General features: G+C 38.3%; 1 long non-coding RNA gene across 1 annotated transcript; it reads left to right on the forward strand.

Annotated features, from left to right (window-relative positions):
- Nucleotides 1-7,803: 7,803 nt before the first annotated feature.
- On the forward strand, nucleotides 7,804-55,473 carry LOC134668052 (uncharacterized). The gene is made up of 2 exons (XR_010098714.1): nucleotides 7,804-8,013; nucleotides 55,368-55,473. It is a non-coding gene; the product is annotated as an uncharacterized LOC134668052 (long non-coding RNA).
- The last annotated feature ends 16,616 nt before the right edge of the window (nucleotides 55,474-72,089 follow it).

The raw sequence follows: 72,089 nt of genomic DNA on the forward strand, positions 1-72,089 counted from the left end.
ACGCAGCCATGCTGTAGAATGAGATAGCAATATCACTTGCTCCCTCTAACGCAGCCCTTGGAGTGGCCGGCGTTGGCCCATCGTGTAGAGGAGCCATAATGAACGTACCCGATTCGTTCAGCTCAACACCGGCCAGCAAAGAAAAATAGAAAAATATTTATGGAAGCTTGGAAAGATACCTAGAAAGGATTTATCTGATAATTATGTTTCCAGTTAACTGAATATAGTGGAAAAACAGCTTTGCGTGTGCAAAGTCTGTTGGAATTTAAAAGGGTTAGCAAAGGAAAAATAAATTTTGAAAAACATCATAACAGCTTCTTTGAATCGCTTTTGTTATTAGAAAAGAAATAACATTTGGAGGGAAAATCAGAAGTCGCTGGGATAAGTTAAGAAGTTGACTCGAATGATAGAGGATCGATTGGTAGAGCATGCCTACAAATACAAATCTTTATCTAAGTCCGCCTTTTGTGCTTTATTTCCTGTGCAATAAAGATTAAATAAATAATAATGCAGGTGGTACAGTCAGCAGCAGAAGTTGCTAAGCGGGCGAGGTGTTAAAAATTACCTTGACACGCTCTTGTTCTCTTAACAATAAAGTCGCGTCAGATCATTTTGAACATCTGGCCCGCTTAGCAACTTCTGCTGCTGACTGTACAAGTGTACATATGTTCTTCGTCGTGTCTTCGTCGTACTATGCCTTCGTTATTAAATAGCTCGGAAGTCTCCGTGCTTTTATCGCTGTGGATAAAATATTCGTCACGTTCTGACACGTTGTAAGTACGAGACGAGGCAGGAATTTTTCATGTATGGTGATGTGAAAGTAAACATATTTGGGTTTTTATTTAGGTGTTAAATGTTTATTCTTATGCTAGCAAATTTTTCAACAGTAAATAAGGAAAGTCGCCTCCGATGGTATGGCCATATACACCGCAGACTGGTAGACTAGGTCGGAAATAGATGCCTCAATCTCATTGTCCAAAGCCCTAGATCATGCGGCCGCTGTAGGCCTAAGAAGCGCTCGCGAGAGCGGACATGGAAGAGAACAATCTCACACGTGAGGATGCCGAAGACTGGGCAAGGGGGAGAAGATTAAGGGACAGGAAATAGACCCTGGCGCTAGGCTAAACGCTAGGTTGACGAAGAAATAATTTTCTAAACATCTGGCATTTATTGCTAGTTTGTGGAGATCATGTTTCTACAAGATACTCGAAAAACACTTTATAGTTATTTGTTATACAAGGGTGCAAAGTTGTATTTTAACCGAGTGTGGAATTGAAACACGAGCTAGCGAATGGATTCTAGGGTTGAACTACGAGCTAGCGAATGGATTCTATGGCTCGCTTCGCTCGTGGTTCATAAATAGAATCCTGAGCGAAGCGAGTGGTTCAAAAATAGAATCCTGAACGTAGCGAATGTTGCAACACACGAGACGTAAAATTACTTTGCAGCCGTGTGTAACACAAATCTTTTCACCTCACTAATGCGAGGAAAAAAAAAGAAAAACTACAAAAATATGTAAATTCAGGATTTATTAACTAGTTCATTTTAGGTATCGTTAAACCTTTGAAGTACTTAAAATTAAAATTGCAAGAAATGTCGATAGTTTATCGATATGACTTTATCGATTTGGCTACAGCAAGGTGGAGTCACATTGTTAATCGTTCACTAAACAAAAGTGGTTACAGTGACAGCTCGCTTAGACGTCATATTTAAGTATATTATATCTATGGTTTGCACTGTTACTTGTGGTGCGGCGCGTCCAGAATAACTAAAATGGATGGATCAAAATAAAATTTCTTGTAAGATTTTAAGCGTTTTTAGGTAAAATCATGTAATATAATTATTTGCACTATGTTTTTAATTGAATACAATTCAGTATAAAATTATTTTGCGTTCTCATCTGATTTGATTTGATCAAACAATTTAATCAGATAGGGAAAATTGTCCTGTCTGGACTGGCCTATTCATGTTATTTTGTTTAAAAAAGTATCTAAGAACACGTTCGACTTTCAAATATTCTTTGCACTCTTGTGGATAAAATGCAGTTTTGCTATCTGTTTATAAATAATAAAAACGGGCTTTCCGAGCTAGTGAGGTGAAAAATATATTGCAGACGTTTACACGTCTACGTTTACTTTACCTGGGTATCTGCAGAAGTGCATATTCTAACTAGAAAAATTAACCCATACAATTGAAGTTACTCTCTCATTTTAGAACGGAAATTAGAAATAACATGAAACTTGTCATGAAGATTTAAGTAACATTTATATTTAATTATGTAAGTACTTATGTCTGGTATTAGTTTTATGCTAAGAATTGTTGTACAAGTAAAATAAAGGGAGTACTCTATATTCGCGGAGACCTTACATTTATTTCCCTAAAATGTACCTACTAGTACCTATCTTTTTTGTAGAATACATAATTATAATCCTAGGAACATTTTAGTTGATAAAAAAATGACGTACAAGTTATCGCTGATTTGTTGCCAATTATCCCCAGTCCAAAGTCTTGTTTAATATCAATTATCAATTTATCAGTCATCTAAGATTCAAATCAAATAACCGCAATCTAGTCTAGTGTACTTTTATCAACAGCAAAATCACATCACGATCCGGATGTATAAATAAGGGAATTTGTTTACAAAAATTAATATTTCATCATGTTCCGTCTACTACTTATAACTACCATTTGCATATTTGCTGTGTTCCAACATGTTTTGGCCAACGAAGTGTCAGAAGAATGCAGAAGGACCTACAACAACGAACTGAGCAACGACTTTTTAGAAGGCGTTTGGTACGAAGTCGCAAAATACACTTACTTCGGTGGTTTGGGGCCTTCTACCTGGTGCACAACTAATACAATATATAAAGCTACTGAGGAGAGACTAGCAGCTTTCGAATCAGCCTACGGCGTTAATATATCGCGAGAAGATAACCCCGTGCTTATAAACTTCGCGAATTATGCGCTAAATCTGCTCACTGGGAACGTTGAAGCCAAGGATCATTATGTACAGCCTGGGTTCGCTCTACAGCAGGCTCCAATTTCACCTCGGCTACAATTGTCAGTGACATATGTCGAGCGACAATTGTCAAGCGACAGGTGACATATTACAATTTCATAAAATATTTTCTATAGAAATACTTACAAACATGACAGGTATTTTGCTACACTTGTATATTACAATTATGTTGTGAAACAAGAATAATTTTTTCTAGTCGACATATTTGTAGAATTGTCGGTGAATCTTGACAGGAAATGAGTTATATGTCGGAATTTCGTTACAATTGTAGTGTTTCTTGTGACAATTGTCATAAACTTAGCAAGAGTAATATCTGTTTTTTTCCGATATAATAAACTTTTTTTTAATAATTCAATGATGGTGGCAAACAGGAATACGGCCCGCCCGATGGTAAGCGGTAACCGTAGCCCATGGATGCCTGTGACGTCAGCAACAGTGATGTTTTACAATTGTCGCACCTGTCCCCCTGGTGAAATTGGGGCCAGGCGGTTTGGAACTACAGAAGGTTGACGGACGACTATATAATGGTTTGGCAGTGCGCTCTGCGCGGTATGACCATCTGGGTACATTCGCGTATACAACATCCGAGTGATCAGGATATAGCGTCGGTGACCACCGGCGTTCCTGAGTTGTCGAGTTTGGTGATGGAAAGGTACTGTTGGGCTTGAAAATTGGGAAGACAACGGGCATTAAAACCTTAAGGGGCCACAGATTACCAGTTCGCCGGGCGATATCAGCCTGTCAGTTGTTTAGAGCTGTCAAATTTTGCGTTTAACTGACAGGCTGATATCGTCCGGTGAACTGGTAATCTGCTCCCCCTTAGTGCTGCTGGATTCTTACGGAACTTAAACTTATGCATTAAAAATATCAATTACTCATTGTATTTATCTGTTGTTTGATCCTTCTGCTAAAGTTTATTTATACTTAGATTATAATCGATCTAAATTTGTTGAACATTAATTCGACTAATTCGTCGTATCCCATTTCAAGTCATTTTAATCTTATTTCCTTTTCACGGACTTTTCTTTTAGAAAATCATAAATTGCCATATCACAATCAATATGGCAATTTATGATTTTCTAAGTGTGATTATGGGAAATGTTGACAAGAGAAATCCAGTGTGCGCACTTTATACCGACATGACTAAAGCATTCGACTACGTAAATCACAGTAAACTACTATCTAAACTTAGTCGATATGGCATTAGGGGAAACGCATTAGATCTTATTAAATCTTATCTAAGTCAGAGACAGCAATACACGGAAATATCTGCAGTATGCCCTAAAAGGAAAAGGGAATATAAATATGTGTCACAAAAACAGTACGTTATGTCCGGCGTACCCCAAGGAAGTGTACTGGGTCCGCTTCTGTTCCTGGTATATATTAATGACCTTCCTAATGCTATCCGTCATCACATGGTGCTCTTTGCTGACGACAGCACCTCAATTATTGAATGTAGTAATTTGAATGATTATAAGCATGACATCAGTAGCGTATTGGACAGTATAATTAAATGGCTAAATGAAAATAATCTATTAATAAACTTAAAAAAGACGAACCTAATGCACTTTCGACAGCGAACACAAATTATTGATATGGACATAGACTACAATGGCACAAAAATAGAGAATGTAGAGGTAACAAAATTTTTAGGGTTAATGATTGACGACCAGCTTAGCTGGAAATATCATATAGAGTATATATGTAAAAAGCTAAGTACATCAGCCTTTGCACTGTTTAAATTATCAAAAACTGTTAACCTTGAAGCAATGTTGACGGCATATCATGGTCTTGTAGCCTCGGTGTTACGATATGGCATCATATTTTGGGGCAACTCAGTTCATAAAGAAATAGCCTTCAAAGCGCAAAAGCGTTGTGTACGATCTATGTGCGGACTAAAAGTTAGAGAGAGCTGTGTACCTTTCTTTAAGTCACTTAAAATATTAACACTGGCATCGTTATATATACTAGAAGTAGCTATATTTGTCAAAACTAACCTAAACTTATACAGCAGCGTTTCTCAAGGCCGGAGATTTCCAACACGTCAACAATATAGTCAGAATCTGAAAACCCTACAGTGTTGTAATACCGCGCTGGTGAAAAATGGCATCTTAGGCATGGCACCGATAATATTTAATAAAATTCCAGACAATTTTAAAGAACTTGACATATATGAATTCAAAAAACAGTTTACTTCGTATCTTATTGACAAATGCTACTATACTATTAGTGAATACATTAATGATGATAATGGCTCAGACTTGTATTAGAATTGTATTGATTATTGATATCTAAATGTATTTTTTTTTTCTTTTGACATTGTATTTAAAATTTTAATTATAATTGTAAGACAATAAGTATTTCAGTTTGTATTTTAAGTGAAATTTGTAGTAGTATTAATGTTAATGTATGACTATGTTTTCAAATAGGTAGATTTTTTAGACATAAGCATGCGTTTATTTGATAACCGCACGAGACAATTTTGTACACCTGCATAGTGGGTAAAGCATAGAGACCAAATGTATATTTATGTACCTACCATCTTTCATGTAACCTATGTTTAACAAAATAAATGAAACTGAAACTGAAACTTTTCGTTTATACCCACTTTTTCCTAAATAAGAATTAATGCTTGTTTACAACCGTGGTATAAAGAAACTATATTGCCATTATAAGAGTATAATTTAGCCAGAAGCAATAAAGGTATTAAAGGGGAAGGTGAGGTAACGTGCCGTTTTATTCTCCACAGCCATTGGAGCAGACACTGGAAGTCTAAAAGGTCTAGCATGACTGTTGCGCGATTTTTTTGAAACTAAGTAGGCTAAGGGATCCCTTTGAATTTAATAGGGGACCTGATTAAGATTTAAAATTGTTACGGTTTGGAACTGGTGTCTTCTTCTTTCCAACCTGTTACCCCCTGCTGGGGTGTTGGGCTCGAATTAGGGACCCTTATAAAACAAAGATACTCGCCGCGTCTGTCTGTCTGTACGAGATAAACTCAAAAATTTCTGAGCGGATTTTCATGCAGTTTACTTATCAATAGAGTGATTCTTGAGGAAGGTTTAGGTGTATAATTTGCTCAGGTTTTTTTTAACCTGTGAGAAGCCGGGGCGCGTCGCTAGTGCAAAAACTTCATGGCATAAGGGAATTAGCAGCTGTTTCTCTCCAAAGGCAACCGACATCCATCCATCGGATCGGACGCTATGAAAACTTTCTTAGGCGGAGCATGCTAGGTCCCCAACCCGCTCAAAAACGCTCGTCACGCTTCGGGAACGTAATTAAAGTGAAGCGGCGCCTGATAAATGGCTCTACACGGTAACATGTGTAACTTCTACAGTTGGAACATTCCTGCCTTCATCATCATCATATCGCTCCAGCAATTCTGACCAAAGGCCATCAGGAAAATGACTTATGTTCGCAAAACTCAATCTCATAGTATTTATTTATTTATTTTTTATTTTATTTTTATTACATACATAGAAAACCAACAGCTATAAATATTTCTAAAAACTAAAATAGATTTAGAGAGCCAATTACAGGTTCTGACTTATAAAAATTAAGTAGGTATACAAAGAATAATAATATAATTACAAATCAGTTACACAGACAAGTATCAACAGCACAAGCCAAGGTTCATGTGTGCAGCAAGCTGCAAAACTGCATATATATGTCGGAGCCTGACACCAGAAAGACGTATTGCAGCGTTATAGTTTATTATTTTAGACGCCTGTCTAAAATCGATTAGCAATGTTGAGCTACGTATTATTTGGTTGTAACGAAATAAATAAAGTTGCGTAGGGAGTAACGCCGTCTATTGGCGCATTGTTGAAATAAAGTTGCGTAGAGAGTAACGCCATCTATTGGCGTGTTGTTGAACTAAAATGACAGGTAGAAGGCTTTGGAACGTCGAGAGATTTCTCTTGAGTGAGCGTAGGTACGAGTTGGTATTTTTGTCGGTATGTTGGTAGACTGGTCGAGCAGGTTTGCCAACTTGACTGAGGCGGGAGCAGGGAGGCTCCGCCGCTGGTAGTTCTTCTTGATCGGACCGCGCTAGAGATCGGACGTACTCGTTAGCCAAACTCGTGCCTAACTCGCCACGTTCCTGAAGGCTTATACCTGAAGGATTATTCTGATAGCTTATAGAATCCAGCGTTCTTTAACCATTTAGCTAAATGTTTTATTTCAAGTGTTATTTTGATTTCATATGTTTCATTAGTTACTTTTGTGAAATAAAGGAAGGATGTATTATGTGTTGTTTTGAAAAGATGTGTCCCTCTGAGTTTGTTGCCGGTCCCCATATTGAGCAAAATCTTCTCAGGTCAGAGGTGTAGGTTTGGAGCCGGCCTAGTTTGACTTGAATAAAGATTTAAACGATTTTGTGATCTTTTTATTATCAAATCGATCCCTTGAGTTAAAAAATAGCAATCAGTTCTTTTTATCATTTAGTACTGAAATATAGTAGGCGCTAGTATGGTTAACGAGTCCGAGTGTTTATTTCATGCAATGGTAGCATACTGGTTTAGCTGTGAAGTAATACATCTAAGTGCTGCCCCCCCGCGCCCACCTGCCTTTAGGACCATCGGTATCCGACATATATAAATACAAGTATTCCTATGTAGTACTCGTATAACTTCAGTAAGCCAAGCCCGAACCTGCGCTAGAAGTATCACCCATAAAAAATGCAATTAATTTATTTCTTATTACCGATATGCTATCACTAAATATATCGAAGTCTAAATTAAGTAATACTTTATTTAAACTCATGCCTGCCCTGCACAAGAAACTATTTTTTAGGGTTCCGTAGCCAAATGGCAAAAAACGGAACCCTTATGGATTCGTCATGTCTGTCTGTCTGTCTGTCCGTCCGTATGTCACAGCCACTTTTTTCCGAAACTATAAGCACTATACTGTTGAAACTTGGTAAGTAGATGTATTCTGTGAACCGCATTAAGATTTTCACACAAAAATAGAAAAAAAAAACAATAAATTTTTAGGTTCCCCATACTTAGAACTGAAATTTTTTTTTCATCAAACCCATACGTGTGGGTTATATAGATATAGATAGGTCTTCAAAAATGATATTGAGGTTTCTAATATCATGTTCTTCTAAACTGAATAGTTTGCGCGAGAGACACTTCCAAAGTGGTAAAATGTGTGTGTCCCCCCTGTAACTTCTAAAATAAGAGTATGATAAAACTAAAAAAAATATATAATGTACATTTCCATGCAAACTTCCACCGAAAATTGATTTGAACGAGATCTAGTAAGTAGTTTTTTTTAAATACGCCATAAATCGTAAACCGCAATTTTATTATGTTACTTGCTGCTACGGAACCCTTCATGGGCGAGTCCGACTCGCACTTGGCCGCTTTCTATATTTAGTGGAATTAATTGACGCGCATGTGACACCCTTAATTTAGCAACATCCATAGACTACGAAAACCACTTAGTGTAATAGTAATTTTGCTCAGTCCAGTCAAGTAAATAATTTAAGCAAGGGCAAGAATTTAAAACAGGAATTGTACAATCGCTCCAGAGAGCATAAGAGAGCGTTTCGTAAATTACTGTTGTAAGTCGCATTTATTTTTCACGCCTCTGCAATGGAGAAAGCCTTTTAATATTTGAACTAGAATATAAGGTCTGAGTTTACTTTAAGGAGATACATATAAATACCATAAGACTGTAGGATGTATTAACATTTTGACTGTAGGTAAGTAATATGAGTTCAGAATTGGTAGCCTAGCCGAGAGGCATGAGGTTACTTTCAAACCCCGGTTCGCATCAATCAGTTGTTCGTAACCTGTTCGTAACATACCTATTTGATACATTATTTTATAGGTACCACTAAACTGAAATAGATGTCATATACGATAGAAAAATAAATTAATTAAAAATTAAAAAACACGACTGCGAAAAAGCGAACTGAAAGGACAAAAATAATTTTTAGTTGTGTTAGATACTCAACTTAATGAATGTAAATTAGAATATAAGTGTTCAGTGAAGGTTACAAACAGCAAACGCAAAAGTTTAATGCTCATTTAGGATCGTGACTGTACCAGTGTATTTTATTTCGATTGCAGTCGGGGACCTTGATGTATTGACATTTTCCCATTTAAAAGGTCCCCGACTGCAATTGAAATAAAATACACTGGAGACGAAAAGTGTAAACATATTTTTAACGTCGACTGTACCTACAGAAAGTACGTTCATTGTCGTCGTGTATAGCAATCTAACGTACTTACATCCTTATCGAATCGCACCAAAATCATGGTATGCTTCAAAAGTTGGCTTGGCACCGACTTCAAACATATCAGTTGGTAACGCATAGACTTAAAAAGGATAATATTTTATTTCATCCTTTTTGAAGTCGGTTTTCTTTTTTTTGTAAAAAGTTTTTATTAATTAATTTATTTTATTTTATACTTTTTAGATTTTTGAACCAACCATATTTTTTATGACTTAAGGCAATTTAGTTCCTTCAAGGACCTTTCATCATATTGATCCTTGATATGTTAGCATACAACATGCTAACGGTTTTAGTATGATTTTGTAAGCGTACATCATGTCATGTACTTACGTCGGGCTACGCCTGACCCTTTTAGTATGAGGGCGCCAAAGGCGCCCGGCTTTAGAACGCGTACAGCGCATCACGTACGTCGGGCTACGGCCGTCGCTTTTAGTATGACGGCATCGAAAGCGCCCGGCTTTGGTAAGCGTACAGCGTGTCACGTACGTCGGGCTACGCCCGACGCTTTGAGTATGAGAAAGTCGAAGTCGCTTAGCTTTGGAACGCGTGCAGCTCGCCACGTACGTTGGGCTACGCCCGACACTTTTAGTATGAGGGCGCCGAAGGCGCCCGGCTTTGGATCGCGTACAGCGCACCACGTACGTAGGGCTATGCCCGACGCTTTGAGCATGACAGCGTCGAAGGCGCCCGGCTTTGTTAAGCGTACAGCGTGTCACATACGTCGGGCTACGCCCGACGCTTTGAGTATGAGAAGGTAGAAGTCGCTCAGCTTTGGAACGCGTGCAGCGCGCACGTACGTCGGGCTAGGCCCGACACTTTTAATATGAGAAAGTCGGATTCGCCCAGCTTTGGAACGCGTGTAGCGCGCCACGTACGTCGGGCTACGCCCGACACTTTTAGCATGAGAAAGTCGAACTTTGGAACGCGTACACTTTTACCGACGCTTTGAGTATGTGGGCGCCAAAGGCGCCCGGATTCGGTAAGCGTCAGCGTGTCACGTACGTCGGGCTACGCCCGACACTTTTAGTATGAGGGCGCCGAAGGCGCCCGGCTTTGGAACCCGTCCAGCGCACCACGTACGTCGAGCTACGCCCGACGCTTTGAGTAGGTATGAGGGCGCCGAAGGCGCCCGGATTTGGTAAGCGTACAGCGTGTCACGTATTACGACACTTTTAGTATGAGAAAGTTGAAGTCGCCTAGCTTTGGAACGCGTACCGCGTGCACGTATGTTGGCCTACGCCCGACGCTAATATAATTATATTATTTTATGGTCAGCGGTCTAACTCCTTCCTTTTATTTTAATAAGTATCCTATTTAATAATAATATTTGGTTTTATGAGATTAGCTTCTCTTAACATATTTTGTCATTTAAACTTAAACCCAACATGTCGCATATATATTATTAATCGGCTTTTAAAGCCCTTCATTTTGATACCCCACTCGATAGGTTAATAGGTTTGCATGAAATTTTTATTCTAAAGGTTGCCATATTGTTTTTATAATGACGTCACATAGCCTATGTCATCCGGGATGACGTAAGGATTCTAATGATGTATCGTTCATCTAAATCGGTTAAGGCATTCAGAAGTTAAGGTGGAATAAAGAAACTCACATAAATAAATAGGTAAATAAATATATACATACAAACATGAACGCTGAAAACAATACACTCTTTTTGTTTGGGCAGTCGTGTAAAAAGTTACCACCTTCAGAGCCCAAACCAGCGTCCTCTGCATTCGCCTAGACCCACGCCGAATGGGCGAGTGGTCTAGGCATCTGCCGCGAATGTAGAGAACGCTGGTTATATAAACAATTAAACTCCACAAAACAATTTACTTAAAAAATTCTGTTTCAATTTAATATACCTTTTCAGCTCATACTTAAACACCACTTTATTAATTAAGCATTATTTACCTGTACTTAGACTACTTCTTATTTTTAAAAGTAAGGAGTCGTCGACACCACTTTTCTTTTATAACAAAATCTTTGCTTGCCGTAACCTTCTAATTCATACAATGGCTTCAAAATCTTCTCCAATTCTTCATCAGTCTGATCCCGTTTCTTCGACATTAAATACTTCACGTGACCCCTCATACTGCATTCGTAATATATCATATAGTCACTATTCACAGGCTTATGTGTATAAACTTCGTACATACCGCTAAGGCGTATTGAAGATTTTGGGTCCAGAAAGTAATATTTTGCTGTTTTATTCCCAGCCACTATACCTTTTAGTGGCGGGCCGTAGCCTTGGTCTTTTGCACTCAACAACGCATCATCGAAAGTGAATGTTTCGTTTTGAAGATCATATTTTGCTTTGTATCTATCCAAATCTTCTTTCGCCGGTAAAGTGAAGTTAGTTGTTCCGCAATACTCGTATCCGACGCCATCGCCAGTGAGGCCTTTGACAAACTTGTATATAAAATACCAGGTTCCTGTTAAATAATTAATATCTAATGTTTCGTTGTTCATAAAAATGCAGTATTTCACATTATGTGTGACTTTATCGAAGGTTGTGAGTGGCGTATGGTATTCGTTGACGTCGACCAAATATTGTGTACAGGAAATCGATTTGATGATCAAGAATAATATGAATAGTTTCATTTTCAATACGTGCACTTGTCCGAGTGAAATGTTTATTACTGAATGTTTTAGTTATCTTGGTAATGGTATCGTTAGGGTTAAATGTCATTGATATGATATATTTACCTATGCTAATTAAGAAATCAAACATAAGTGCATACCTAAATACTTTTTGTTGAAAGGAAACCTTATCAAGTTAAATTTAAGGTTGAATATTATTGCCAATTATAGGTATTAGCTCGGGACGATACGAAAATTAAATAGGTAAACGTAGTATAAATCATAATATTGCACCCTAACTTGGCATTATCTGGGTTTTACCTGCTGCTAGTTTTATTTTTGTAGGGCAAGTGGGCGTAAGGTAGTCAAATTAATGCAAAATGTCAAGAAAACTATTATTCCGGGGCCAAACCGGTCCCGCAGAAGCCCGAAACTATGTTAATTTTACATTGATTTAGGAAAGGACGCGTTATTTGTGGAAAAGGGCCTGTTCACGTGAAATACAAAAAGTTTTGGGTTTGAAAAATAGTTTAGCTGTTGCTAGGCTGTTGATTGATGAATTGATGATATAGATACCTCTATCCAAGGCGAGGTCTTTCACACTACGATATAACAGTATAATAAAGAGTACTATCGTACAGTACGGACACTCCCTGCCTCCCGTTGAAAGTGCCGCCCACCCGCTCTCGGGTACCTCACAGTTACCGGCGGGCAAGGACGCGACGACGCGGTGCGCAGAGTGGAGGCCACGTAAAATATTCAAATTACATATTAAGCAAATATTTACAAAACCTGTCAGATCACACTGAAAACAGCACAATATCTATATAAACAAAAATCATGTTTTCAACTTACAATATTTGGTAGCCTGAATTGAAAAAATTTGTTACTCGTTTATACTGATTAATAAAAACTTTTAACAAAAAAAAGAAAACCGACTTCAAAAAGGATGAAATAAAATATTATCCTTTTTACGTCTATGCGTTACCAACTGATATGTTTGAAGTCGGTGCCAAGCCAACTTTTGAAGCATACCATGATTTTGGTGCGATTCGATAAGGATGTACGTTGGATTGCCTTACACGACGACAATGAACGTACTTTCTGCAGGTACAGTCGACGTTAAAAATATGTTTACACTTTTCGTCTTATTACAAAGGAGTAAGGTGCAAAAGTGTAAACATATCTTTGACGTCGACAGTACCTAAGAATACACCTCAGAACACATGATCAAACCTTCTTGGCACAGTCCGTACCATGTTTGTCGGCACGCAAGCGTGAGATTGGGACTGAAGTTATTTCCCGTCCCTTATTCAGAGGACTACATTTCAAAATATAAAACAATTCAAGGATATTACTTTCTTGTCAAATTTCACCTAAAGCGGTTCAATTGTTTAGCCATGAAAAGGCGACAAAGAGGCAGACAGAATTACTTACACATTTATAATAGTTATTAGTACAGTTCTAATGGGATTTATAGTCATAAAGCTGATTATTTTTGACGGGTATTGTTACTACTTGGCTTGGCACCGACTTCAAACATATCAGTTGGTAACGCATAGACATAAAAAGGATAATATTTTATTTCATCCTTTTTGAAGTCGGTTTTGTTTTTTTGTAAAAAGTTTTTATTTTTGCAGTTTTAGCTTTAACGCATTGTTAAGAGCGCGACGCATGAATGAAAAAGAAACATCATGATTAACACTAAATTCGTGTACCTACTTTAATAAATATGTAATCAGGAATTTTCTCGAGGCCGTCTGGGAAATTATAATTCCTGTCACTACACTAAATCCATCCTCCGTCCCGCCACTGACCCAATCCCTCAACCCCCCGATCACTCTACCTCACAGCGCATCAACCCCTGATCCATGAACCCCTCGACCCTGAAACAGCAGCCCTTCAACCGCCATTCCCCGACCCCTTAACTCCTAACCCTAACCCCCGATCAGTAGCCTTACCAGGTTTCCAAAAGTTTGACATTGATTTATTCGCTAGCGTGTGTATAACTTACTTTCTTTGCATCTCGCTCGTACTGGCGTATTAGTGCGAGTGAGATGCATACAAAGATTACAAAGTAAGTTACGAAAATGTTAGCGTCGCTAACTTAGCGAATATGTCAATGTCAAACTCGTGGTAAGGCTACACTTACACTACATCAAATTGGCGGTGTTCGGAAGCAAATGCTCGAGTTACTTTAGAAAACACCGAAATCACTTTACACGTGCCTTTGAAAACTGAGGAGTTCCCTCAATTCCTCATGGATTCCATCATCAGACCAGAACCAAAAATAACACGGAGACACCTTGGAGGTAACTCCTTCCAAACAAAAAAAGAATTACTCAAATCGGATCACAGGTGCCAGAGTAATCGCTGAACATACTACATTAAAAAAAAACATCATCATTATCATCAAAATAATCATTATCATCAGGTCTACTTCATCAAAGTGGTGGTTTTCGGGAGAAAATGCTCGAGTTGCTTAAGAAAACACCCAAATCACCATGCATGTGCCTTTAAAAATTGAGGAGTTCCCTCAATTCCTCATGGATTCCATCATCAGAACAGAACCAAATTAAAATGGGACCAACTCGGAGGTAGCTCCTTTCAAACAAAAAAAGAATTATTCAAATCGGACTACGGATGTCGGAGTAATCGGTGAACGTACATAGAAAAAAAAAATAGCCACAACCGAATACAGAACCTCCTCCTATGAAATGGAAGTCGGTTAAAAATAGGAAACTATTGTATAAAATCGAGCTTAGATACCCACCTTACAGCATAATACGATTCTTATTCCTTCCTAATTCGCGCAATGAGGTTTGAGTCATTAGAGGCCATCGAACTTGACAACGAAATAGCGGGAACCCTAGAACGTCTTAGGGTCTCCCCAAAGATATCGACGCGCATTCGGCAAAAGCCGATAGGAAAAAGCTTTATGTCCACGCAATAAGAGCGAAGAAGCCGACGACGCGTCGGCCGGCGCCGGCCGATGCGAGCCGAGCCGAACGACGACTTTTTCGCTCTTGTTGCGCGGACATAAAGCTTTTTCCTATCGGCTTTTGCCGAATGCGCGTCGATATATTTGGGGAGACCCTTATCTCACTCACACAAGCATGGTACGCCTTCACCTACACGAACTTAGACTGTGTGCGTAGGAACGCGTTTGTTTCATACATTTGATCACCAGTGTCCGAGGTGTGACAACATATAGAAAGTTTAAGGTTGAAAAAAATGCGTACCCAAAACTCGCATTAAATCTTAATTCCACTATAAATTGTATCATGGGATTCATAGGTGTGTTCAATATTTGGAATAAATTTTAGCATAAATAGAAATAGGTATAGGAATGATCAATATAGGCTGTCAATAGGTCTCAATTTAATCTAAAATCGCCTAAATTACTTACATACTATTTCATCGAGACTCCCCAAAGGCAGTCACTTAACTTAATTATTTCCTTGCCATGCAACCGGCTAAAAATAACCGGACTATACCGGATAACGGAAACGGATAGACTTGTTCCACAGACCACTTCACACTGCAATGACATTCAAATTCACTCTTCTTCATTCTTCAAATTCTTTTGTACGATAATAGGTCAGGAAATGAATGCTCAAAAAACGTTGTAGAGGGAAATGCTAGGAACACAATTTTTGACTCCGTAACTTTGTTTAGACTAGTTAGGAGGTGAACATATCAAAAGTCCCCGGCTGTAGCCCCGGTGCTGCGGGGTAGAGGGGGGTAAGAAGGTCGAATTTTTCGGTTTTTCATTGATATCTTGGAAACTTTGCATCTTAGCGACATGACTACTAAGACAAACCGAAAGCTCATAAAATTAGTTACACGTTATATCCAGTCAAATTTTTCGATATCTTGAATAGTTTTTGAGATAGACGCTCTTGAAAGTTTATTTAGGGATTTTAATGTTATCTTGATATCTACATCAGTGATGCTGTTAGGCCATGTTTGGCATCATTTTCGTATAAATCGGGGGTGCTGAATTCATTTATGGTATCACATTGACACTATTCCGAAGTAAAAACAAAATTTAAAAAATATATATTTTTTAAAATCCCTCTTCACGCTTAAACCGCTGAACCAATTTCGTTGAAGTTTGGTACAGAAATAGTTTCAGTCTCGACACAGGACAGAGAATAGTTTTTATAACCAAAAGCATCTTCTGAGGATCTGAAAAGTGGGGTGGAAGTTTGTATGGGGAGTCAGTAACCGCTGAACCGGTTTAGGTGAAATTTAGGATGGTATACATCTGTGATTTAGATGAAAATGATACCTAACATGACTTCAAACCTTACCTTAAGCAGTATGAACCTCAGGAATTCAGTTTCGTCGATGAAGTTGAATTCCCCCCATACTCCATTTCACAACTTTAAAGGATGATTATTGAGATAAAAAGTATCTTATGTCCTGTCTTGGGACTCGAAATATCTGTATACCAAATTACAATTAAATCGGTTGAGCGGTTTAAGCGTGAAGAGGAAATTAAAAAAAAAGTTATTTGTTTAATGTGTATATGTTTTTTCTTAGGAATGGTGTCAATGTGATACCAAAAATGAATTCAGCATCCCCGATTTATACGAAAATGATACCAAACACGGCCTAGCAGCTTCACTAATGTAGATATCAAGATAAAATTTAAAGCCTTAAATAAACTTTCAAGAGCGGATATCTCAAAAACTATTCAAGATATCGAAAAACTTGACTGAATAAAACTTGTAACAATTTTTATCAGCTTTTGGTTTGTCTCAGTAGTCATGTCGCTAAGACGCATAGTTTCCAAGATATTAGTGAAAAACCGAAAAATGAGACCTTCTTTCCCCCCTCTCCCCCCCAGCACCGGGGCTACGGCCGGGGACTTTTGATATGTTCACCTCCTAACTAGTCCAAACAAAGTTACGGAGTCAAAAATTGTGTTCCTAGCATTTCCCTCTATAACTTCTTATTTCTTGGCCTATAAGTTTTCTTTTGTGCAATAAAGTTTAAATAAATAAATAAATTCTAACTGGATTTCCAGATTTAGCATCCATTAAACACTCATTATTTTCTTCTAGCCGTTTTCAGCCACAGCGACTGCGTTTTACCGCTGAATGCGTTGGTTATTTTTTTTTCACTCTAAACAATTCCCACACAACCAACATGTTAAAAATTTCAATAAAAATAAACTCCTAAGGCCACCAGGCGTGGCTCACTCCACGATTTCGTCGCGTTGCTAGAAGTACATGCGGCCCACACCAATTTTGGTGTGTAGCAGTAGTAGTTGCTGCGCATCGCTACGGAACGGGTGCCTGCTCGCGCTTGCGCCACCTAGCGGTCGTCATATCTGTCGAAATAGACGCGTTTTGTTAGAGAGTGAACCTTCTGCACCTAGAGTTAGACCAAGAAAAGTCTGCAGCGACTTTGATAGCCCACGCAGTGCAAGTGTTATTTTAAACGTCAAACATCTATGCAATTATGACGTATGAATAACAGTTGCATTACGTGGGCTATCAAAATCACTGCAGACTTTTCTTGATCTAACTCCTAGTACTATTATTTATTTTATTCTGTGGTAAGATAGAGTCTGGCTACTGAAATATTACCCAAAGTTTTGGCGGGAAATTCAAAAAATCTTGGGCTGGTCACACTGTGTGTAGTAGGATTTATAGTTTTGATACTAGAAAATATTTTTGATTTTCCGTGCACACGTAAGGTACCTGATAAAATAAGTTAAATATACGTTGACGTGCACTCAAAGTCAGCTCACATAATTTATACCACTATTTAAAGTACAGTTAACGACAAACACATAAGTTTACGGTCCAATGTTTTGATTTTATTGATATTTTCTAGAACTTCTAGTTTATCCGTTTTTTTTTACACACTTGTTTCAGGTATTAATAAATGCACGTACTTAATCAAAGTTATAGGGAAATGTTAGAAATAGTACTTAAAGTATCAAAATATTATTAGAGCACCAACCTACTAAATTATTTACGACTTGTAAACATTGCAGTTTTTCGTTAATAATCGCTTCACGTCGACTTCGCACATTGTCTTAATTATTTAAGAGCTTAAATAATAGTTTGCGGACCACACTCGGCATAGTCATTATTAATATTATTTAAGTGTTATTTAAAATAAACGCCTTATAAACCGCAAACAATTTGAATGAATGACATAAATTGACAACAGACTTTTAACTTTTTTTAAAAGCATAGACAATTGGTGATGCAACAAGGAAATATTTGTCAACAAAATTTGGCTAGCCAGACTCTAGATAGAAACATTTATTGCCACAACAAGGATTTTAGGTTACAATTATTTTTAACACTAACATCAAAAATGTTTTGGCGGCGTAGTTTCCTTCATAATTGGGGAGTCTGCTGAGTTAATCTATGGTTGACCCAGATGTCGATACGTGCCGATAGCCGGCCTGAACTCCCTGACCCCTCTGACCCCTTGACCCCCATTTAGTAGATACAATCACAGCAAACACGGGTAAACACGAGTACAGGTGGCATGCACAGTTTATTGAACAGGTACCTTAATATTAAAAATAGGTAGGTGATCAATCTCCATGAAAGTCCTACCGTGAGGTCGGGATAAAGCCCTAAATCACCCTGTATGTGTATGAGACGTGAGCAGAATCAACCCTACGCATTCAGTAAATGATAAGCTGGGTGCCATTCCTCTTTTGTTGAAATAGTTATTTGTTTTACATGGGGGCAAAGTTGTTGTTTAACCGCTCGTGCTAATATTGATACCCGAGCAAGCGAAAGATTCCAAAATTGAACCAAGAGCGTAGCGAGTAGTTCGAAAAATGGAATCTTGAGCGTTGCGAGGGTTTCAAAGCACGAGGGTTAAACAAAATTTGCCCCCGAGTGAAACACAAAATTTTTCACCACACCAACCCGAAGCAAATAGTAAATGTAAAATATCAAACAAAATAAACCAAATCAAATCCAAATGAATGTTATTAAATATTTATCATCCAAAATCATCATTTAAAAGTCAATTGTACCATCAAACATAAGAAAACAACTCAAAATTTGCATTTAATTACTTTGCCTCACATGCGAATAAAATGCAACTTTGCTATTAGTTTTTGAAGTGCAAAGTAAGCCTTTCCGAGGTGGTGTGGTGAAAACATTTTTGTAATCTTGACGACATTAATTTGAATACTTCTCTCTTCGAGCAACACCGGGCAGGGAGACGGCAAATGAGATGACATTTCACATAGGGACATTTCAAGCATATTTTATTTATTTGAATTGTATTGATTATTTTTATATTGTTTTATTTTATTTTAATGAATTGTAATTTAATTGAAATGGACCTAATTAATGAATAACCCTTTTGACATGTAAAGTTTGTAATTTTATGAATAAATGAATATGAATATGAATATATTATGACTAGCGACCCGCCCCGGCTTCGCACGGGTTGACAAATTATACACCTAAACCTTCCCCAAGAATCACTTTATTGATAGGTGAAAACCGTAAGAAAATCCGTTCAGTAGTTTTTGAGTTTATCGCGAACAAACACACAAACAGACAGACGCGCGGGACTTTGTTTTATACGGTATAGTGATATTAGTGATATAACTGGAATATCTGTGACATTACACACAGACACACACGTAAGTATCATTGCCATTTTGGCTACGGAACTCTAGAAACTTTGTAAAATACGAAAAGTAAAATGATCTCTTGAAAGAAAGAGACAGCCTTAAGTGAGACGAATGGACGTCCGGCCATGATTAATGTCGGGCCTAAAAACCGATCTCGCTCTAACATGGAGATTACTCAATTGAATAAGGCTTTTATTCAATTTTGTAATTTATTTCGTTAGGTTTTGTCTCATGTTTGAGTTTCATTATTTGCAAATGTTTCATTATTGTTATTTGTTTTGTGAGTCTTTTGTGTTTTGGGAGTTTACTTTTAAAGTCAAAAACGCATGTCTAAAATTACAATACAAAGAAATACACAACTTACACTTAAGTAATTAAAAAACAAACTACATTTAGAATGTGACTGGGGACCGTAGGGCTGGCAGAAAATAATAGTATCTTTACTATATCGTATCTAGTTAATCTCTTATTCATTTCCCAAATCGCGCAGACTGTCTTGTACTAATCTACTTTAATAAATATGTATTTTAATCAGGAATTTTCTCGAGTCCGTCTGGGAAATTATAATTCCTGTCACTACACTAAATCCATCCCCTGCCCCGCCACTGACCCAATCCCTCAACCCCCCCCCCCCGATCACTCAACCTCACAGCGTATCAACTCCTGATCCATGTACCCCTCGGCCCTGAACCAACACCCCTTCAACCACCATTACCCGACCCCTCAATCCCCGACCCCTTAACTCCTAACCCTAACCCCCGATCAGTAGCCTTACCAGCTTACCAAGAGTTTGACATTGATTTATTCGCTAGTGTTTATGTAACTTACTTTCTTTGCATCTCGCTCGTACTGGCATATTAGTGCGAGCGAGATGCATAAAAAGTAAGTTACGAAGACGTTAGCGTCGCTAACTTAGCGAATATGTCAATGTCAAACTCGTGGTAAGGCTACACTAGCACTACATCAAATTGGCGGTGTTCGGAAGCAAATGCTCGAGTTACTTTAGTAAACACCGAAATCACTTTACACGTGCCTTTAAAAACTGAGGAGTTCCCTCAATTCCTCATGGATTCCATCATCAGACCAGAACCAAAAATAATTATTATTTATTATTATTATTATTATTTATTTATTCCATAATTTAACATTTACAGTCAAGCTACACATGTTAAAAGGAGTGACATTATATAAACATTGAGAGTAAGATTTTACTTAAGTACTAACTATACAATAATTGAGCTCGGCGTCGTTATTGACTCCAGGTATCGGCTACTAACTGACAAAAACCTAGGTTCCGTGGATTGGAATATGTCAAATTCGCTGTCGCTGTCCAATATATCGTTCAGGAGAGACAATGCGCGGTGCAGCGGTGAGTGGGATAATGCCCGGGTCCGCGCCGCCGGGACTGCAAACAGCGCGCGGCGACGAGGGCGCAGCTGAATACTGCTGTGGACAGGTACTCGAAACGGGACAAGTGCTAGCAACTGAGGGTTATGTATTTGGCCACGGATTAGGAGATAAAAGTATCTTACGAGTGCCACATTTCTTCTGGCCTCGAGGGTGGTGTAGTTAACCATTCCGAGAATATATAGACTGGGGTACATGTATGGATAGTAACCATAGAGTTTATTATATAGATGACGAATGAACGATTTCTGGACCCTCTCCAACATAAGTGTGTAGTGTTGTTCATGGGGACTCCAAATTATCGCATTCGTCTCAAGTCGGCTTCGTACATACGCGTTGTACAGTATTCTAAGTGCATTCTGTGCACTGAAGGATTTTGATTGGCGGATTACAAAACCTAGGCATTTTCTTGCAGCCTTACTGGCGCTGACAATGTGGTCATTGAATGTGAGCTGTTGATCGAATATTGTGCCAAGATCATGAACTGATGCAACTTGCTGCAGAGAATTATTTCCGATCCTGTAATAACATTTTTGAGGATGTCGAGCACGGGTGTATGACATGACTGAGCATTTCTCTACGTTCAGAGACAACTTGTTTTGGACACTCCAAGCACAGACACTATCAATGTCTTGCTGCAACTTTAGACAATCCTCATAATGACCAACCGGTTTGACTAATTTTAGGTCGTCAGCAAACATTAAGCAAGTAGAATGCCTAATATTTGCTGGCAGGTCATTAACTAAGACCAGAAAAATGAGAGGACCCAGGTTACTACCCTGACCAATGCCTGAGTGTACTGGGTACAGATCAGACCTACATTGGCCATATTGCACATACTGTTGCCTCCCTGACAAGTAAGAGGCTAAGAAGGATAAGAGCTGACGGGAAAATCCAGCTAAAGCCATTTTCCCAAGTAGTACGTCGTTATTTACTGTGTCAAAGGCTTTTCGATAGTCAAAATAGGCAACATCGACCTGTTTTTTATTATCTAGGCTATTGGCAATTACGGTTGTTGCGTTTATAAGGTTCGATGAGGTCGAACGCTTTGATAAGAACCCATGCTGCTCATCGCAGAACCAGCCTTTGAGATGCCGATTTATGTGTGAGCAGAGGACACTTTCAAAAATTTTCCCGAATATGGATAACACCGCAATTGGCCTGTAGTTTTGAACGTCCGTTTTTGAACCAGTTTTGTGTATCGGCAGTACTTTTGTTATTTTCCAGGCCGAGGGAAATGTCTTCAAGTCTAGGGCGAGGTTAAGAATTACTCGTAGAGGCTGCACGAATACTTCTCGACAGTCCTTGACTATAAACTGAGGAATCCCATCAGGACCTTGAGTGTGTTTAGAGCGCAAGCGTGCTATTGCTTTACGGACATCATCCTCACTAATGTTATCAATAGTTACATGGCGATGGGTTTCTTGGATACCGCGTGCAGTTGCGGTTGCTTGTGCGACAGATACATCAAGGGTTGGAGGTGTCTGTAGATAGACATTTCTGAAAAAGTCAGCAAACGAATCGGCAACTTCCTTAGGGGACAAGTTTACAAAAGTTGCTGGTTGGTTAGACATCCTACGGAATATAATACGCTATAATACGGAAACACCTTGGAGCCAACTCCTTCCAAACAAAAAAAGAATTTCTCAAATCGGATCACAGGTGCCGGAGTAATCGCTGAACATCTTCTCTCTGAACAGTTCTAAAAAAACATCATCATTATCATCAAAACAATCATCATCATCAGGTCTACTTCATCAAAGTGGTGGTTTTCGGGAGAAAATGCTCGAGTTGCTTAAGAAAACACCCAAATTACCATGTATGTGCCTTTAAAAATTGAGGAGTTCCCTCAATTCCTCATGGATCCCATCATCAGAACAGAACCAAATTAAAATGGGACCAACTCGGAGGTAGCTCCTTTCAAACAAAAAAAGAATTACTCAAATCGGACTACGGATGCCGGAGTAATCGGTGAACGTACATAGAAAAAAAAATAGCCACAACCGAATACAGAACCTCCTCCTTCTATGAAATGGAAGTCGGTTAAAAAGGGAATTTGCTTCAATGAGTTGTTAGTGCAGTTATTGACAAAAGTTTCACTCAAAGACGAAAACAATTTAATATGCAGACATGCATACACATTCAGAAAGAATTGCCTTAAAAATATACCTACAGTTAAAAATTGAATCGATATATTTGTTTGTTTATCTTTCCCATCACTACTAAATCATCGACACTTTTACCCCTGCCCTGGCTGTGCGTTACAAGTCAATTTTGACCTGTTCATTAATTCGTCTATAAAAGCTCAACCAACGGTCATCAACTTCGGCGAAAGCAATATAAGGGTCTCCCCAGATATATCGGCGCGCAGTCGGCAAAAGACGATAGGAAAAAATGTTGTCGTTCGGCTCGGCTCGCATCGGCCGGCGGCGCGGCGCCAGCCGACGCGTCGACGGCTTTTTCGCTCTTATTGCGCAGACATAAAGCTTTTTCCTATCGGCTTTTGCCGAATGCGCGTCGATTGATCAGGGGAGATCCTTAGGTAGGTTAGTTATTAAGGTGGTTCGCTTTTCATACAAAATTCAATCAAAGCTCATTAAGTAACTACACACTATTACCCCCTTATTCATAAACATGCTACAAACCTCAATTAGCTAATAATCATTTGTCCTTATCTGTCATTTTTACTTATGTATTTGTAAGAAAGGGATAAAACATAATTTAACTAAATCAGTTCCGTAAACTTTTATGAATAAGGGGGTTAGTACACAAATATTTCCGCATTTATCTTCTTTCGAATATTCGTTTGCGCGAAATTAACAGGAAAACAATGTTTCATACAGAAATCATGCAAAAATCATAGTTAACTTTTCATCAATTTTACGTATGTGTGTGTCACAAATGTCGTGTACAGATATATTTGCGACGTTGCCATACCATTTCCGACGTTGCCGGGCTGACCACGGCTCGAATTTGGAGTGCCGCCATGTTTAGTGCAATTTTGTTGACACTGATATTTGACAGGTAGTTAATTGACCTAAGCGAGAAGTTCGTCAGCTTAGCTAAGAACTATCATGGCGATGGCGTGTTATGCAAACAGTCGCTTTTTTGCTTGCAAACGGAAGATTCCCGGTTCGATCCCCCCATTGTATGCTGGAACATAACTTTTTGTATTTTTGTTACACCTAAATTTCGTATTGTTTTTTTATTTTTATTTAATTTTTCTTATTATCATAAATCGATTATTAAGTATGGGCTACACGTATTCTTTTATTTTTACAAAGATAATTAGAAATTATACTCTACCTAATCTCTCTGATTTTTACAATCAGGACATCCTCACTGCAACAAAAACCGGGCAAGTGCGAGTCGGACTCGCGCACGAAGGGTTCCGTGCCATAATGCAAAAAAAAAAAGCAAAAAAGAAACGGTCACCCATCCAAGTACTGACCACTCCCGACGTTGCTTAACTTTGGTCAAAAATCACGTTTGTTGTATGGGAGCCCCATTCAAATCTATATTTTATTCTGTTTTTAGTATTTGTTGTTATAGCGGCAACAGAAATACATCATCTGTGAAAATTTCAACTGTCTAGCTATTACGGTTCGTAAGATACAGCCTGGTGACAGACGGACGGACGGACGGACGGACGGACGGACGGACGGGCGGACGGACAGCGAAGTCTTAGTAATAGGGTCCCGTTTTACCCTTTGGGTACGGAACCCTAAAAAGAAGTGTATAAAATTTCCTGTGGTTAAAAATAATGGATTTTGTCTATGAATGAAAAACACAATTATTACTATAGTTTGTTTTTTTTAGCATTAGAAATAAGGTAAACAATCTTGACGTGTCTTTTAATTGAAAAACACATTTTAAAAATAAGTTACGGCAAATATGTAACAATTGGGTAGGTAAAGTTTTTTGAAGATAGGCAAATTATATTTTTTCCCGATAGTATTCATTATAGCGATCACGGAAATGCAGCTCTTTTATTTTTATATCATTTTATTGATTAAATATAATTTTTTTAAATATAAATGATCGATATGACGTTTGTGAGGTGAAATGGCAGACTCGAGTAATTAATTCCTTGGCGCGTAGTAAATGGGACGAGATAGAAAAAAAATCGATGTCAACTGTCAGTGTCATTCTTGGAAAATAACTTGCAAATAATTGGAAAATAATGGTCGGACGAAACATTTGTGTTTTCTTGTAATTGGATGTCGGTGTGATTTCTAGAATAAGTATTTTTAACGTCCCTAGCACGATCAACACGGATATTTTGATAATGATAACGATTGCTTTCGACTACTTGGCACTGCTTCTTGGAGAACATTTTCATTAACACCTCCACCACGACTCTTGGACTGCTACACGAGTCATTTTGGATCTCAGTATCAACACAATAGATGGAGACGATCCCGGAAACGTTCGAATGGAAATAGAATATTACAGAGATGAACTCAAAGTGCGTCGTACCGTCTTGTAGGAAGTACAGACGTTACTTTCCAAATTCAGCGTATTTGAGCACACCAAAGTCTTTAACAGCGATTCGGTGCCAAGCTTTGAAGATATATTGGCCAAAATGGTAACTTATACGTTTGTGAGGACTATATAAACGTGATTGTTGTATTATACATACATAATGATTAAGATTGTAATAGTGTTAATAACTAGGTCGTTATTGGCTATTATACAGGGCGTCCCACGGCTATGCCACATGGAGGGAAAGTACCCTAAATATTGTAGATGGAACATTTTACTGAAAGAAGACATTATTTTAATTTTAAAAACAATTTAAACTGCATTCATAGATTTTTGAATAATTACATGGTTGAACCGGGAATCGAACCCGCCGCACGAGAAAAAAAATCATCCTGTAGCTTTATCATACCGATCGAAAGGCTTGATCATAAGGATTATTTTTTGCTAAAGAACATAGTGTCAGAAACAAAAGGAAGACCATGAATTTTAACATTTGCAGTTTAAATATGGGCTCGGCAAGGTGTTCACAATATCTGAACACGCACGCCCTGATAATAGAGGCGTGTTCAGATATTTATGAGCACCCTAGCTGCACCAATATATCTGATGGCGACTGTACTTTAGAAAACTTATAATATAAATCCAAAATAATATAATATAAATCCAGTAAATTTCGTTTCGTTTTATTTTAAAATCCACAAATTATTATCCTTAAGCATTAACATTACAACAGTATATAGAATCACGCTGTGTGGCGTGCCCTTGAAGAGAGTTGAGAGGTTCAAATATGGTCAATATGGATAAGTATGTCTGTAGGGTAAATGTGCTTCACGTTGGGGCCTGTTTACATATTGATTAGTGTTGATTGCGGGTTTAATACATTTGCCACTATACACAAGTAGCAAGTGTATCAACTCGCAAAAATACTACATTTTTGCTTCCATTGAGGTATACATAGTAAGCACTATTCTCAAATTATGTGAGGAAATAAAACAAATTCAATTTAGTAAAGCGTATTTAATAGGGGTAAAGTGACGCGAATACAATTAAAAAAACACCCAAGTAGCATTGCAAGCTGTATATAAGCTGTATTAAAGTTTATTTGTATACTATAAGCTGTACAGTTAGGCTGTACAAAGGCTGTATAAGCGCTTATACAGCCCTTGTAAGTAAAAAAAGGGCCCAAATTATACAGCCTTTGGCGTTATTAGAGCTGTAGAGTAGCTGTATAAGCAATACATAAGCTGCATAATAGCTGCATTACAGCTATATTTCGGTGTAACAGGAAACCTTAACACTACAGATAATCTCTTATAAGTACGATATAAGAATATAAGTTTTAAATGAGTTATAAGAAAGAATTACAAGAGAATAATAATCATTTACGAAACTAAAATGTCTTAATCTTGTTAATTCGTAATATAGCTAGTAATGGCGACAATAAAGTGTTATAGTGGATGGTAAAAGTAAATATTATACAGGACTTGAATGGAATATTACATTATTGGTAAGTGCGGATTATTATTTATTGTGAACCTGTGTATCTTTTCTGGCAAAATATTTACGCGCCTGCAAAATAACAAAGAGAAACCATAAGGAAAATATCAAAAATCGGTAAAGTTACTGTTTGTTTTTAAGGTTAGAGTATCAAAAATGTTTATAAATATTAATTCTAAGGCTAAACAATTTATTTTAGCTGGTAATCATAACACGGCGTTAGTCTGCTAAATATTTGCAAGTATTTCTTTAATTATATTTACAAATACGTTTTTTTTTTATTGTAAAATGGCGACAATTTTTAAACAGCCTACAGGATAGTTGGAGAGCATTATAATCTTAGTAGCTGTGCTGTGTAATAAATGGAGTGTATTTTACAGCTTTTGTAATTAAAACAGCTTTATAATAGAATATTTGTATTCGTTTGGCTGTATTTCGGTTCTCCGTACATAAGTTATAATTCTCTTTAGAGATCCGTATAACAAATAAAAAACCTGTATTGTAACTATCATATATTCCTTTAGTTTTATAATACACTTATTTTCAGAAATCATTATTACACTACTATACTTATACGAGTGTAAAATTACGCCAAAAGATTGTTATAAGCGACTCTATCAGTAATACAGAAAAAAGCTGTACTGTAGCTGCCATTTATTCATTTGGTTTTATAATACCCTTACAGACAGAAGTTATACAACTACTATTCTTATAGGAGAGTAAGATTACGCCATAAGAAATAGCTTTAAAACGGGGTTGACAGATACATTTGTACAGCTACAAGTGCCAAGTGATACTACAATACAGCATGTATACAGCTTTTACGATAAAATTAGCTTGTAGTGTTTCACAACACTTAATGTTTTAAAACGGAGTTGACAGATACTTTTGTACAGCTAAAAGTGCCAAGTGTTACTACAATACAGCCTGTATACAGCTTTTACGATAGAATTAGCTTGTAGTCTCTCACAACACTTTTAGTTTTATAGTAGATTTTTTATATTCTGATAAAGCACCCCATGCTTCCGCAGAATCCTTTATAATGATTTTATACAGCTTGAGCTGTATAATGTCTGTAAAGTACCTTTTATACAGCTTAAATCTTTTCTGACACTCTTATACGTCCCTTAAATCACTCTAAGTTCTTAATTGGCTGCTATATTGATGTTGCCGACACTTCCATGCTACTTGGGCAACGCATATTCTTAGTTTATATTAAATGTAGATGGCTTTTTAGTTTTCACTTGGTCACAGAAATACGCTAAAAACCACTTTCAGAGTAGGTGTTTCTTGCGTTTTGGCTGTCCTTCTTGTGTCCTTCCACAGCATGAGCATGTCGTAAGTCCTGTTGTATTTGTCCCAGGACTTAGCAGGAAGCTAGTTATTCATTATTAAGTTTGCTTCTGCTTTAAAATGAGGCGGTGCATGCCGTCTATTCCAGGTCGTTTTCGTCACTTGAACTCATTTTGTTTATTACGAGTATTAAAATAACAAGCGGTAACTTATTGAGTATTGCACAACGAATAAACTTTGCCGCCTTTTATTTGCATAATTTTTAAAATTATATTATCATAGATACAAAGCATACGGTACGCGCCTGCGTCAATCCGCGCGCACCGCGCAGCGCCCTTTCGCGGTGCTAAAGCGGTATCCAGACGGGACTGATCAAATCGGTCGATTTGATCAGAAATGAAATTGGCGTCAATCTCCAATTTTAGATTTATGGTGATATTAGACCCATTTAAATTGAAAAAATGCCCCATAACGAAAATACTAGCCTCACAAATTGGTGTTCTTGTGTCCGCACCTCATTTTATTGGTCATTATCGGCGGTTGAATTCGGCGAGCCAAATTGGCGTTTGCGTCCGTACGTCCCGATTCGATCGGGCAATTTAATTAGATTGGCGAAAAATTGACTAATTTGGATACGCCTTAAGCAACATCGAGTTCACGATAATTTGACATATAATAATAATAGATTTTTAGCATAAGTTGCATTTCATAAAACTTAACCCAAATCATTTGTACATTTTCAAGTCAAAGATAAAGACATGTTGGTTTTAAAATTTTAATAAGTATAGACCATAACATTGTCATGATCTTGTAACATTGTTAAAATAAGAGAGTCTCCCATTTTCATTTTATTGCATTTTTTATAAAATGTCTTTAGATTCTCGGGATATCTTGGTCCTAATTCGATTGCTCTTTTTTATGGAAATAATTATATCCTTCAGATTCACAGGATGCTCGAGGCTTAGCCGAATAACACTGCAAGGAAGTATGTCATGGCTCAATGGTTCTAATTAGCCATCAGTATAATACCGCCAATGAATGTTTACATCCACCTGAAAATAAGAACAACATTCATAAAATGAGGATAACCACACAAAACTAACAGATGGTTGAAATTGTTAGAAAAAATTAGACCGATTTCTTGTTTACGAACTTAACAGCTCATGGCAATTTAATAATAAAAATCAAAACACAAGTGAAGAAAGTTTTCTGTACCTATGTATTTCACGGATACGTACTCCTGTACGGCCATTGCTCCTCTAATTCAACGGCATTGTGCTTATCACTGTTATGATAATAATTTCAAATTTGTAGAATCTGCTCGCAATCTCGTATGAACTCGCTTATTTTTCTTGCAAAACTCTGTCCAAGGGTCAGCGTAGGGGCCGTCGTGTAGGGGTGGGGAAGAAAACGTTGTCCAATAATTTATGCAGTGCCAAGTTATCGAAAGTAAATTCAATCTTTGTCCAAATACGCGCAGATGTCGTGGGGAATCAGAAGTCCGTGGGTCGTGCTGAGGTCGCCGAAAATCTCAATGATAACATTAATAGCAACTCGCAAGGTAACATGAGGCTTGTCCGTTATTTTTCGGGAATCAGAGCTAAGTGACACTGACAGTTGACATCGATTTTTTTTCTATCTCGTCCCATTTACTACGCGCCAAGGAATTTATTACTCGAGTCTGCCATTTCACCTCACAAACGTCATATCGATCATTTAAAAAATTATATTTAATCAATAAAATGATATAAAAATAAAAGAGCTGCATTTCCGTGATCGCTATAATGAATACTATCGGGAAAAAATATAATTTGCCTATCTTCAAAAAACTTTACCTACCCAATTATAAATCTAATACGATCATTTATATTCTTCTGCTTTCATAAGTAATCGTTTTTGATTTTTAAAAAACCTGATAACACTGAGTATGTGGGGGAAACGCTGCTGGCCTAGCGGAAAGCAATTCGGAGGTCGCGGGTTCTAACCCCGGCTCGTACCAATGATTTTTCGAACTTTTGAACGAAATAGCATTTGATACCTACCTATTTATACACCGATACCTATTTTTCGGTGAAAGAAAACAATGTGAGGAAACCGGACTAATCCAAATAAGTTTACTCTCTGGATTGGAAGGTCAGGGCAGTCGCTTTCGTAAAAACTAGTGCGCATGCCAATTCTGGGATTAGTTGCCAAGCGGAGATTGAATATCTGGGAGACCGACCAAAGCTTACAAAACAAAAACTCAAAAATGCGCGTTTTCTCATAGACCTAGCTAAGAGATCAAACCCCTTATAGCAAATTTCAACGAAATCGTTAGAGCCGTTTCTGATACCATCCAAATATATAAATAAATAATTATATATATAATAATTGCTCGTTTAAAGGTAAGATAACACAAAGGAGAAACAAAAAGAAATTACCTACTCGCACCAGTCTTGAACCCCAATCCTCTTGCACGTATTTCCACGAACATACCGTTACGCTATTGCAACATACTTACGTTATGTGAAATTGTCTACTACAAGGATCTCGGAAACACTGTTTGCATGTGTGAGTAATAGTAGGAAAAAGCGTGACAGCAACACTCCGTCGAATTAAAAAGGTGGTTTTTGCACAATGAAGTATTCAATGTTTATTTTAATAGTTCAATATTTACTTAAAGAGTGCGCGAAACATACTTTTAAGTATACAAATACCAAGACCATTTCACAAAAAAATAAAATCTGAAATTTTGCAAAAGTGGTGCCATCTAACGAGAGTTAAGTTTTGAGTAACCTAGGCGAACCACCTTTCATGATTAAATTTAATAAGTATATCAAAGAGAATATAGTGCATAGAGACGGATTGTCAAAGTAAATTATGTAGCCACTGTAAATTTACTGCCATCTTTCGACAGATGATAAAACTGTTAGAACGCCATTTGATTTTGGTACTTAATCTTTTACTGATATACGTTAACATATTAAATATAAATACTAACGCCATCTACTCGACTATAGGCCAAAAGTATGGTGTAATCTTTTCGAGCGATGATAACAGCTTATTCTCCGTGCAAGATTTATTTCAGAACGACATAGTACGTCCCGTATATTTTGAACTTCAACAAGTTTTTCAACGGCAAAATTTTGTCGAAGTTCATCTAGCTATAACATTATGAATATGGTGCGTCATATCAAATAAATGAATATAACCTCTTTTTTGTTAGGAATTAAATAGTGATTATTTATTTTCTTTCATTGACACTTGTTTCCTATATATTGTATACTTTCCCTAAAAAATTAAAAAAACTGTCAACCGGGACATATTTCATGCTAAAAGGGGGGTTGCGTCAGGGGCAGGGGGTGGGACATTAGTGTGCGTAAAGCACTATATCCAAAGGTATCATACTACATTCAATGAGTGCTGGCTATAATTTGTTTTTCAAAAAAACACAAATTGACCGAGTAATAGAAAAACTCCGCGAGCCCTTACAAAGCTCTGCCTTTTGCTAGTATGCTATTGCAAAATGTGAGAATGGTCTTTCAAATTACAAACCGTCTCGAACACGCGTAATATTTAGTAATAGTAAACCGAGATCGTCTGTGTCTGCGTCCGCTGGAGACGTCGCGGCGATCGTGGGACTGGGCGTGTGATTTCTCAAGATGTATGGCATCGTCGTCTCGCTCATCTGAAATCAGGTATGGCCAATGGCATTGACTTCAAACAGTGTATTGCTTGCATTGGGAAACCCCCTAAGTTACCGTTTCCAAAGAAATCGTTTACGAGAGCGACTGAAGTATTGGGGCTCATATACCTACATACTGACGTTTGCGGGAATATGCCGCAAACATCGTACGTTGGTTTGAGATATATGCTACTTTTTGTAGATGATTTTTCGCGTAAAACGTTTAGTTATTTTATTACAAAAGAAAGATGAAGCTTTTAGTAAAGGACCCCGGACCTAAAGTATGGAAAATATGGTTTCAGTTAAATATCTTGAGATTTTGATATGTTATAGATTTCAGAGTCCTGAACAAAAGCACAGTATAACTAATAGTACTACCTAGACCAATAGTGGGACCTGATTTTTGCACTAAAAGTTTTGATAATTATAAAGATGAAAAAGTGATACTTATCTGACTTGGAACATATTTTTAAGCATATTTGTAATATATGACGAAAAGTTAGAACGAGCGTTAGATATAAATTAGGTATTTATATATTTTTAGTAATGATTTTTTAATATTGAAATTAAAGCGCAATGTTTAAGTTCCATCGTTTATAATGTGTATGACGCTTTATAATGTAAAATTATTAGATTTTTTTTAACGTGCTTCTTTGTCAAACTACAATTAACTTATTATTTTGTCGATATTGAATTAAAGTTTAATACATCCACAACAACATATCTAAATTCTTAAGTTAATAGGCAAGCCGAAAAATTAGAAGAATAAGATATATACTTTAGAATTAATATGCGTTTTTTGTCCTGTAAGATCTAATATTAAATTAGAGTGTAAAAATAAGGCTATTACTATAAAATAATATACGCAGCCATATTATGGAAAGTAAGAAATTTCTGTGTGTAGTTCTAATAGTAAAATCTATTTAAAAAGGAGCGAAATTCATACATACGCCGCGCTGGTCCGTCAGTGTCGCCGGCGCGGCGCCCGAGAGCCTATCATAGCCTACCTATACCTCGCCCCTCGCCCCACCTCCCGCTCTGCAACACTGCCTGTCTTTTTTAACCGACTTCCATTTCATAGAAGGAGGAGGTTCTGTATTCGGTTGTGGCTATTTTTTTTTCTATGTACGTTCACCGATTACTCCGACATCCGTAGTCCGATTTGAGTAATTCTTTTTGTGTTTGAAAGGACCTACCTCCGAGTTGGTCTCATTTTAATTTGGTTCTGTTCTGATGATGGGATCCATGAGGAATTGAGGGAACTCCTAAATTTTTAAAGGCACATACATGGTGATTTGGGTGTTTTCTTAAGCAACTCGAGCATTTTCTCCCGAAAACCACCATTTTGATGAAGTAGACCTGATGATGATGGTTGTTTTGATGATAATGATGATGATTTTTTTTAATGTAGTATGTTCAGCGATTACCTGTGATCCGATTTGAGTAATACTTTTTTTGTTTGGAAGGAGTTACCTCCAAGGTGTCTCCGTATTATTTTTGTTTCTGGTTTGATGATGGATTCCATGAGGAATTGAGGGAACTCCTCAGTTTTTAAAGGCACGTGTAAAGTGATTTCGGTGTTTACTAAAGTAACTCGAGCATTTGCTTCCGAACACCGCCAATTTGATGCAGTGCTAGTGTAGCCTTACCACGAGTTTGACATTGACATATTCGCTAAGTTAGCGACGCTAACGTCTTCGTAACTTACTTTTTATGCATCTCGCTCGCACTAATATGCCAGTACGAGCGAGATGCAAAGAAAGTAAGTTACACACACGCTAGCGAATAAATCAATGTCAAACTCTTGGTAAGCTGGTAAGGCTACTGATTGGGGGTTAGGGTTAGGAGTTAAGGGGTCGGGGATTAAGGGGTCGGGTAATGGTGGTTGAAGGGGTGCTGGTTCAGGGCCGAGGGGTACATGGATCAGGGGTTGATACGCTGTGAGGTTGAGTGATTGGGGGGGGGGGGGGTTGAGGGATTGGGTCAGTGGCGGGGCGGAGGATGGATTTAGTGTAGTGACAGGAATTATAATTTCCCAGACGGACTCGAGAAAATTCCTGATTACATATTTATTAAAGTAGGTACACGAATTTAGTGTTAATCATGATGTTGTTTTTCATTCATGCGTCGCGCTCTTAACAATGCGTTAAAACTAAAAATGGAAAAATAAAAACTTTTTACAAAAAAAAAGAAAACCGACTACAAAAAGAATGAAATAAAATATTATCCTTTTTAAGTCTATGCGTTACCAACTGATATGTTTGAAGTCGGTGCCAAGCCAAGTAGTAAGATGAATACCCGTCAAAAATAATCAGCTTTATGACTATAAATGGGTCAAACAGATCACTGTGTTACGTTCTTTCCTGTGGACACACACAAAGTTAAGGGCTATAAAGGTTAATTTTTTTATTTAACCCTAACCCACGTAAAAAGGTCCTCCTTTTATTTACAGAACTATGATAAAATCATTACTTACATGCCCACAAGCTGTTAACTATTGCCCACAGGGGAGAAAAATGTACAGTTCGCGCGAACACGCTAGTTTTCTCTCCTGTGGGCAATAGTTAACAGCTTGTGGGCATGTAAGTAATGATTTTATCATAGTTCTGTAAATAAAAGGAGGACCTTTTTACGTGGATAAGGGTTAAATAAGAAAATTAACCTTTATAGCCCTTAACTTTGTGTGTGTCCACAGGGAAGAACGTAACACAGTGATCTGTTTGACCCAAATCCCATTAGAACTGTACTAATAAATATTATAAATGTGTCAGTAATTCTGTCTGCCTCTTTGTCGCCTTTTCATGGCTAAACAATTGAACCGCTTTAGGAGAAATTTGGCAGGAACGTAAATTCCTTGAATTGTTTTATATTTTGAAATGTAGTCCTCTGAATAAGGGACGGGAAATAACTTCAGTCCCAATCCCACGCTTGCGTGCCGACAAACATGGTACGGACTGTGCCAAGAAGGTTTGATCGTGTGTTCTGAGGTGTGTTCTTAGGTACTGTCGACGTCAAAGTTATGTTTACACTTTTGCACCTTACTCCTTTGCAATAAGACGAAAACCGTAAACATATTTTTAACGTCGACTGTACCTACAGAAAGTACGTTCATTGTAAGGCAATCTAACGTACATTCTTATCGAATCGCACCAAAATCATGGTATGTTTCAAAAGTTGGCTTGGCACCGACTTCAAACATATCAGTTGGTAACGCATAGACTTAAAAAGGATAATGTTTTATTTCATTCTTTTTGAAGTTTGTTTGTTTACCGTGCAAGTATATAAATTAGATGCGGACATTACGTGAAATTAAAATATCTTATTACGTAAAAACAGCTACAGCTGGTCAAGCAGATCTTGTCAGTAGAAAAAGGCGGCTGAAAAATGTAGGCGCGAAGGGATATCGTCCCATAGAAACATGTAATTTTGAAATTGTAATAAAAATGTACAAGATATTCTCAATTATTTTTGTGCCTCCAGTGTAAAAGGGTTAAACTCGAGTTTGTCCAAATTACAAATTTTGCCAGTACAAGGTTTATTACATAAAACTACATCTTTTGTGCTGACACCCACGGCCCTACGACTTCTAATTGCTGAGATATCGATTGTGCAAAAGGGTTTAAGTTTGCAAAAAATCTTAACCATTATGTTCAAAACGATTTATTTTTATATAATCTCGTTTCAAAAATTGGTACTTAAGAATCGTGTTACGAACGATAGTTAAAGTAAAGTTTAATCTTAGTGAATAAACCACATTTCAAGAAACATTCGGTGTAAAGAAATCAAAATTCACTTAGATCTATTTCAACTACCGAGTCTAGTTCGTGAATGACGGTAAAACTTAAGTTTTTTTTATTATTCACAAACATTTTTTAAGACGTCATGATGTGTAAAGGGGTATAAATAATTTACTTTGACCGTTTTTCACCATCTAGTTTCGCAAAATTGAGTTAATGATTATGGTTAATGTTCACTTAGATTCCTTTCCATATATTTTTTTTTAGTTGGTCAATGTTGTGCAAAACGGTGGAAGTTAAATATCAAAAAGAAAGTCCTGTAGAAGAAAATACATCTAAAAGGCTGATTATGAAGTAAGACAAACAAGTACAACTGCCCTGTTGTCAGTACAACACTACTACAGTACAACAGTACAACATTACTCTGTTCAGTAACCATTCACAATTTCAACAGAGTAATTAAATATATTAAGTCACTCTTTAATTACATTGATATTATTCTCTTTGGTTTGTTTTTTGTACCATCAATCTAAAAAAAATGCAATATTTAGTTCCCAAAATGGTTTCTTTACACAACACAAAAGTTCAAAAAGATTTTAGCAACACTAGAGAAAGTGCAGTTTAACCTTTTCACACATTCATTATTTTTGTGAAATGGGATATAAGTTGTTTTTGAAAGCCAATATTTCCGTTACTTTCACATAAGTCAGGTTAATTTAAATGACAAGTTATAATTCATGACTTAAACTATCTAAACTAAAAACAAAAACCTATTTTTTTTAGAAACAATGCAGAGAAAACACGGTTTGAAACGTTTTTCGGCCATACTGAAAAATTAAATTTTTTGAGTTTAACCCTTTTACACTGGAGGCACAGTTTTTACTATAGTTTGTCAAAGGACTGTCTCATTTCAAACATAGAGAGAATCATCATACTATCTTTGACTTACACTAGTAATAATAATAACCCCGCGGGGGCAGCTTGTGGCGAGCTGACGGTGAGTGGCGACACCGCGGACCCCTATTCCAGAGGGCACTTTCATCTGGCCCTTGCCTCTGTGCTTGCCTTGATTGGCCGGCCAGAGTGGAGTCGCAAGAGCGGGACCTATGCTCCAGGTTGGAAGTGTAAAATGTCATAACGCCGGCGGCCCTTGAACGGATTACCGGGATCTGGCTACCGCAGACTCACCTCTCGACAACCTCACAGCCGCTCCAAAGTGTTGCCCTGTTGTCGCACTGTGCGTGCGGCCATTGCGGGGCCCACTCAATGAGTTGGCGAGTCACCACCTGTCTTATACAATTTTGAGACTGATGGTCACGGCAGGTGTCCGCTAGTCTCTCCCATAGCCCATTATCCAGTCCATCCAACTTTCAAATCTATAGCCCATGACCTTCGTTCCCATCGCAGTACAAAAGTGCTGCACTGCAATAGTCTTTGCACCTGGCGGGGACCATCTCCGGATGTATCACATTGTGCGTTCGGGGATGGTATCCGCCATGTGTATCCCTTGCTTTTAAATTAAAGTGTCTTAAAGGGCCTCTGCGCTGTTGGCTTCGGCCCCACGTACGCCTCCCAAAGGTCCGGGACCCCATGGTCCCGAGATATGGAAAAGACATACAAATAATAATAATAATAAAGCCATTTATTCCCACAAAAACATACAAATACATAAAAAATTATACAAATTAAAATAAATTATCACAATTGAGTACAAATTCCATTAAGGTATATAAAGTTAAAATTATACAGTAATTAAAATAAATTATCACAATTAAGTACAAATTCCATTAAAATCTAAAATAAATTTAATTACAGTTTTTGGGGACCCAATTTTGGGTAAAGGCCTCCTCCATGCATGACCACGATTTTCTATTTTGCGCGAGTCTAGTCCAGGTGCCGCCGGCGAACTCTTCAATGTCGTCTCTCCAGCGTCGGCGCGGGTGGCCCTTGCGGGCTCTGCGGCGTGAGTCGTTTGTCACGAACCACCAGTGTAATACGCGCTCGCTCCAACGTCCATCGTGTGCGCGGGTGACGTGACCTGCCCAGCGCCATTTTAGCCTGCAGGCTAAGTCAGCTACGTCTACCAGCTTGGAGTTTTTTCTTATTTCTGTATTTCTAACCTTGTCTCGTATTTTTAGACCTAACATACTCCGTTCTGCTGCCCGTTGAAATACTTGTAATTTGTGTATTATTTCTTTATTTAGAGTCCAGCTTTGACATCCGTAGAGAAGTGTGGGAGAGACGACCGTGTCGAAAGCTTTCTTCTTTAGGGTAATGGGTAGGTTAGATTTGAAGATGTCTTTTAGGGACCAGTATCTTTTCCATGCGATTTTAATTCGACGCTCTACTTCTCCTTTAGTTTGTTCTTTAAACGTTATTTTCCGTCCCAAATAAACATACTCTTCGACGTACTCTATCCTTTTCCCCATAATATTTGTGTCTATTTTCTGACTATTTGTAATTATGCAGGTTTTGTCCATATTCATATGTAAACCGCATTTTCGACTCTCTTTGTCTAACGTTATTAGCATGTATTCTAAATGACTGTGATTGTCGCTAACGAGTACGATATCATCGGCGAATCGCAAATGGTTAAGCAGTTCGCCGTTGATATTTGTGCCAATTTTTTCCCAATCTAAATTGCGAAATATATTTTCGAGGAGAGCGGTAAATAAGTTTGGGGATATCGGGTCACCTTGTCTCACTCCGCGTTGTATTTTGAAGGACCTTCCTTCTCTCTCTAGTTTTATTTTAGCTCGCCCTCTTCTATATATCTCTTCTAATATATTTATGTATTTAGATGGTACTCCCTGTTGTTGTAGAGTTTTCCAAAGAGCTGCGTGTGAAATAGAGTCAAAAGCTTTCGAATAGTCCACGAAAGCTAAATAAAGCTCTCTCCCGTATTCCTGGAACTTTTCTATGATCTGTGTTACGGTAAATATATGGTCAGTAGTTGAAAATCCTGAGCGAAAACCCGCTTGTTCTTTCGGTTGATTGTCATTTAACATAGGCATAATCCTTTTTTGGAGAACTTGTGTAAATAACTTTTATGTTGTCTGTAGTAAACTAATCGGCCTGTAGTTTCCAATATCTTTGGGATTTCCTTTTTTATACAACAGTGTAATGATTGAAGTTTCCCATTCTGATGGTATTTTCTCGCTTATTATGATGTGGTTAAAAAGATTTGTTATTATCGGAGTTAGAGGCTCTATTAGACTTTTTAGGATGTCATTAGTAATTCCATCGCTTCCTGGGCTCTTTGAAGCCTTGAGCGATTTTATGGCTTGACTTATTTCGCTTTCAATTAATAATGGAACATCTAAAGACTCATATTCGGGTCGTCTTGTTGTGATAGTCTCAGGGGTGTGGTGATTTCTGTGTCGATAGAGGTCTTCGTAAAATACTGTAGCAGTCTCTACTAAGTCACTCCTTTGTGATACAGTTTCTCCTGTTTTTGAGATTAAAGATGGAATCCACTTTCGGTCATCACTTAAACGTTTTTGTCCTTTCTTCACAGAGCTACGTGTCGCTAGTTCTTCTTCAATGATTTTCATTTTATTCTTGTATTCTTGTTTTTTCAGCTTTCTCTTTATTTTTCTGTAGAGCTTCGACAGTTCCTTTTTCTGATTTTTTGTTTTATTTTTCTTTTCCCTTAAGTAAGTCCGTCGTTCCATGAGGTCAGCAATATAGGGGCAAATACTCACTCTGTTTAAAGGCTGCTTGCAATCTTTCTTTATTAATGACTCTGCCATTTTTATGGAGTTTGTTATATTGCAGTATGATTTTTGGACATCGTTTGTTATGATAAGAGATGTAGATATTTCGGTAAATTTATTAATGAGATTTTGTTTTTCCAGTGGAGTCAAGGTACTTATTCTACCCTTAAACGACTTCCTTGATTTAGTTACACTAAACGACTTACACTAGTACTAGCACCCAAAAGAAAAGGATCAATATAGTTTTGTGTTTTTATTTACTGACAAATTGGTTTGACCAACTATACCTATTTCTGGTTCCTATTGTCATGTCCTGTCCTATTCAACGTCAATATCATAATAAATTGTAATAAAAATGTACAAGCTATTCACAACTATTTTTTACTATAGTTTGTCAAAGGACTGTCTCGTTTCAAACATAAGAGAGAATCATCATACTATCTTTGACTTACTCTAGTACTCGCACCCAAAAGAAAAGGATCAATATGGTTTTGTGTTTTTACTTACTGACAAATTGGTTTGACCAACTATACCTATTTCTGGTTCCTATTGTCATGTCCTGTCCTATTCAACGTTAATATCATAATATGTATATTATAAATCTACTGCTCAATATGACACGTAAGTATTGAATATACAATAAGGTAAGTGGCCTCACTTACCTTATTGTATATTCCGTTTCAGTGTGGGCTGTATATGCCTTTATACGGCCCACCTTAAATTAAAATGTTTTTTTTTTAATAAACAGGATATTAAGTATGAAAAACTCACTCAATTAGGTTTCTCATTTATTTAAGTTTCTTCATTATACCAAAATAGTTATAAAAATATTACGATACTCTTGGAAAATTATACCTATTATAAAAGTCCTATTGTGGGCCTTATTGAACACTGGCAAGGTATTACTCAATCCCGCAAAAAATAATCATTTTGACAGTAGGTAATAACATATTTTATTGTTTTTAACTTAAGAGTTATACATTTACAAATAACAATAGGTGGTACTTCAGGAGGATATTTATAATAAGTGAAAATAATTATTTTGGGCCTTAATAACTAAAGATATAAAAATTGTTAACTAACATAATTCATTATTAGTTACAGTAACATTATCTTACACCGCCAAGACGAGCAAAGCCGAAGGGCACTATCTACCTTTTATCGAAGCGCTTCGTAGTTTTTGGAACCCTCATAACTTGGGGTTGATTATACCAGATAAACTTCTCTTAAGTTCTCGGACTTATTAAGCATATCAATGCATAGCTCTTATACTTTTAGATTTTATTCATATCTAAAAACTTCGATATCGTCACTGACTCATTTGATGATCATCAATACCTTTAGGGTACTTCCTGAAGTCCTCTAAGCTGATGAAATTTGGTATGTTTGGTATGTTTGGTATAAGTGAAAATAATTATTTTGGGCCTTAATAACTAAAGATATAAAAATTGTTAACTAACATAATTCATTATTAGTTACAGTAACATTATCTTACACCGCCAAGACGAGCAAAGCCGAAGGGCACTATCTACCTTTTATCGAAGCGCTTCGTAGTTTTTGGAACCCTCATAACTTGGGGTTGATTATACCAGATAAACTTCTCTTAAGTTCTCGGACTTATTAAGCATATCAATGCATAGCTCTTATACTTGGACGTAGTTTAGGGTAAAAGATCCAACCCACAAAAATCTGTTAATAAAATTTGAACTTTCTGTCAAACGGAAAAGTCATTCATTTAAATGACAAATTTTAGAGGATGGATCTTTTACGCTAAACTACGTCCACTTTAGATTTTATTCATATCTAAAAACTTCGATATCGTCACTGACTCATTTGATGATCATCAATACCTTTAGGGTACTTCCTGAAGTCCTCTAAGCTGATGAAATTTGGTATGTCAGATAGTTTTAGTACACAAACAACAAATAAATTCAAAAACTTGAACTTTTTAATCCCTAAGGGGATGAAGAGGGGGTTTAATTTTGTATGGGGAATCAATAATCGCTGAACCGATTTAGTTGAAATTTGGTATGTAGATAGGTATTGTTATGGGGAAGGATATAGAATAGTTTTAACCTCAAAGTTTACCCTTACGGAGTGAAGGCCGATTTTAACCCCAAAGTTTACCCTTACGGGGTGAAGGGTTTATATGGGGAATCAGTAACAAGTACATTGTGTAACAGATGCCCCCAGATACTTATTTCAGGATATTTAATAGTAAATCACCCCCAACCCTTTAAATTAGGAGATGGAAGATTGTCATAAGCAACTTACAAAAAGAAGTGAAATCCCATCAAAAACATTTTGATGTAAAATGTTGCCCAGACGAAACCATAAGGCTCGCACTGTCAAAAAGTCATCAGATCTCTTGCCAAGCTTCTAACTCTACAAGCCCTAACTTCACTAGCTCTACACCTTAGTCAAAGTATGTGGCTTGGCCGTTTCGTTTCTACAAGAACTATAGTATGTATAAAATTTCAACTTATTAGTCCAAAAGTTTCGGAGCAAATAGGCTGTGACAGACGGACAGCCAGACACACGAGTGATCCTATAAGGGTTCAGTTTTTTTCCTTTTGAGGTACGGAACCCTAAACATAAAGAATATAATAAATTTTTCACCTTATACCCATGTGGCGGTAGCGAAACAGCCAAGCCGCATATTTTGACTAAGGTGTAGAGTTAGTGAAGTTAGGGCTTGTAGAGTTTGAAGCTTGGCTCGACAAGAGATCTGATAACTTTTTGACAGTGCGAGTCTTAAGGTTTCGTCTTAGCAACATTTTACATGAAAATGTTTTTGGTGGGATAGTTTTTTACAGTATAAATATTTATTTGTAACAGTTAGTATTATCTTTTAACATAATTTTTACAGTACATCTGGTGCTACATTACGACACTGGTGCTATAATAAGAACATTAAAACACTCCCTTTGGCCGTGTTTTAAAATTCGTCACTCGTTGCAAAATTTCTATTTTTCGCAATTCTATCGTAAATAACTACCTATGTATTAACAAAAAAAGTTACCTATATATGTAAGTAAGTAGTTACTGCCTTTAAAAAGTATAAGTGTCTCAATGTTATTAGACTTTTTGATTCTTTAAAACGTCTTTAGGTCAATAAAGCAAGTGAAAAATTATTAGAGTTAGACCAAGAAAAGTCTGCAGCGATTTTGACAGCCCACGCAGTGCAAGTATTATTTATAAGTCATATTTTCATAGAAGTTTCTTACAATCGGCCTTAATTAATAAGAGATTTAAAATATTAAAATTATCTTAAAATATTTTAAACTACTATTTTATCTCATACGTTCAATAAGGCCCGGGACTGGACCTTTTTACCTGCACTGACAGTTTCTTAGAAACAAGTACAAATTCAGACTAATAGGGAATAATAGGGAGCAACTGCTATTTTTGAATGCTGGGCCTTGTATGCCTGCACCTCACCTACCTTATTTATTTGTTTTAAAAGGGGAAAAGTTGTTGATTAACCGCTCGTGCTAATATTGATACCCAAACAAGCGAAACATTCTAAAATTTAACCACGAGCGTAGCGAATGGTTCGTAAAGTTGAACCTTGAGCGTAGTGAAGGTTTCAAGGAACGAGGGTTAAATAAAATTTTCACCACATCAGCTCGTAAAGGCCCTCTTGATTGTTCGAAACGGATAAGAAGAGTGGCATTTAATTTGATGCAAATTTTGAGTTGTTTCCGTAGGTATATTGGCTCAGTTAGTTGGTAAAATTGACTTTAAAATGATACATATATTGAATAACGTTAGTTTGAAATTGATTTTATGATAAAGAGATTATTTTCATAGAATAATGTCATATGGTATTCTGGTTTGGGGCAAAGCAGCTGACATACAGACTATATTTGTCTTACAAAAGAGAGCCATTCGTTCTATATATAATTTAAGGGTGCGTGAATCAGTAAGAGAACTTTTTAAAGAAATTAATATTTTAACTGTAGCTTCCCAATACATATATGATAGTATTATTTATGTTGTTAAGAATCTAGACTCCTTCACTAAGAATTCTGATGTCCATAACTATGATACTAGAAATAAAAACAAGCTTGCTATCAGAAAGTTTCGTGTTCGTAAAGTACAGAAGTCATTCGTTGGGCAATGCATTCATTTTTATAACAAGTTACCTGAGGTTGCTTAAAGATTACCCTTTCCATCTCTTAAGAATTACTTAAAAAAGTCATTGATGTTGAAGGCTTATTACAGATTCGAGGACTACTTGACAGACAAACATGCATATTCCAAACCAGAAACTGTAATAACGACAAGTATTAGCAATTAAAAGCATTGTATTATGTGTAGAGTTAAAGGTGACTCAGCTCAGGTAAGAAAGCACATCAAATTGTATGAAAGCATCTCATAACAATCAGTCAGATTAATATAATATGTATTCTCATTTCTTTTATTGATTTTATTTTCTTTTCCTTTTGTAAGAATTTGATTTGGAGGTACTAGAAGACGTCATAAAAACGCTTGCATGGGACAAGACCGGTATTAACATCCAATCCATGGTGTCTTTTTGTCGCACTTGAGATTCGCCGACGATATTGTTTTGTTTGCCGAGTCCCTGGATGATCTTCAAAGCATGATTCAAGGACTATACCATGCTTCTATAAAGGTAGGTCTTAAGATGAATATGTCCAAGACCAAAGTTATGACGAACATCACTGGCAATTCGAATCTCACCGTAACGGTGGGAGACGAAGAGCTGGAGGTGGTCGAGCAATACGTGTATCTTGGACATATTCTATCTTTCGACAAAAAACATCAGGAAAAGGAGATCTCCAGAAGAATCCAGTTGGGTTGGGCGGCATTCAACAAACTTGCGGACATCCTCAAATCTGAAAACTTTCCACAATGCCTGAAAACTCGCCTCTTTAATCAATGTGTACTGCCCACCATGACATACGGTGCCGAGACATGGACGCTCACTAGGGGGGCTGTGCATAAAATACGAGTAGCACAAAGAGCCATGGAGCGCTCCATGCTCGGCATTAAACTGCAAGACCGAGTGAGGAATGTCGAAATCCGACGCCGCACCAAGGTGCGAGACGTGGGTGACGTCATCTCCAAGCTTAAATGGAGTTGGGCGGGACATGTTGCTAGGCAGAGTGATGGCAGGTGGACCAAAAGGTTGACGGATTGGTGGCCACTTTCGGATGAAAGAAGCGCCTGGCGTCCGTTAGCTCGTTGGGTGGATGACATTCGGAAAATTGGGGGGCACTTTTGGATGAGACTAGCCCAGGACCGGGATAAGTGGCGTACACGAAGAGAGGCCTATGCTCAGCAGTGGGCGACTGAAGGCTAGAATGATGATGATGATGATGAAGAATTTGATATGTTTTCTGAAAGAGCTACGTATTTGTATAAAGTTATGTACTCACTGAGTATAATTGCATGAATTCTATCACGGAAGAAAGAATGAGCTCGCCGCGCTCTGACGGGAAACGGCATGTGCCTGGATTAGTATGAGAACCTATGTCGCCAAAACGCTGTCACAAAAATTGGCCATATTTTCTTATTTCGAAAGGAATTATGAGCCCTTGCCCATCACAGTAATTTGAACTTTACAGTCAAGAAAATTATGTCAAAATTGCACTACGATTTTTATTTTTTGTAAAAATACACAAATCATTGACAAATTGTCATTTATGCTCTATCCTTTTATACTTGCATGGTTTTTCCAAGAGTGAATGCGATAGGATAAAATATTCGACTATGAGGTTGACACATGCGATAGGGATGTGCATGATTCGGTGTAATATCGATAAACGCTTATTAATTATCAATGTACACGTAAACTATTCAGTTTTTTTATACATATGTATTACCTACTTTATTTTCGACGATTAGGTACTTACCTACTTACTTTTTAATAAAATAATCTCATATTGAAAGTAATCACGCCACCAACCACGCATATAACTGTAAGCGAGTAGGTATATAATAAAAACTGTTACTCTTTAGCACACCCCAGAACAATATTGCTTTGTAATGACGCGAAATAATGACCTGCTAGCCAATTAGTGCTAACCCGTTGTGTACTTATAGTTTTTTTTTATTAAATCAAATTTCTTACCCTCCCACCGCGATGCGTGTGTGCGTGCGTGAAAAATACGCGAGATGCGTATTTTTTACCTGCAATTAATATTCTCACTAGATGCGTGCGTAAAAAATACGCAAGTAAGTGTAAGTGTAGTTAATAAGTGTTCACAATACTTATTAACTAGCACGTTATTATTTTAAGGCAAAACAAAGCAATAATGTTGTGTCATACATCAATATGAGTCTCCGATATAAGCTCGTATGCAAAATTATTAAAAAATGCTAATTATAAACAATGGAAATACTAACAATACTTTTTGCACTTAGACGGTTATCAACTTATCGCAATAATGCGGATAGAAATGCCGCTCTGATGTACGAGCGAGATAGCACTATGCATGTTTTTACCGGAGCATGGTGTGTACTCGCATCCAATGTGAAGAACGCTTCAAGATTTGTGCAAGCTTGTGGAGCGGGCTTTAGACTGGCCAGCAAATACCCGGCAGTAAAATTATGTGACAGCTTAAAACTGACACCTTACCTACTCGTATTTAATAGAGAAAATTTACAAATATGTATGGATACTAGATACTATACTTATACTACAAGAAAAACTTAAAATCAAATAATCCATTGAATTGTAATAAATAAGTAAGAACATATTTTGTACCTACATAATATAAAATGTGCATAGGCGACGACTTTTTTGATATGATCATCCAGAGGCAAAACAAAAATAAATTATTAAGAACATGTATGAACATAAACAAACCGAACTGTGTATATTTATACGAACATCGACATCGATAACTTTTTTGATATGGTCCTCGCACTGTGGGCGAATAGCGCACCCGTACATGACTTTTACGCTAAGTAGATATCAACCTTATCTCATTTACATAAATCTGATTTTTGTACTAAACAATCCAAAAATCCTTGCGGAAACCGAAAATGTAAAAAATATTGAAATATTACATAAAATAATACTTACCGATGATATGAAATGCCTCCATATCTAATATGTTTTGTCCCGCTAGTGTTTTTACACTCCAAAATGGAGCAGCACGGCATATTCGTAATTATTTCTATTTTTTATTGGAATCGTTTTCACATCTGACATGTCACAAGCGCCATACTGAACTGTCACACGACTGACAATAGTCTGTGCTGAAAGTGTATGCAGCTAACCATAATCTTGCCACACGCTATAGACATACGTTTCACTTCTATTACTTCTTTGTTTTGTGAATTCTATAGTAATTTAAATTGTATTTTTCTTAATTACTCCTAATGCATGTTAATTATAAGATGTAATACTGTTTTGAAAAGATGTGTCCCGCCGAGTTTGTTGCCGGTCCCATATTGGGATACCCTCCTCCAATTGAGGGGGGATTTAAATCTTCTCGGGGCAGAGGTGTACGGTTGGAGCCGGTAAAGGTTTATTTGACTTTCATAAGGGCATTGTAATATGCCTACTTGAATAAACTATTTTTTATCTTTTTATCTTTATCTTAAAATGATGTTTAATTATCACTACCTAACACTTACAAAAATTTTTTTCGCTGAAACAAAAGTAATGAGTATATGTCTACAACAGTTGCATTTTTATACGTAAAACTTTAAATAAAAAATACACACGAACTTGTCATTTAAAAGTAGAAGAAATATTCCGAACCCCGGTACTCGGCATAGCCGCCGCGCTAGTTTTCTTATCTTACCGAAGATTCGTACTAACTACGGCTAATCAATGATTACTTTTGAGCCTAATAACAACCTACCCTCACATATTAAACATCTCGAAGCGTGTAACTCGTTTAAAAAAGGAACTTTCTAAACATTTGTCATTGAAGACAAACCTATAATATAAAACGAGTTGAACGTGTTAGTTAATTTATGTTTTTCAGATAATCCTAATAAAATTAAATATGTACAGTTTATCTTATTTTTGTGATGTTGCGACGACGAAAATAGATGTAAATATGTATTTTTAAATATGTTTTTTTTTTTTTTATTATGCATGGGTTTACTCATGGCCACAGACTAGCCGAGGCGTAGACGTGGCCTACGATGGAGCGAGCTCGCCCAGAAGGTGCCTGTTCACTCTTGATTTGAAGGTTGCCGGGTTATAAGAGCACGGAAATATAGACGCCGGCAAGGAATTCCATTCCTTGGCAGTGCGCATAAGGAAAGTAGAAGCAAAGCGCTTAGTGCGAATTGGCGGAATATCTACCAAGTAAGGATGGAAACCGGCCGTGCGTCTAAAAGTCCGATGGTAGAATGGGGACGGTGGAATGAGCTCGTGTAGCTCTTGGGCACACTCCCCGAAGTGCAACCTGTAGAATACCGACAGGCTGGCGACTTTCCGCCGATGGGCCAAAGTCTGAAGCTTAGCCGTTAGCTTCTTGTCGCCAATCATCCTCCTGGCTCTGCGCTCCACTGAGTCCAAAGCGGCGAGTTGGTATTTAGCTGAGCCATCCCACAGGTGGCTGCAATACTCCATACACGACCGGACTTGAGCTTTGTAAAGTGTTAGAAGCTGTCCAGGTGTGAAGTATCGCTTCACCTTATTTAGGACGCCCAGCTTTCTGGCCGCAGTTTGTGCTTTAGACTCAATGTTCTCATGTCAGTGATGTATTGTCTTTATGAGAATAAATGTCTTTAAACCTAAACCTACATATAGGAATATATAAGGGTAGGTAAGTTTCCATTAGATCATAATTGATCACTATTGATCATAATTTTATAAACGCTTTGTGTATTTTTAAGGCCACCGCGCTAACCGCTAGCCCGCCACCGTCGATCGCTGCCTCCTGCCAGGGCGCGCAGCGAGTGAGTTACGTGTATGCAAAAACTGGTCACCTACAAAGATAAATGTTTGCTAAGATTTAAGTCAGCAGCAAGCTGGGTTCTCCATACAACTGTAGTTACGCTCTCATTTTAACACGATTAGCTAAATTGCTCTAAAACTTTGTACTCACTAAAGGATAAGGTATATCTATGCCTGTAATTAATGTGTAGCTTCAGATACCATAGAAAAAAAAGCGAATATTAGTTTTTCATACAAAACTTATTTTTCCTCTATTTCATTAGTTTTGTTGCAATATAAACTAATTAGGTAGTGGCATAGATATACCTCATGTCATTGTAAAATGAGTACATACAAATCTCCGTTTTTACGGGAAGTAAAAATTCGGCTGAGCTTATTGCGGACTCTTTTAAGTTTCGTTGCTCATGCTTATTAGAAGTAAGTATATGTAATGTCATTAGTACAGTCAAGTAAATCCAGCCTACTACTAATGATACAAGTAAAATGAGAAAGACCGTACACTTTAAAAAATTATTACATATTATGGGGTTATTCCCACTAATTAGGTATCTACCACCAAGTTGTTACCAGTGGTAACTACCGGGAATTATATCCCACCTTTCTTCCCAGTAGCTACCACCAACTCAGTTTTGTGGTAACTACTGGAAATTTCTTTTTCCAATTACCACTGGTAAAAGGTGAGATTTTTTCCTAGTAGTTACCACCAACATTTTTTTTACAGTACAGTTTAAATGTTTATTTATTATATGAACAAAAAACACTATACTACCAGGCTATTATTAAAATAAGTGTTCCGTAAACAAAGTTTTGTACGGAACACTAAAAACGAGATCCGGCGATTACTTTTTGGATTATAATATTAATTACCATACAAATTTAACACATAAATCTGGTTTTTCCCACTAGTTACAATCAAGTTGTTACCAGTGGTAACTAATGGGATTTGTTTCCCAGTAGTTACCACTGGTAAAAGGTAGGATTTTTTCCTGTTACAGTTCAATAGTAATAAAAACAGTATAACAGTATAAAAACAATACTATAAATATAGAGGCTTTATTGAACCCTAACAAGATTGTAGTGGTAACTAGTGGGAATAACCCAATTTATGTGTTAATTTTGTATGGTATATCTTTTTTTTAATAATAGCCTAGTAGAATGGCGTTTTTTGTTCGTATATAAATAAACATTTAAACTACGTGACTGTTTTTTATTCCCATTTCTTCCACAAATACTAATCAATAAAACCGTATATTCGGTGTTTTTGGTGGTATACGTTTTTATACACTAGCACGCTAGTCGAAAATCTGGACAAAATCTTAATTTTTCCTAGTATACTAACCAAAAAGGCCGAATAGCTGCTATAAGGTCTTTTAACTTAGGATGTCAAGGGCGAATTATTCATTGTTACTAAGCAAAAAGGCAGCATGTGACATATGCGGCGTTTTTACCTAGTTTCTACTTCGTTACTAAGTTAGAACGCCGCATAACGCATGTTTACCGCCTTCTTGACTAGTACGACCTACACATTTTTAAACTTAATACAAATTTAAAGTGTTTTTTATAAAATAAAAAAAAACGGAACTGTTTAGAAACATACTATGAATGCCTAAAATAAGTACATATATATACCTACCACATACAAAAATAAAAAATGGATTAAATTTTAAATATAGCCGAACGCTCCACCTAAAATTTTCTAACTTTTTACATAAATGTTATTTAACATGCTTAGAATAACATAACAAAAAAGAAAAAACTTTAATGTTATCAAAACCCATTTTTGTTCAACCGCTGGTCTATACCGTACAGAAAATTCACTCCTTCACAAAAGTCATATTCATGGCTCCTCTACACGATGGGCCAACGCCGGCCACTCCAAGGGACGCATTTATGCGTTAGAGGGAGCAAGTGATATTGCTATCTCATTCTACCGCATGGCTGCGTCCCTTGGAGTGGCCGGTGTTGGCCCATCGTGTAGAGGAGCCATTAGGTATAAAATTATACCTATACTCGCCGCCTGCAACAAAATTGAAACTTATAAATAACCGCGCACGAACCGTGAATCTTGTTTGCGCGAGCGCCACGTGACACGACTATCGTGCGGTCGACAAAAGTCTCTAGGGGTGCTACCTACCACTGTTTCAGAGTCTCTTTCAGAGTTTAGACTAATTTTGTACTACCTAGATAACAAAGTTATTTTAAACGTCAAACTTCTATGAAATTATGACGTATTAAATAACACTTGCACTGGCATCAAAATCGCTGCAAACTTTTCTTGGTCTAGCTCTGGAAGAAATATTTAAAAGATGCACGTGTAGGAAGCATTCAACAGGTTGTTAATAAATGAAATTCACCTGAATTTTAACATTTTATTATCTATTATTATTAGCCCTCGTGGTAGGGCTCCGCTCGTCGTCTTTTAAGTGTAACGAAATCTAGGGCACGCTGTTCACGCGCTTCTTGCAGACGTAATATAAATTACCGCCACCAAGGCACCATACGGTTTCGTACTTGACTTCCTGCTTGCGAATGGCGACACAGGAGCCTATCGTATCGTCGAAGATGGGCTGGTTAGCCTTCCACGGCGCGAACTCCAGAACCATGCCTGTAACATAACATACACCGGCTCGGGTCCAATGTTTCAACCGATCACTATTACTACGGACACCAGACGATATCGTGGCTTTTTAAGGTTCCGTACCCAAAGGGTAAAACGGGACCCTATTACTAAGACTCCGCTGTCCGTCCGTCCGTCCGTCCGTCCATCCGTCCGTCTGTCACCAGGCTGTATCTTACGAACCGTGATAGCTAGACAGTTGAAATTTTCACAGATGATGTATTTCTGTTGCCGCTATTTATTTATTAAATCTTTATTGCTCAATACATGAAGGTACAAATGGCGCTATAACAACAAATACTAAAAACAGAAATAAAGATTTAAGTGGGGCTCCCATACCCCATACAACCAACGTGATTTTTGACCGAAGTTAAGCAACGTCGGGCGGGGTCAGTCCTTGGATGGATGACCGTTTTTTTTTTGCCGTTTTTTGCATTATGGTACGGAACCCATCATGCGCGAGTCTGACTCGCACTTGCCCGATTTTTCCTTTTAGTAAAAGGAATTCATGTTGATACTTATATCCAAAAAGATAAACAGATTATTATAATTTTGTAGGCTAAGGCCCACTTGCACCATTCCTCTAACCCAGGGTTAACTGGTTAAACCTGGAGTTACCAGTACAATTTGACACTAGGTTAACGGTTTAACCGCTTTACCCCGGGTTAGTGGGATGGTGCATGTGGGCCTAAGAGATGGATGACCGCTTGGCCATACACCTGTACCGCTAGCACGAGTTGCGTTCTCGCGCGCGAGTCCATACCTATCTACTTACTCGAAGTCGCGCTAGATGTATAGAGTCGCGCGTGAGAACGCAAGTCATGCTAGCAGGTCTGATCTTCCTCTTTGGATCATGGCATTATGGAATTCTAAAAAAATACTAATTTTGGGTAGCTCCTAACTCTTACATAATAAAAAAGTTGAAACAGTCAAACGAGGACTTATTAATGTACATAGAATTGTGTACTTTTCCATATTTAGTGTCGTACATAAAGGTATTGGACCCCGCAGTAATTCCTCTGCCAGAAAAAAACTTAACAATATGATAAAGTATAAAAAAATAAAAAGTAACCGTTTTTTTTTTGCCGTTTTTTGCATTATGGTACGGAACCCATCATGCGCGAGTCTGACTCGCACTTCCCCGATTTTTCCTTAAATATCCAAAGAATAATAATAATAGTATTTAAGTAAAGACCTAAAGTCTTAAATCGTTAATATCTTTTTACGGAAAAAACTTCGTTCAAACTTTCGTCTTCACCGGACATATTCGTGTAACGTATTGCAACAATATCTTCTATCTATCTATCTATCTATCTATCTATCTATCTATCTATCTATCTATACATATAATAACGCTGTAGACGGTCGAAAGTCTGTACATGGAAGATATTTGAAAAAAAGTTGGCTGGGGATACCTAAAATCGATAACAGAACACGTTCCAAAAGTTTTTAGAATTTTTGTCTGTTTATCTGTTTGTCTGTTTATTTGAACGCGCATCACGTGAAAACAGCTGAACGGATTTTGATGAAAACTTTACTAATCTGTCGAGAAAATTCCCGGCCAGGTTATAGGCTATAAAAATTCAACCCCTAAAAGGGGGGGTAGCCACAACACTCGATTGACTTAAGTTTGCCCCTGAATCTTATGGCGCTACTTAGGAAGGAGGGGCAAACTTTTTTCAAATATGTGCTATACTATTGAGTACCCTGGTAAAACTAACAGATGGCGCTGAATTTAATACGTTGTAACATGAATAACCCACCGAGGAAAAATTTTGCCAAATTAACTCTAAGTTTAGAATAGGGTTTACGGATATCATCAAAAATAGTTGAATAATTATGTTGATTTAATAAATTAATAATACAACAAAATTAAACGACAGTAAATTAATTGCCCCTCATTGCACAGGGCCATCTTTTGGGGAACTGAGTAAACATTAAGTAATCAAGAAAACTAAAAATGAGTTGACATAGTTACGTAGTGGTAAAATAAACCCACATATCAACACGCGTATAATTGCATAATTATTTAAAATTATAAATTTTCTCTATCATGAATTATACCTAATCGTAATTATATCGCACCCATATCAAATCCATATTCATACGGAGGTATCGCCTCGCACTTAATAATGGCCACGAAGGTGGGTACCTACTTAAAAAAAAAGCATTGACCTCTGTCATTTGCAGTGCCGGATTAATCCTTTTAATCAAAATAAGCACTTGCTTATGGGCTTATTATATGCCCCGAAGCGTCCAGGATGTCAGTGCTTTAACACAGAACAATAGTACAAGTGTCTAAATGCGAAAGCCGAAGGCCGAGCACCGCGTAGGGCCAAAGGCCCGAAGCGTCCAGGATGTTAGTACTTAAACACAGAACAATAGTATAAGTATCTAAATGCGAAGGCCGAAGGCCGAGCTCCGCGTAGAGCCGAAGGCCCGAAGCGTCCAGGCTGTCAGTTCTGTGTTTAACCACTGACATCTGGCAGGCTTCGGGCCTTCGGCCCTACGCGGAGCTCGGCCTTCGGCCTTCGCATTTAGACACTTGTATTAATTACCTGTGTTTAGAACTGACCTCCTGGATGCTTCGGGCTTTCGGCCCAATGCGACTTCAGCCTTTGGATCTTGTGATTTAGACACTTGTACTTAAAAATACTTGGAAAAGTTACGGGAGGCGCGCGTCTGTCGGACGCTTCGGATCTTCGAATCGCTCCTTCGGCCTTTGCATTTAGTTAGATTCTTGTACTATTGCTTTGTGTTTGAATACCGAAGTCGAGCATCTCGCGAATGCTTGATAATAATGATTTAGAGTAAGGCCAAGCGCGCACCACGATTTTTTGTCGTGCGATAATTTTGTCGCAGAAATGCAACGTATGTGTTTATATGTTAGTGCGCGCATATGCGACAAAAAAATCGCAGCGATTTTATAATTGTGATTAATCACATTTTTCCGCGATTGTTCGCGACGTGATTGTCGCAAAGTGAATTGCAGCATGCGGAGTTGTATGGCCCCGCGCGCACTATGATAATAAAATCGCACCCCGGCCGGACCTCAGTCGGCATTTCGCTCTCCAAACCCCAACATCTCGGCACCTGCATCTCCAATGGAGTCTCAAAATGAGACGCTAGATGTTGACCATTTAATTATGGAAATAGACGGGGATCACCTTTGTGTTATAAATGCTCAAAGTCATACAGCAATCGCATATTAAAGACACGTTTCATGACAAGCGACTGGTACGAAATCCATGTTGAGAATGAACAAATCGTCGACTTTTTCATCGCAGTGCGCGCAGTGAATTTTCTGCGATATATTACAGCGCGATTCTAAAATCGTGTCGCAAAAATTAACGTGCTGCGCGCTTGGCCTATAATACCTTAAATGTATACTCCTACAATTTGAATTTAGAACTCATTATTTTTTTTATTTGATTTTGTTTCTAGTTCCATGCCATATATATAGTACAGTCAGCAGCAGAAGTCGCTATACACTCCAGGTGCTCAAAGAGAGGTAAACGTTTAAACTGTCAAAAAGTTGTTGGCTGTCATAGTAGTATTTACTTGTGAGCGCTTAACGTGTCACAAATATCTTAACAGTCGCTATTCATTAATTTCTACACTTACAACAAGTCATTGATACCTTAGCTGTCAAAAAACCAATGGTATCTAAGCGGTCAACGTGTCAAATATGTCTGAACAATATGGAAAAATAGACTTTAAAGCATACAAGTATGGTCGAATATTGAATGAAAGATAGCCATGCTAATTTCAAGTAAAGCGTTTTGACAATCATCGAAAGCAGTACAGTCTTGTCATCACATACATCTATCTCACGTTTTATCCTTCAACCATTTGACAGGAGCCTCTCGGTCAACTTACTGCAAACTATTTCTTTTAACAGAATCGTCAAAACGAATGACACATAGCGAAAGCTAACTGAAGCGGAATTTAGAGCCAATTGTCAAGGCACGTTGTGGTCTCAGTAACAGGCGTTTGCTTTTCAAAGCAGAGACCGCGGGTTCAAATCTCACCTAGAGATTACAGCTTTTTATTTTTTGGGTGTCATATCTATTATTAATTTCATAATTTGTGTCTTTTGATTTTATGCTATATAATTTTTGAAGCTATGTCACTGTAGCGTATGTACGACTTTCTATTAGAACGTTGTAATAGGTTTGAACTCGCAGTGGGCGTTACTTTGATTACTCCTGTGCGGAAAAAAGCGGCCAAGTGCGAGTCGGACTCGCCCATGAAGGGTTCCATAGCAGCAAGCAACAATAAAATTGCGGTTTACGATTTATGACGTATTAAAAAAAACTACTTACTAGATCTCGTTCAAACCAATTTTCGGTGGAAGTTTGCATAGTAATTTACAACATATATTTTTTTTAGTTTTATCATTCTCTTATTTTAGAAATTACAGGGAAAGACACACATTTTACCACTTTGGAAGTGTCTCTCGCGCAAACTATTCAGTTTAGAAAAAAAATATATTAGAAACCTCAATATCATTTTTGAAGACCTATCCATAGATACCCCACACGTCCTATACGTGATGATGAAAAAAAATTTTGAGTTTCAGTTGTAAGTATGGGGAACCCCCAAAATTTATTGTTTTTTTTCTATTTTTGTGTGAAACTCTTAAAGCGGTTCATAGAATACATCTACTTACCAAGTTTCAACAGTATAGTTCTTATAGTTTCGGAAAAAAGTGGCTGTGACATACGGACGGATAGATAGACAGGCAGACATGAGGGACATAAGGGTTCCGTTTTTTTGCCATTTGGCTACGGAACCCTAAAATGGTGGTCTCTTCGAAAACTTACTAAATTAAATTAAAGGATATGAAAACAATGCATTTTATTAATTTCAGACATCATATTTCAAAGTAACATTAAATTTAAGCTTACCTACCTACACAATCGATATTAAATAGAAATAGTCTTAGTTTTATTTTTCAAAACGTTCGGGGTTCCATTCCCGAGCTGAGTACACAATTTTAAACGTATGAATGCAGTTTTTCGTGTTACTAAAATCGATGACATGGTTCCTAAGGAGAGATCGGTGTATATCTTATAGTATCAGATTTTCCCATACTGGCCGATCTAAATGGGCCACCCTGTATAGTATATTTTAGTACAGTAAGCGGGCTAAATAAATATATTAACATATATAATATGCTCTACGGTTTGGAAGAACAGCCGCATATGACAATTAAAATAAAAAACCGATCATACTCGTAGAACCTACTTATTTATTGTCTAAGTTTGACACTTAACGATAAAATACTGCTTTAAGAAAGGAGGTGTCAATTCATAGCTGCGACAGTATTTATTTTAAAGTTAAACAGATAAAATGTTGATGCTTAGTTACCATTGAAATAACAACTGCTTAGCAACTGGTGGCACCCTGGCTGCTGACGTACGTGATTTGCAGTGCGTGTAGGAATTAATGACAGCAGCTTGAATTTGAGCGCTTAGTTACCACTGACATTCTAACCGTTATTGTCATTGTGATTAAATAAGGGTGTATGTGTTAAAGAAAAACTCAGAAGTTAAGATATATGTGACGAACTGAAAGCCTAAGTGAAAATGACAACTAAGATGTCCTTATTTTTGTGACGATTGAAGTGTATATGTTTTCTTGGACACCTTGCCCGCTCAGGTATATCTGCTGCTGACTGTACCTAATCTGTTTTCGTGTATTAATAATAAACATCCTGAAACCTTTCTTCAAAGTCAAAGTTTTTTACGTTCGCAACATACTTAGACGCTATTTATGCCCCTCTCTCCCTGATATTGACGTTGATATTTCTGGTTAAGAATTACAGATGGCACTTCAGAATGGATGCAAAAAAGTTTCACGAGAGGGCTCTCTTTGTCCTATATATTATACATACTACTCTTTGCTTTGCTATTATTCCCTATCTTCCTGTATGGAGTGGAAACGTGGACTATCCTGGCCAGAGAGAGAAAAAGGATTGATGCATTTGAGATGTGGTGCTGGAGACGAATGTTACGAATACCTTGGACGGCGAGACGTACTAATGCATCAATCCTAACCCAGCTCCGAGTGAAAACTCGTCTATCCACCATATGCCAACAGCGTATACTATCATATTTCGGACACACAGTGCGCAGAGGTGACGAAAGTTTGGAAAAACTGATAGTGATTGGACACACCGAAGGCAGGAGATCACGCGGTCGTTCACCAATAAGATGGACCGATCAAGTTAAAGACTCGTCATCCTCTGCTTTCTACACGGTCGTCAGAGACGCGTTGGACAGAAACCGGTGGAGACAGATCATCCGCTTCAGATGCAACCCTGATACTGACCACGATCCTCAGACATGAGGGACCGACCAAAGAGAGACTCTTTGCTTAATTAAATCTATCAGTCAAGGGCTCCACAGACCTTGCAATAAATCCAGGCGATTTTTGATCCATTGCCGCCTATAGTGCGACATAAAACAGTAGAAATTAAATAAAATGGAACTCTTAAATGTCCATACTGTTGCCATGTGTAAGCATTTTACGTCAAAAATGTGACAGTTACGTAGAAAGTGGTGCCCTAATTTATTTTCTACTATTTTATCTCGCACTATACGAGTACCTAATTAGGTGCAACAAAGTCAATCGCTCTATAATATTTTTTTGTTAACTGCGAGTTCTCAGTTCGGGGCGAACCACTAGTTTATTTATTTTATTGTCAATATCCAGAGAGGAAAATGGAGACTACGTGCAACGCGCATGTAACTCCCCTGTACCTGTAGTTGCAGGCGTCCATAGGTTACGGTGACTGCTTTCCATCTGACGGGCCGTATGCTTATTTGCCACCGACGTTTGTCCGATTTTTCCTTTAAAGAAGTACCTATGCACCATCAAGTGGAATAAATTGTCATGCATTAGAGAATGGTCCTTATGCTTTAATACTGACTGTCCGCGGTGTACCACACGCGGGTGGCGTCGGGCTAGAGGCCCACGTACAAGAACCTCGTCGCCTCCCCATACTGCCCTCTGTCCTGCCGACACAATAACAACAAGATGCTCGTGTAGGTACTGGTACTGACCTTCCACGGTGTGAAACACGTGTTGCGCGTCATGGCTAATGCCCACCCACAGCAAGTTAGTTAGGTCTTCAAAATGTTTTGGGTCCAGCTGCAACAACAGTAACATATTTAATAACATATTTTTTAATAATAATTATTTGATCGAGTGATTTAATTCGTAGTACTTTTCTGTAGTTAACTTAGAGGATATAACCAAACGGAGTAGCCATTAACAGGCGCTCTCCTCTGTCAAAAATAGGCGGCCAGTGGTCATACAGAAACACAGACGTGCCGCTCCCCCGCAAAAAACGGCAGACTATTTGGTACCGAAAATTACAGACAGGGCGTCTCCGTTTGGTTATATCCTCTAAGGTAGTTAGCAATGTATTGAATATAACATTGTATTTCTAGATAGCGCTTTGTAAATGGGGTTTTACAAGCAGCGTGGCCTAGCTATAGTTCGTTTTTTAGGGTTCCGTACCCAAAGGGTAAAAACGGGACCCTAATATTACTAATAAGACTCCGCTGTCCGTCCGTCCGTCCGTCTGTCACCAGGCTGTATCTCACGAACCGTGATAGCTAGACAGTTGAAATTTTCACAGATGATGTATTTCTGTTACCGCTATAACAACAAATACTAAAAACAGAATAAAATAAAGATTTAAGTGGGGCTCCCATACAGCAAACGAGATTTTTGACCGAAGTTAAGCAACGTCGGGCGTGATCAGTACTTGGATGGGTGACCGTTTATTTTTTTGCCATTTTTTGCATTATGGTACGGAACCCTTCGTGCGCGAGTCCGACTCGCACTTGCCAGGTTTTTTTAGCATTAGAAGTAAAGTAAACAATCTTGATGTGTCTTATAATTGAAAAACACATTTTAAAAATAAGTTACTGCAAATATGTAACAATTATGAATCTAATACGATCATTTATATTCTTCTGCTTTCATAAGTAATAGTTACTGATTTAAAAAAAGCGTTTTTCAATTAAAAGACATATCAAGATCGCTTACCTTCTTTCAAGTTCTTTCTAATACTAAAAAAACGAACTATAGCTAAGTGCGAGTTCATAATATTTGCTACTAAATGCAAGTAGTAGGTATGTAAATGTATTTGTTGACATTTGTAATTGTAATTTGGGATTTATCTATCTATCTATATATATAAATGCTTAGCCGGTGTTGCTCGAAGTATAAGTGTCCTGACTGACTGATTCATCAACGCAGAGCCGAAACTACAAAAGGTAGAAAGTTGTACTTTGCACACTAGATTACATTTATAAAGTGTACAAGAGATAAGAAGCGATTTTGAAAAATTCAACCCCTAAGGGGGTTAAAAAGGGGATGAAAATTTGTATCGGGTTCAAGTTTTATTTTAAGCTAGGAATTTGAAACTTCGAAAAAAGATATACTATTATAATAAAAGAAAAGCAATTTCAGCGTTTTTGAAAATTCATCCCCTAAGGTGGTGAAAAGGGGGTTGAAAGTTTGTATGGATATCAAAATTTTTTTCAAACGCGGGATTTGAATCTTTTTATTTGGAGATATTATTAAAAGACAGGAAAAGTAATTTCAGCGTTTTGTAAAATTCATCCCCTAACAGGGTTAAAAAGGGGTTGAAAGTTTGAATCCACTACAAATGCTTTGAAACTTCTTAGAAAGGCGTAATAGCTGATTAAAAAAGAAGTATTTGCAACGTTTTTGGATATTCAACCTCTAAGGGGGTTAAAAAGGGGATGAAATTTCGTCGTGGGGTGCAAATTTTATTTTAAGCTAGAAACTTGAAACTTTGAAAAAAGGTATTAAATTAAAATACAAGAAAACTAATTTCAGCGTTTTTGAAAATTCATTCCCTAAGGTGGTGAAAAAGGGGTTGAAAGTTTGTATGGATATCAAATTTTTTTTCGAACGCGGGACGTGAATCTTTGTAATTGGAGATATTATTAAAAGACAGGAAAAATAATTTCAGCGTTTTGTAAAATTCATCCCTTAACAGGGTTAAAAAGGGGTTGAAAGTTTGAATCCATTACAAATACTTTGAAACTTCTTAGAAAGGCGTAATAGCTGATTCCAAAAAAAGCAATTGCAACGTTATTGGAAATTCTACCCCTAAGGGGGTTAAAAGGGGGATGAAAGTTCGTCTTGGGGTGCAAATTTTATTTTAAGCTAGGAACTTGAAACGTTGCAAAAAGGTATTAAATTAAATTACAAGAAAACTCATTTCAGCGTTTTTGAAAATTCATCCCCTAACGTGAATATCAAACATTTTTTTTCAAGCTTCAAACTTGGTATAAGGGCATTAACATTATATTAAAAGTTTGTATTATAAAGTTTGCATCGATGAAAATTATAGGTACTCAAGATGTAAAATGTCCAAGATAAGAGTCCACGCGGACGAAGTCGCGGGCAACAGCTAGTACTGTTATATACTAATCTTCAGTATTTATTTTCATTTTTAATAACAGTAGGTACCTATTCATATTATTAATTAAATTATATTGTAATTTGCTGTGCATAATTAATATAATTATTAAACAATATAATAATGTTCGACACAATAATAAATAATACTTCCTTATCATAAATATTATAGTATGCATTTTTATTTTTGCACACTAACACACACACATTATATATATAGATACACACACTCACGAATAAACAAACACTCGTACACATGCAGTTCACAAATAAAAATAATATATTTTATAATTATGTTAAAAGAGGCATATGATAGCTGTCTGTAAGTTTCGGTGTAACTCTCTGTACAATTTGTACCTACCAATATAATTATAGATTAAGGAACTAGTATAAGGAACGAAACTGGGTCCTGTAACACAGGGTTTCCTAGATCAGGACACATGCGGCGAGATTCGGGAAATGAATTAGAGATGCACTAGATAAGATATAGCAAAGATATGTGACGTTCCACGGCGAAAGGTACCCTTACCCCGACTGAACATTGGAGCGGCGTTAATAATAAGCGTAAGCGCCAGCTGCCATAAGGTACCTTTTGCCGTGGAACGTCACATATCTTTACTATTTCATATCTAGTGAACGCCTAACGGCGCGATATCTTAAAGTTGGTTCGAATCGCGCTGAAGGACCTGATTTACTACTGTCTGTCTAATTTTATACAATAAACTTTTTTTTTTTTTTAATAATATTATAAACAACGACCCTAAAATTGTCAACATCCCTATAATATTATAGGGACGTTGACAATTTTTAGAACTGTTTTCATGTTATAGGTAGACACGTAATTATTACAAAAATACTGACTCACTAGTCGCGACACTCACGTACGTACTGACTGGCCTATCATCAATAGCCTAAGTTAGGCTGCCTAACCCACTTCCAGATGACCTAGCAACTTTAAATTTGGCATCCAGCTTTGTTAATTATTTTTCTTGTATACAGGGTGATTCAGGAGACGTGAGCAGGACTAACACTGCGCATTTTGTAAATTATAAGCAACTGTTTCGTATCAGTATTAGTGAGATTGACGTTAACTTTCTACTCGTGTTAAAAAAAATATTTACGACATGCATGGTCACCCTAAAATGAGAATACTAAACTACCGTTAATCTGTGTCAAATTGAATGTCATCACTGTCATCACGGTCTGGTTACTTTTGAAAACAATAGACCTGTATAATATTTCAGTGTTGAAAATACGTATCTCACTCAAGTTTGACAGTTTATTTTATTCGTAATCAAAATGCTGTCATTACGGTTAAAGAGGTTTTATGTTTATTAATTAGGTGGGTCCATATTGGGTCGCATAATAATTGATTGTCCTAATGTAATGTTACGCAATAAAACTCATTTCGCATAATTGTTATTGTGCTGGAAATATTAACATTTATGAAAAAATATAACACAAACCTAACCTAACCTACCCTATTCTACATAACCTATGCAAAATATTTTCGAAAATACTTTCTGTTTCAGCTGGAGAAAAAATATGCGAAAAGAGATTTATGCGTAACATTACATTATGACAATCAATTATTATGCGATGAGATAGGATCCCTAATTAGGTCTTGTAGGAACCATGATTGTAGAAAGTTAAATTTGCCCTCACAAAAAAGTTAAAAATAGGAAAGTGTCGTTGTTTCACCTAAATACGACGGTGCTCGATCAATTATCAGTTACTGAGTGTGCAGGATTAGTCCTGTCCTGCTCACGTCTCATGAATCACCCTGTATATTGTTCTTTTCTTGTATTCTGTTGTTGTTTTACTTATTCCTTTTGTGTATTTTTGCAATGTTTTAATATGTATCTTTATGTGTTATCTGTCGTGGCATCACCGAATGGGCCCTACGAAAGACCAGCGCTGGCTTTATAGCTACCATTATGCTGAGTTGGGTCCATTTCGTGATGCACACTTATTGATGTCTTATTTCCTTGCTGTTGTTGTCTGTACATGTTAGTACATGTTTTGTAAATGTCACGAATAAATATCTTTTCACCACACCAGCTCGGAAAGGCTTACTTTGCACTTCAAAAACGGATAGCAAAGTTGCATTTTATTCACATGTGAGGCAAAGTAATCAAATGCAAATTTTGAGTTGTTTTCTTATGTTTGCTGGTAGAATTGACTTTTAAATGATGATTTTGGATGATAAATATTTAATAACAATCATTTGGATTTGATTTGGTTTGATTTTGTTTGATATTTTACATTTGATATTTGCTTCGGGTTGGTGTGGTGAAAAATTTTGTGTTTCACTCGGGGGCAAATTTTGTTTAACCCTCGTGCTTTGAAACCCTTTTGGAATCTTTCACTTGCTCGGGTATCAATATTAGCACGAGCGGTTAAACAACAACTTTGCCCCCTTGTAAAACAAATAACTATTTATCTTCATCTTTTATCTTTGTGTGGTTATGAAACTGAGATAAAGAAACAGTGTATTTTTTACGATTTGTAAAATTGACCAAAAAACAGTCTGTGTGTACATACTAAGCGCCTAAAGGTGGCGACTGACTTGTAACATTTCGGTGTAATGTAACGTTCACGGCGAACGTGTTACATTATAGCTACGCGGCGAACGCTCGTCTCGAACGCTCTGCTCACTTGTAGTCCATTTTCAGATCACCAAAGACCCGAGCCGAGAGCGCGCGCCAACCTGTACTGACTGTGACTTGACCGACTACCTAAAGATAGCATTCGGCAAGACGCTGCCACGACCGAGCTGCCGCGACCGACCGCCGCCGGCGAACGTGGCAGCTGGGCAGCGCCGCCGTAAGCATTCGGATAGGCGCGACCGAGCGGCCACTGCCGACTGCCACGTGCATTAGTCACACAGGAGTCAGTACTAACAGTAAAGTTGTGCGATTCGCTTGCGTATTATTTAAAATAACGATGTCTGACAATTTAAAAATATTATACGAAAGCAAAAACTTGTGGAGAAACTGCTTCAGGACGAAGAATTTCATCAAAGAGGAGTAGAACCAAATCATTGTATACTTCTAGAGCTGATGAAGGCAGTTATCAGATAAGCTCCATTAAATACTCGTCGTTTTCTTCGCAAGACGCCATTTTTGCGACCGACACGAGTTGGGCAGCGCTGCCATACCGCTACGGGAGCGACGTGGCGCCGCGGCCGAGGTCGCGCGTAGGCCACACCCCCGGGCCGCGCCGCATGATGCCGCCTGCATCGGACTGTGTGCCATACAAATCCCTATAAAGCAGTGAGGCGACTGCCAGGCAGTCGCTGCCGGGTCGCGGCAGCCTCTTGCCGACGCTTACCTTAACACTCAAAGGGATTCGCGAAAAAACCGACAGCCGAGTGGAGCGGGTGGCGCGAGCGTCAAGCGGCTCGGCTCGCTGCACTGACTGCTGTAATGCTCGAGTTGTATCGTGTTACATTACACCGAAATGTTACTAGTGGCTCTGTGAGCAGTAGACCTCGCGAGCATTTATCTTATTGGGCACGATGAAACTAGTAAATAAAAAAAATACGAAATGTGTAAAAAAAATATAATAAGTTATATCCCAGCATATAATTACTGGGGATCGAAACCAGACCTTCTGTGCAAACAAAAAAAGCGAACGTTTGCAAAATACGCCATGATGGTTCTTAGGGATCATTCATTAATTACGTTACATGAATTTCTAGGTTTTTTGACCCCTCCCCCCCTCCTAGTCACACTTGGTCACATTTTGCAAATCCCTCCCCACCTGGTGTGACGTCACATTTTAAGCAATTTTGTTTTCAACGAAATCGGCAATAGGTATTATTTTTATAATAAAAAAATATTTTTGGTAAAAGAAATATTAATAATGTTATAACACAAAACCAATTACGAACGAGAATTACGTACCTACTTCCAAAACCTCATCATTTAAATGTAGGTACTGCGAATAAAAAAATATAAAAATATTGTTACTGATGAATAGTGATGAAGTTAAAATGACGTCACACTGTTTGTGACTCCCCCCTCCCCCATGTCACAACATGTCACATTTTCTTGAACCCCTCCCACCCCCTAAACTGGTGACGTAATTAATGGATGACCCCTTTAATTAAGCTGACGAAATTTAGATACTCATTCTCAAGTAAAGAATTCATAGAATTCGGTTACAAAATTTGAATCGGTTAATAATTGCGACCTGTAGAGGAGAACATCCGGGCATACAAACTAAAATAATCTAATCCTCCAAAACCAGCGATATATTTTTTTTTAATTTTTGGCCATTTAATCTGTAAACATGTCTCATAAAGAACACTCTTATGATACCGATCCGACTATTTGTTTAAGCGCGAGCTGTCCCAACTTTTCCATTTTAAAAAATTTCCAAAAACCGGCTCGACTAAATTTTTTATCAAATCATAGAATTCGGTTACAAAATTTCACGAGAATCGGTTAAGAATTGCGACCCGTAGAGGAGAACATCCGGACATACAAAAGCAAAATGCCTGAGTCAAAACGTAGACTATCGCTACGCTTCGGTCAACAAGTCAGTCACAACCTTTAAGATTTTGTAATAGCAAAAATAAATAGTAGTTTCAAAATCAACTATGATGAATACTAATAATTTCCATACAAAAAAGTAATGATATTCCGACAAAAACATAAATGTGAAATAAGAGCCAAGTTCAATATTAACACGTTCGCGGACGCGGATTACATAGCATCCGTTTTTGTACTCCTCCTGGTGACGCGCCTGCTATTGCATCCGTTATTCTTTTTAAATTTCTTCGTTGAAATGCTTATCAATCCGCTTAACCACAGTATCATATTATTCATCAACTTTTCCTCTACCAGTCACCAGAGTCAAATAATGCGTACTGCCATATTACATAGTTTTATCGAAGTTAAAAATTATCTTGTGACGTCTCCAAATTGGCCCCCCTTTCTGTGACGCAGATGCCATAGCATTCGTCTTTGTATGGCAGCTCCCTTAGTAGCCCGGCAGGTACGTCTGGGAGTGGACAGTTGGACACATGAAATTTGGGTCAATTTCGTGCGCGATAGCTATTTTGACGTATTTTTATAAAATCGTAATTAATGTTTTTCTTACAATTTCTTTAAGTTTTTCATTGTGTTTTAATAAACAAACATGTTTACTTGCTGTTAATTACACTACAGTAAAATTTTGATAACGATTAATGTGAAAAAGTGAGGCATGAATGTGTATACCTATTATTGAAATAATTACGTTACTAGTCATAGTTTTGGTCATATAATTGTGAATTATAGCCTGTTGGCGCTCGATGATCACCTCCCACAAGGTAAGCACCTTATGACACGCATTTGTGGTATCATTCTGTGTATATTTCATGCCTTGTATTTGGTGCAGATGCATCCGAAAAAGAATATAAAGTTGGGTGAATCATCGCTTGGCAGGAAAAGTGGTGGACGCTTTACGTCCAGAACTTAACGCGGCGGTGCGTTACAGAGAACTGAAAAAGTGTAATGCGGTACATATTGACACTTTTGAGAAGTAGTGTTGGCGTAAAATGCTGCGTATACCTTGGACAGCAAGAAGAACACTCCTCTCATTTTAAGAGAGCTCAACATTGCCACTCGGCTCTCTACAACATGCTATGAGACCCATGACTGGGCCTTTAGAGTAGAGCCGGTCTCCAACGCATAATTTGTAGGTAGTATCACATAAATTGAGGTCGAATGAACAGCGAACGTGCTTGGCATGGGGCATGTATGAGATGGACTCAATATTACAATGATAAAGCAAAGAGGGAACAAAACAGAAGAAGAAAATTGTTTGAAGAGGTCAGCAAATGAGTCTTTAGAGGAAAAATCGCGCCCTTAGGAAGCCAGAAGTCCCAGCCATCAAGTCCATCGAGCACGATGTATGAATGCTATAACATGCGATGTCATATAAAATCCCATCTTGACTACGTCATGTGACAGACATGCTTATGCATCCGAATTGTATAGCATTTGTTGTCACATAGCGTATAAAAAATATACTTCATATTGACGCGGGTTGCATAGCATTCGCCTTGCATAGCATTACGCGTCATATACAAACCTAAAAGATATATTTGTAGTGACAGGAATGCTATAACAGTCCCAATATTTCCATACAAAATTTAGGTGTCCAACTGGTGTGACTGAGCGTCCGCGAACGTGTTAAGAATATTCGTCGTTGTTAACTTTGTCGGAATAAGAATTAAGATCCAGGTATATGGGTGCCAAGTTCTAGTTTGCTCGGGGTGTAATTAAAGTTCAGGATTTGTCTTGGCTAGTTTTTATAAGGTCACTGTGGCCAAGACCGTCTACAAGGCAAGTCCATCAATACGTTATAACTTTTGAATTTGAAGGCGCATGCCGCTTTCCAGTCGATTAAGCAGTTGTTCGCGCTAGTTCCCACACTGTAACACAGATGGCGCTGTGACAACCAACTTTAGAGCAATCCGCCTAAACAAGTCATTTCGTGTTTTGATCTCGAAGTCATAATGCGACAGCCGCTCGAAAAAAATTTCTTAAAACTAGTTTTTGAAAAGACTGTGCATCAGAAAGTATCTACGTAAGTAGCATAAGAACCAGCTATCTTTATTATGTGTTTAAAATATCAGAAATTGGCTTGGTTTTGTAATTATATACGTTCCACCATTTATCATATTAAAATTGGACCATGTTGGAAAGTCAGTCTATTATCTACAAGGCAAGTCGATCATATCGGACTTTCGTTAAATCAGAGATTACCAACTGTTTTTGCGACTCGATAAAACGATTTGATAAGTTGTCGACAAATCCTCCTGACTTTGCGCATGATGTTACTTTACTAAAATTTGATCTCAGTAAATTAAAAGAAACGATTAAATTCATTTTAAAATTACTATTGATCTTTTATTTAGGAATTCCAAAAAATAATTACCTACGTGTAATTATGTGCCAAAAAAGGTTCACCACCCCATTTTCGTAGTTTATGCGCGACTTACCTTTGTATTAGAATAATGGTGTTTATTTTGAACCTGAACCCTATATTCACTTATTTAAAGTATACTTTTCATTGTCTAAATTACTAGATGGACTTCCCTTAAACTACACGGGAAGTCCGCCCCATATAGATCTCAATTCTCCCCTCCCTGTCCTCCGCCCCCTTTACTGCTACACCACGTACGGTAGAGCCCCCTGTCCCCCGCCCCTGTACTGCTACAGCACGTGCGGTAGAGCCCCTGTCCCCCGCCCCTGTACTGCTACAGCACGTGCGGTAGAGCCCCTGTCCCCCGCCCCTGTACTGCTACAGCACGTGCAGTAGAGCCCCCTGTCCCCCGCCCCTGTACTGCTACAGCACGTGCGGTAGAGCCCCTGTCCCCCGCCCCTGTACTGCTACAGCACGTGCGGTAGAGCCCCTGTCCCCCGCCCCTGTACTGCTACAGCACGTGCGGTAGAGCCCCTGTCCCCCGCCCCTGTACTGCTACAGCACGTGCGGTAGAGCCCCTGTCCCCCGCCCCTGTACTGCTACAGCACGTGCGGTAGAGCCCCTGTCCCCCGCCCCTGTACTGCTACAGCACGTGCGGTAGAGCCCCCTGTCCCCCGCCCCTGTACTGCTACAGCACGTGCGGCAGAGCCCCCTGTCCCCCGCCCCTGTACTGCACCGCTCCCCAGTACCTGGTCCAACACATCGCGCAGAACGCGCTGCTCTTTCTCGTCATCGATGACTAGCAGCTCCGCATTTACGTTCCGGCAGTCTTCCTTGGCATATTCCCATCTCGACGACCACCACGGTGGAACATAGTAGCAGCTGCCCGTTTCGGCGATTTTGTCCACGAACGTTAGTTTCTCTGAAGCGTTACGAGAAATATACATTTTATAATCATAATCATTCATTCATTTCATTTAATCGTGTGTTGACATATCTATTGCACATTCATTATTATACCAGGTTTCCTCCAGGAGCAATAAATTAAACAGTATTAAGCTGTACTCGATAAACTGACCAACATGTGTTCAGCAACTCTTAAAAATATTTTTTGTTTTTATTTTTATTACACTTCAAAGTTTATTTTAAGCCGCAATGTATTGCAAATTTTGTTATGTTTAAAGCGTGACAATAAGGAACGTCAAAAACACTGATGTAAGCGTACATTGAAGGCAATATTTATTTTGTATGAAAAGAGGAAGTCTAAAGGATTCATAATTTTTAAAAGTTGTTGAACAAAGGTTTTATAGGTTGAGGAGTATCGTGTTACATGAAACACCCGGTATTTCTGACAAGCTCGCACAGTGACATTGACAGCCGGCAGCATTGGCGGGACAGCACTATACCTAATAATGCGAGCGCAATACTGATGCCAACAGACGGGTCAACGTACGAAAATCTATATTGAACATGTCTATGCTTTAACATGCATTAATCAGTTATAATTAGATACAACAAATTTGACAATAATTAAACTAACAAAATGTCTTCAGTACTCACGTTTTTTAGCTGCATCAAAAACAAATATTGTTACATTCATTTATCTATTTAGGTAGGTTATATAATATAATCCATCATGAAATTCATGCAATATCATCAAGCAAACACATCCAAAAGATCTGTTTAATGCTGACGGTCCGAGATATCAATTATTTAATTTAGGCCGAGTCCCTTTATTTATTTAGAAATTAAAATTAGGCAACAAAGCCCATATTACAAATACCTTACAGACTAACATATATATGTATTTTATAAACTTAAAACTAAAACTCTTAAGAGGCTGGCCAGATATTGCACTAAATAGAGACGAGTGGAGGAAGAGGGGGGAGGTCTTTGCCCAGCAATGGGACACTGTGGGCTCTGAATAATAATATAATAATAATAAAAAAACTAAAACTGTAACAATAGTAATTCTCACGGCGCGCGGGCTCGAATACTTTCTCGCTCGCATAGTACTGCGTCACACCGGCCAGCCACCGACCGAAGAGCACCGAGCGCGCGCGACGATCGTCGACTAGACGGAATAAAAGCCGCATTAGAACAGGATTGCCTCGGACGCCGCTCTGCACGGACGCGCACTTTCTACAAGCCCATCCTGCCTGCTCTTCGTCAGAATAGTGTAGCCGGATCGCACCCGGCTTCGCCGGAGGGGAAAGCCGCAGAACCCTGAACTCTCACCGAAGGTCGCCATGCTTCCAGGACTGACCGGCGGTGATGCGTCGTAGACGTCCCGCCATCAACCCAGATCACGGACAAGCAGCCCCGGAGCGGGTGGGTACACACCAAAACGGATTTCTCAATCCACTCGTAGCCGCAACGATGAACTTGATCGTGACCGTATCAAGGTTGCCGGCCTGGCGCAAGTCGGTTACATGTCTCCTCACGTGGAACCATGGCTAACAGCCTTCACCAGGCTGCAGGGGCTTGCCCTCGGGGATGAGGAGCCGTCCCCGGAAGCTACCCAACTGCAGTGCACCCCGGACGAGCACCCGGTCACCCTTCAACCATCGGCAGTGGAGGAAAAGCCGGAGTGCAGCTCGCCCGACAAGCAGGACCAAGAAGGGCCCTGCGACACCACTCTGCCGCCCTGCGACTACGTAATAGCCCCGGAGCCACCTCGCAGCCCCACCAAGGCCCTTCTAATGTCTCCCCCACCAATGACGCCGCACCCAGAGAGGCCCCGAAGCCAGGAACCTCTGCATCTGCACCCCCGGTCTCCGTGCCTGCACCAGCACCCGCGGACCCCAGTAACAACCATGCAACCGTCGCAGCCCCGAAGCTGCGCTTGAGCGAGCCGAACACTCGCGTCTACACCACCTAATAGGCATCGCGCCGCTCCACGCATGTCCCCCGGACAACCGCCGACTGCATCAATTCCCCCCTAGGGCATTGGTGATCGAAGCAGAGGGAGACAGCCCCAGCAGCTACGAGGCCCCACAGCCACAAAGCCGCTGACAGGCCCACGCACCCACACACCTACAATACAAGGCCATGACAGGCCACCTCGAGTGGCCAGCTACGGCCTAATGAAGCCATGCCCAAGAAGAGGCAAGAATTACCCGCCCCTTGTTACGGGGTAAATGCAACAGCATAACGGCCATGCTCAAAAAAGACACCTCCGTTGGCTGGGACACGTTCATAGAATGGACCCTGACAGATTGCCACGTGAAGTCATGCTCGGACAGATTGCCGAAGCTAATTAGAGACCGGTTGGTCGACCCGTACTCCGTTTCAAGGACTCCTGTAAACGTGACATGAATGGCTTCGGCATTCCAGCTGACTGTTGGGAGGAACGCGCGGAGATGAGACCGGAGTGGCGTCGTAAACTGCGGGAAGGCATGACAAAGCATGACGAGCTCTGGCTGGACCAACTCAGGCAGAAACGTAATCGCAGAGCTGCCGGACCACCCCAGGAGTCAAGACACGTCTGTGATCGATACGGCAAGAAGTGCCGATCGGCCATTGGTCTATACAGTCATCGCAGTCGATGTAGACTGTAGACTACCTCCTCAAAATACTTTCTTTAGTCGCTGCAACTATCATCTGCAAAGATGCTGTGGCCAATGATGATGTATGATGTTACGGGTGGCGGATAGAGACCGCCAAATATCCCACAATAGGTATGAAAGGCCCCCTTAGTCTCCAGAAAGGAGGACTAAGATAAAATACGAGTCGAGTCGAGTCGCATTAGAACATTCAGCTAGCGACTGCCTTAGCGATAGGTACCTACTAGAGTTCGATAGCCACTTGCAGTCTTCTCCCTGACCTCCCTAGGTTTAGCTAGTGCCTTGGCGATAGGTTCCCGACTGTCCCTTGGCAATTTGCACCGGTAGTAGGTGTGCTCAACCTTGCCGTCTGCTATACGACATTAGATTAGTTAGGAAGAAACCGGTTTATTTATGAACCCCTAAATGTATATAATAAATATCGTTTACATTGGCGTTTGAGTGAAGCTCCCACCTACCCTACAAAACACTATTTAGTCGACAAAACGGCGTGACTCCGTTGCATCGGCTACTCTTGTGTCGGATTCGGCAGTTTGCCCCGGACCTCCGAAACACGACACCTTTCGGCCAGAAGTCGGCGCACTCGATGGTCCCCTGCAGCGGTCGCGGCACGCGCACCACAAACGAGTTGAAGTGCACGTAGTGGCGCGATCGAAGCTGGAACACCCTCAGCGTGTGTATATGATGGGGGTGACCAAAAATAATAAATACTTAATATTAAATTAAGTCTCACAGTACGCTCAATAAGGCTTGTGTTGTGGGTACATAGAAAATACTATACAGGATTACAGGATGATTCATTAAGTCGTGATCAGAAATGTAGGTAGGTTTCTTGTAGGTAGGTTATAAAAAAAATATATCCCAAATATCTATAATATATAATTTAGCCTATATACGTCCTACTGCTGGGCACAGGCCTCCTCTCTAGCACTAATATAGTCCCAATTTTTTTGTTGTACTTTTTATTTTACCATGTTATAGGCATAATTGATTTAAATATCCACGCCAAATTGTAGCTTTCTAGTACTAACGATAACGGAGCAAAGCTGCGGGCTGACAGACAGATAGACGGCCTTGGCGAAACAATGAGTTACAGCTTGATAGTCAAAGCTGATTTAGACGGAGCGCAAACTCTCATGCAATTTTAGTTACATTGGGCACTGTTGGTTTCGTCCTATTCAACCGACCGATCAAAAACTGCAATGTAATGAAACTCGCATGCAACTTATCGCACCGTCTAAATGAGATATATTAGATACGTTATAATTTTATATGGCCGACCGTTACCGATGCGCCTGATGGACCGAAACGTATATTTTACGAAAGAAAATAAGTTCCTG

This window comes from Cydia fagiglandana, chromosome 10 (genome assembly GCF_963556715.1).
Source record: "Cydia fagiglandana chromosome 10, ilCydFagi1.1, whole genome shotgun sequence".
NCBI classification, from domain to species: domain Eukaryota; kingdom Metazoa; phylum Arthropoda; class Insecta; order Lepidoptera; family Tortricidae; genus Cydia; species Cydia fagiglandana.